General features: G+C 34.0%; 1 protein-coding gene across 1 annotated transcript; it reads right to left on the reverse strand.

The window, feature by feature from the left end:
* Positions 1 to 1,539: 1,539 nt before the first annotated feature.
* Positions 1,540 to 56,617, reverse strand: LOC133333052 (collagen alpha-1(XXIII) chain-like; the record flags this gene model as incomplete). Its single annotated transcript, XM_061541386.1, has 6 exons — positions 56,491 to 56,617; positions 55,679 to 55,836; positions 36,958 to 37,095; positions 34,680 to 34,697; positions 21,518 to 21,709; positions 1,540 to 1,704 (listed from the first exon to the last, which is right to left on the reverse strand). Coding segments are annotated over exons 1-6 (798 nt in total), but the record flags the coding sequence as incomplete, so codon positions are not given.
* Between the last annotated feature and the right edge of the window lie 11,089 nt (positions 56,618 to 67,706).

Consider the following 67,706-nt stretch of genomic DNA (forward strand, 5'->3'; position numbering starts at 1 on the left):
GACGGACGAAAGGACATGCATACATCGACTCAGAAAATGATTATATCCATATTGTCAAAAGGAACCATGGGTCTATCTCGTTTCCTATTGCCTGTTACAATGCACAGTGTGGTGAAGGGTATACAAATAGCAGAATGGTTGGGGAACACCTCAATTAGATTCCTAAAGTTCATATGCGTATTGGCTACTTTACAAAAAATCAATAAATAAAAATAAAAACAATATTAAAACAAAACAAAACCGCATGGTAGCCCCATTTTTGAATGCGTTACAACCCTATATTTGGATGTGTACAAATGCATCACGGTATTTGATCTACATATACTTTTTTGGTGATTGACTGTAGGGATAACAGACTTTTAGACGATCTCACGAATCACATTAGTAATATCAATAATAACCACATAAGCTACCGATTATCTAATATATGGTTGTATGTATGCCTGTCATCTAATAATTTTGTAAATTAATTCTTAACATGGCCCACGTCCAATTTTGCCGATGACTAAGTATTAAGTTTTTCCTTTATAATGAACCTAATGAATTCAACATACTTGGGGATATAAAAGTCATGCGTCATTCGAAGCACAGTAATGCCACAAAATGAGCAATGATAATAAGATGAATAGCATTTTCTATAACAATCAAATCAACATCATCATCTGAGGTAATTAAATAGCATTAGATGTGAAAAAAGGCCAAAGCAAACATGAATAAGAAGTAAAGTAAAACCAAATGTCTTAATGTGTGTTTAACAAATGAACATATCCAAGGAAATTTTATGCGAATCATTTGCTCTAAACAAAAGCAGAAATGATATTGCGTGGCAACACATTGGCCCACTCAAAGGTGATAATGACACAAATAAACTGAAACTATTCTCATAATGAAGGGATTTATGAGATTTCGTCAAGTCGTTTTGCTAACTAGTCGTTGATGAACTGATGTATGTATAAAATAGGTTGGATATTTACCATGACATGCTAGAATGAGAACAAATGACAGGCAATATTTATGTACTACACAGAGCCTCACGGGAAAATATTAAATCACATCATAAGAGAAAAAAAATAAATTTGGCTAAAGGAACTTATAATATCCTTGCCACATCTAGCTCCAATGTTTACTGACAATTCTTCCTCTTTCCATAATCTTCCCGTTAAAATTGATTTTGCACTTTGCCTTTACCAGCGTATACTCACTCCGGACTCGGAAATATTTTTCGCACCATTTCAAAATGACCCTGTGTAAAAGTGTTCGATACGACGATTTTTTTTTCAAAATTATTTGTCGAATATTTTATATATCGAATAGATATATGTAGAGATTATGAATTTTATAATACGTCAATTTGAACTGACATTTTCCATTAGCTTAAATGCCAGGATAGGATTTGATAGATTTTCAGTGCGAAAATAAGTAAACGTTGGCAAATGAAATTTCAAAAGTAATAATTAATACGCTATGTTTACAACATACATGTATATATATATATATATTCAAACATTTTTCATTATAACCATATATTTTTTTACTCACCCTGTCGCCTTTTTCGCCACTCATTCCAGGATCTCCACGTTCACCTTTCTGTCCTGGCTGACCTCTTTCACCTGGCCGACCCATTTCACCTTTAATGCCTGGTTCACCCTTGGGTCCAGGTGAACTGCTACGTAATGATCCCATGGAGTTGCCCATTAACGATTCCTATTCAGTGGTTATGGACAGGCGTATGTGGTATCCAAAAGGTTAATACAAATGATGCGGCGTCGATTTGTATGATGGCATTGTTGTGGTATTGGTTGTTGTTCCATTGAATGGTAGACCGTTTTTTTTTTTTTTTTTTTGATGTGTTGACCCCATTCAGAAATAGACGAGAAACAATTTGCCATATTAATGTTTTTTTTTTCAGCATAAACGTCCAAAGATTTGTGCGGTTGTTGGTTTGTGGGGTGAAGAGCAAACACATAACAAAAAAAAAAATATATATATATGTATGTTAGTAATTTGTTTTGAAAATATATCAAAAATTTGTTTACAATAAGGATACATGTGTTGGGCAATACTTGTATTTCAATGGTCACATATATTAAGACTGATAAATAACATATGAGCTATTTTATGTTATAAATAATAAAGAATTCTGAAATAATATTAAATTGAAATAATAAATACGCTATTTGCTAATTTGTTAGAAATGCATTATATAAATTTATGATGACAACAAATTTGTATTATTCTTTAGCAAACCCCGACTTAGTTCAATAAAATATATACAGTGTTGGTCACATAATTAGCAGACTCCATAACGATAAATTAATTATTCAATCAATACCTCATCGCCGCTGAAAATTCGATATCAAAGTAGTCCGTCCCTCTGTCTGTTGAAATCCCGATAGAGATATATAGGTAGAGAATTTTGTAAATACCTTGCTCATACCATCAATACGAACTTATCTGATGTTTGGTATCATCTATCAGTTACCTTTTTTGGGTAAAGAAGAAAGCAAGTGGGCAATTTGTTTGGTTGTTCGTATGCATTGATATATTTAGGTCGTATAGTATGTCCACCACATGTGGCATATTGTTTTTCAATACATGCCACATAATTTTTGTTGTGCTAAAGTTCCTCATTTTTCAAGTAAAAGGTGTAAAATAACATATTAGGTATTTTTATATTTCCCCCTTTACAGAAAAGTACATACTAATTTTCGGTATTTGATCCACAATCTAGATGGTGGAACCCATATTTTTAAACTAGTGAGCGGAGCAGTGTAGCCGGTCGGGGCCTACACAACTACTGCGGCACTCTAACACTCTGCCGATATTTATTCTGAGCCTGGGCAATATTTCGTGATATTTGCACCCTCTTGCCTGATTATAGGTCAGCAACACTTCTTTCTTACACTGACATATTTTTCGAATATTCCCAATATTTAGTACAGCCCATCTAATTACTTGTCCAGATTCCCTTAGCCGTGGGCCGAAAAAAAAACACAACAAAATAAGTTTCCGGTCCACTTCATACCAAAATTTGTATCTGATCATCAACGATAATTATAGGCGTTATCCTTGACATTTATCGTGGACATTTTTAAAGCGATCAGCGCTATATTTTCGCCCTCTAGTGTGGTAATGGGTGACAAACTAATACCTACATACGTAAGCACCTGTAAATATTTAAATATTTAAGTGTAAATCCTACACATGACCATATAATTGGTATCAATTTAAATGGTCAACCACTCCTCTTGGATATACTATCAACTTCTCGGGTATATGTCCTTCAGGGGTAAATATATACGCCATAGAATACACATTTTGTATTTTTTTCACATTATACCCGCTAAATATTGACCAATCTTTTTCAAAACAGGCATGCTTATTCTTTAGCCCGATCCCGTTCTCTATGCAAAATTTCGCGATGTTCGGGCCATAATTGCGGCCTCTGGAGCGACCAGAAAACGGACAAAAATTAAGTATTTGATCCATTTCATCCCCTAAATATTAACCAATCTTTACCAAAAACAATACGGGTCTTCATTGGCCAGAACCCATCCTACAAGCAAAATTTCGTGAAGATTGGTCCATAACTGTTGCCTGTATCGTGTTTACAAATTATAATGGACAGACGGATGGACGGACGGACACACATGTCTAGACCAACTCAGCTAGTCGAGATATGACTGAAGTATGATCGGTATTCTTGATGCTGGGTCTAGGACCAATATTTCGCGGCGTTACAAACTTTTGGGGCTGCTCAAAGCTATAATACCCTGACAACATAATTGTGTAGGATATAATTATCCCTTAAAAATCGGAAACATAACTACCACAAATTATGTCGCAAGTTCAAATTAACAACGGTCACAGATATAAAGGTTTGTACAATTTGTATTGTATTGGTCCAATATTTGGTATTACTCCCATATAGTGAGTCTACAAATGTTTGCTCTACAAATGTTTGCTCTACAAATGTTTGCTCCTATAAAATTCGATGAAAAATTTCAGTTAAATGTATTTAGGGCTACCTTCCATATAATGGGACTTGAAAATTTCACTCTTTTGACAAATAAAATCTTTAATATTGAACAAAACTCGATGAAAATTGGCAGTGCCCAGATACTGATATTATTTCTAGGGTGTTTGGTATTGCAAATGGGGAGTATTGGTCCGTGTTTTGGTATAGCTCCCATATCAAGGTTCTGTATACTTTTCGGCATTTTGAGGCTATTAGACCCATTTCCCAACCGAAATGGCTCTAATTAGAATGCTGACATGCATCTGCGCCGAAAGTTACCATTATAGGTCAGCGGCTTGATATGGACCCATTAAAAAGTTCCCGCCTAATTGTCGATATTTTGGGTGTTAATGCCACATTTTCTAACCGAAAAGGCTCCAGTAATACAACTTGTTCTAATATCTTCATCTGATGGCTACAGCAATACAATTTTTTACAAGGGATCTCTTGGAACCCTTTATCTTTAAATGCTATATTTTCCAAATATTTCGCTTTTAATTTTATATATTGAACCACAAAAATAAGTTTGAAATTATATTTTCTCTGTAGGAGATCATAATCACAACATTCCCGTTCGTTCTAGTAAAAAATGACAGAAATGATAATGACCTTTAGGCCAACAATCCGACACAGATATTTTGATTTGTTTTGTGCCGATAGATATTGAATTGCTCGGTGGTTGGTTTAACGTTTCTTTTATTCAATTATAAATAAAGTTTTATAGAAATTGAAAACAAATGTAAAATGCCACGCGAATAAAGTAAACGAATTTTTCACAAACCTAATATCTGCAACTAATAGGTTTCTCACAATGGACACATATATTGAAAATTTGGAGAAATCCAATATCAAAGGAATGATGATATACTCTGAAAATTGAATCTATCGTTAAACTTGTTTTAGTAGCTTCGAAGAGTGCGCTACTTCGTTGACGAGTGTGGCAAATATTTAAACATATTATGTTGTTTTCACAGATTACTGCATATGTCTGAAGAGCTAATCATACTACATACCAATATCGAGCATAGTTAAAATGTTACTACCTTTGATCTCTTATAGAAAGAATTTCCAAACCATCCCCCATTTGTCAACACTACTCATCCATTCTGACCGCAACAGAAATCAAGAACCATACTACATTTAGTACCATTTATTACCTATTGTGCTCTTGTAGGACTTATTTCCAAACTAATAACAAAATTTCATGAGTCAAGATCTATATGTACACCAAGTTTTACAAAATTTAGTACTCAAAAGAACAAATTTCCATCAAAACCTCAATCTAAATCCAAATCCTGCAGAAATCTTTTTTCCCAATTTCTGGTTTTCTGCCCTATCAGTTCACATAAATCCAAATTTAGTACTATTTAGTACACATTAGTTAAAAAAAACTACTAAAACTAGAACTACTAAAAACCTACACCCCATCAGTAATTTATTTCCAAATTTCAGGATTCTAACTCTATCGGCTCGCTAAATCCAAATTGTATCGAAGTTAGTAGCATTTAGTATACATTAATATAAACTTACACCTCAACAATTAAATAGAAATCATAGTTCCCAGTTTCAGCTAAATCCAAATTGTATCAAATTTAGTACCACTTAGTACTTATTAGTACAAATTTCCAAAATGTTATCCATACTCCTATCCGGCACTCTATGATTAATCTAAATTCCAAATTTCAGTATTCTCACCTATCTTCTAACCTAGGTTCACATCAGCATCAAATTGTTCTCAATTTAGTACCATTTAGTACACATTTGTAGAAATTTCCAAAACGTCTTACATACCCCAATCCTATATCCCAACATTGATCTTATTTTCGAATTTTTAGTATTCCACTTCTGTCCTTTCACCCAAAATTCAAATTGTATTAAATTTAGAACCCTTTAGTACCAATAAATAAAAAAAATACTACATTCCTACCTCCAACAGTAATTTTATTTCCAAATTTCAATATTCCAGCTCTATCGGTATACATGAGTACACACTTCCAGAACCATTTTCCTTATATCGACCCTACATCTCAACCTTAATTCGGATCTAAATTTCATTTTACATTTTTAGACCTATCCGTTCACTTTAGTACATTTTAGTACTTTTCGGATACTTATAATTCCAATTTCCAAAAACGATTTCTAACTAGTCACACTCAAGCAGTGACCCTCATTCAATATTTAAGAGATCTAGCTCTAGAATCGTTTTGCCAGTCAGTCAATCAATCAATTTTTTTTAGTCAATCAATCAATTTTTTTAGTATACGCCAGTTTACAGCCACTGATATTTCTAAAATCGGACAAATTTACAGTACATATAAAGAATTTTCAGGATTAATAACAGTTTTAGATCAATATTAGTTTTATTATTAGTCGATATCTTTGGGTTATACCCAAATATTGATTGCAAAAAGGTTATATTTTCATCTTTAACTTTTTGTGTTCAAAAGGTTTATCTTTTATATGCATATTTATTTATTCTTATCACATAGAGGCGGGGTTTGCTAATATGATTCAAAAATTTATAATTAATTTATACACAACTTCTTATATACCCATAAGTATCTTACCGTAATTAATTATTAACAGAATACTTATTACTAACTTAATACAAAATGATTTTATTGTTTACACGTATACCTTGAATGTCCTTGTAGGATTCCAATTGATCTGTATTTTTTTGTTAATTAATTGTGTATAATGAATTTTTTAATAATATTTTAATAATGATTTTGAAAGGAAAGTGATAATTTATTATTAACAATAGAACAAAATGTAAAATTAAAATACATAACATGTGATAGAAATGCAATGAATCCGCAGCAGAAAACAAGTGACATTTCTAAATTATCTTAGGCGTATGATGAGTGTTTTTTCCAATAGATTATAAACCGTATACGCACCCGGTACGAAAGCTGATTCTAAATGCACACTAAGTACTCAAAATTAAATAAAATTTAATAAAAACAAATATTTTTGAACTGGACCAATCCCATATATAATAACATGATTCGACATTGAAGACGGTGATTGTAAATAATAACATTTATATAGTTATTTCAATTATTCCCGAAATTAAAGCTTCGGGATGTGGAGAAGGTCCACGAAATCACTGGATATAAACATTACGAGATTTATGAAGTAATGGATCGGATTGTCAATACAAATGTGTTGGAAAACGCTATGATTCCCTTCGTAGAAGAAAATGTACCACTTGTCTGCGTGTTTGAGCTTGACAATTAGTTTTCCTTTAGTTTTGAACATGCAAAAATTGGTCAATTTAGTTTTCCATGGAATATTTTTTATTTCAAAATATTTTTTTAATCAATAGCTTTATTTTCAAAAAAAATGTACAGGACATTCTTTTAGTTTGCAATTTCGGTTGCTTTAGTTTTGGCCATCAGTGTATATAGGTCTATGATTTGCCATAGCCCCCGTATAAGTATTTAGCTGCATTTGCCCATTGTAATGACAATAAATATGCATTCCGGGATGTTGGAGGGTAAAACATATATTTGCGGAAAATTATATATATAAATATATATAAAGGCTCAAGTTTTGACAAAGCCCACACATAAAGGCCCCGTTCCATTTTCGTTATTATTAAAGTTCCAACCGAATATTCTAATAATTTGGCATATCAGATTCATGGTGAATACAAATATTATTTCCGGAAATTATTCAATATAATAGAATGTTACAAAATACCGATATACAAATTTCCTATTTAATTTCTGGTATATTGAAGTTCCTACCTCAATTTTCCAATCAGAATGCCTTGAAAATGTTAAACAATATTTGGAGAGCATTTTAGAGCATCAAGGGTCTAAAATCACGTAATGCAATAACATCATTCTCTAGAACCAAATATTGCAAGCAATGCGGAATGCACACCATATGGTGGCGGATATAAATTATATACCCGATCGGAACGTCCAATGTTTATGTCCTACACAACTATGTTGTCAGGGTTTTATAGCTTTGTGCAGCCCCAAAAGTTTGTAACGCCGCGAAATATTGGTCCTAGACCCACCTTTAAGTATACCGATCGTCATATATCGAATAGCTGAGTCGATCTAGACATGTGTGTCCGTCCGTCCGTCTGTCCATTATAATTTGTAAACATGATACAGGCCACAGCTATGGACCATGCACGAAATTTTGCATGTAGGATGGGTTCTGGCCAATGAAGACCCCTATTGTTTTTGGTAAAGATCGGTTAATATTAAGGGGATGAAATGGACCATATACCAAATTTTTTTCTGTTTTTCTGGTCGCTCCAGAGGCTGCAATTATGGCCCAAACATCGCGAATTTTTACAGGGAGAAGGGGATAGGGCCAAAGAATAAGAGTGCCAGTTTTGATAAAGATCGGTCAATATTTAGCGGGTCAAATGGATCCTGACTTTTGTGTGAAAAATGAAAAAATTGTATTCTATACCGTATATATTTACTCCTGAAGGACATAGACCCAAAACGTTGATAGTATATCAAAGAGGAGTGGTTGACCTTAAAATCGATACCAAATATATTGTCGTATGTACCCGGATGTGGGAGTTACACGTAAATATTTACAGTGGTTACGTATTCATATATTATTTAGTAACCCATTACCGCACTAGAGGGCGGAAATATAGAGCTGATCGCTTTGAAATTTTCCATGAGGATAAAGGTATGGTCAAGGACAACGCCCATCATTTTCGGTGATGATCAGATAGTAGTTTTGGGATAAAGTGGACCGAAAACTTATGTTTTGTGTAATTTGGAGTCGATCTATAGGCCACAATTGATAGCCGAACTTCACAACACAAAGGGTGAAGGGAATCTAGACAAGTAATTAGAAAGGCTGTACCGAATATTAGTAATATTTGTTGGCCTCTAGTCCGTCAAAAGGGTGCAAATATCGCGAAATATTGCCCAACCTCAGAACATAAAACCACAGAAAGTTAGACTTTCGTGGAAGTTGTGTAGGGTATCATATGGTCGGCCCTGTCCGACTATACTGCTCCGCTCACTGGTTTTTGTTTGTTTTCCCCCGCAATATTATCGAACAATAACAACACAGACTGTTAATTGTATTGAGTTGGATACCATACACCGACGCTATCCAATACAGTGAATACAAGTGAAAACGAGACAGAGATATATGTTAAAAGGTTCGCCTTAAACTACAGCAAAATACAAATTCATCTCAATTTCATTATTGTACAACAAAAAATTAGGTCAAATTTAAAATGTGAATAGTATCAGGGGGTCTGAGCTACATTATGACGGTGGCTGTGTTAATTAAGGCTAATGAACCAATAACCCTTAACTGTGTTCGTATGTATTTCGTATTCAAAGACCATCTATAAATATCTTGTACTCTATCAAATTCTCGCAGGCAATGAAAATGAATGAATGATGCTACAAGATATGGCACACCTAAACAACTGTAAAACATGTTCAGGCTATACCAACGACGGGGATTGTGGCTGGCAACACAATTAGCTGAGAAAACTAATTTCCTTCGTGTTCTAGCGGGAGGTAGTGTTAGTAAATGTGGAAATATGGTTGTTTGTTACTGCTAGTATAGTAAATAACCGCGACCTTAACTTAGCATCAGGTATAGCCTGTATTAGTTGGATGGCCAGATTTTTTTTTAATGTACACCAAAATTGTATGTATAACAGATGCAAAATAGTTCAAAATAGGTTGTACCGAAATAAGAAATATATACCACGTGCAAGCAATGCTATGTATTATTCAGTGGGACGGAATTTGTAACTCATCGAAATGATCATGTCCGAAGTTATGTGACTATTTACATATGTCATGATGATTTAAGCCTTTCAGTTGTAATCATTCTAATCTCTAAACGAATGGAGATATACCAAAATTTTGATTTGTACATGAAGAATTTCATTCCAATGTACAACGATACCCTTAAAATGTCGATAGTTTGAGAATTTTGGACGGCTGTAAAAGGATGCGTTGGATACTAAATCTTTCTGCCAAAAATTTTTAATATTGGTCATATTTTTCTATAGCCCCATATAACGTACAACACAAATTCCGATATTTTGAACACGTTTAAATAAAAATTGCCTATAATTCTGAATTTTGTATTCTTATTTCGTAACAAGTCACACTACAATAAATCATAAATATTCGCTCACTTGGGGGCTAGGCCAAAACTTACCAAAACTTTGCAAATCCTCATAATGTTCTCTGAAGACTCCGCAATATATATATATATATATATATATATATATTCGGGATCAGAAAAAAATCCTATTTTGATTTATGCGTGTGCGCATATCTCTCTGTGTGTCTATCTGTCCGTCTCTTTAAATCACTATAGAGATCGCAAGTTTTATGATAGAGCTCCGAAATTGCACCGACATTGCTAGTACCTCTAGGATGTTTGGTATTTCAAATGGGAAATATCGGTGCACGTTTTGATGCAGCCCTCATATAGAATGGAATTTAATTCGGCCAGATTTCGAGTCGTTTGCGTACAATGGGACAATTTTATGTAAATCGATTTAAAGAACTATTTTAAATTTAATTTCAATTAGACATCAGTTCGAAATAAATATGAAAGCTATGTCGGTATCTGCACCAATTTCAACAAAACGCAATAACGCCATTCTAGTCGCAATTTGATACGTTGTGTTTCGCGTCAATAGGACAAACATAAGGAGTTTGGTGCACAATTTACACAAAATAGGAAAATATATACATATGCGTGCTATATCTACATATGAACCGAATTTCAAGAAACCTAGCACACAACATTCTAGACTTTATTCAGTGCGCTATGCAAAGTTTCGTGCAAAAAGAAAGCAATGTAGAGGCTTTGGTGCTCCATTAACATAACATCGTACGAAATATATATGGGAGCAACATCTAAATTTGAACAGATTTTCACGAGACTTAGCATACATAATTCTAGACTCAATTCAGTACGCTACGCCAAATTTCGTCAAGTAAATTTAGAGGCTTTGGTGCTCCATTAACATAAAATCGTACGAAATATATATGGGAGTTATATCTAATCGAACCGATTTCATCAAAACTTGACACGCGTTATGTTATGGTAACTTCAATGCGTTGTGCAAAATTTTGCGGCAATCGGCCTAACTTTAGGTCTTTTGTGCACCATATACCTAAAATCGGGCGAAACTATGGGTGTTATATTTAAATCTGAACCGATTTTTCCCAATTTCAATAGGGTTCGACCTTGAGCCAAATAAATGAGTTGTACCAATTTTCATTCAATTCAAATTATAAAGGCGACCTGTACCGTGTTTATAATTAAACCAGGGCGGAAGGACATGCATAAATCGACTCAGAAAGTGTGGTCAATGATATAATTATACCCTACACAACTATGTTGTCAGGGTATTATAGCTTTGTGCAGCCCCAAGAGTTTGTAACGCCGCGAAATATTGGTTGTAGACCCACCATTAAGTATACCGATCGTCATATCTCGACTAACTGAGTCGATCTGTCCGTCTGTCCATTATAATTTGTAAACCGATCGTCATATACGATACAGGCTACAGTTAAGGATCAATGTAGCCTATAAGTTGATACCAATTATATTGTCGTATGCACTCGGATGTGGGAGTTACACTTGAATATTTACAGGTGCTTACGTTTTCATATATTATTTAGTAACCCATTACCACACTAGAGGGCGGAAATATAGCACTGATCGCTTTAAAATTTTCCATGAGGATCCAGGTATGGTCAGGGACAACGCCTATATTTTTCAAAGATGTCAGATAATAATATTAGGATGAAAAGGGTCGAAAACTTTTTCGAGTCGACCTATAGGCCGCAATTGAAATCCGAACATCCAAACGTGGACGGGTAATTAGAGGGAATATGGACAAGTAATTAGAAGGGCTTTACTGAATATTAGTAATATTTGTTGACCTCTAGATGGTCAAAAGTTTTAAATATCGAGAAATATTGCTCAAGCTCAAAATATAAAACCACCCAAAGTTAGATTTTCGTGGAATTTGTGTAGGGTATCATAAGGTCGGCCCCGTCCGACTATACTGCTTCGCTCACTGCAATTATGGTCCAAACATCGCGAAATTTTACTTGGAGAGGGGGATCGGGCCAAAGAATAAAGATGCCTTTTTTGATAAAGATCGGTCAATATTTAGTGAGTCAAATAAACTCTGACTTTTGTGTAAAAAATTACAAAATTTTTATTCTATAGCGTATATATTTACTCCTGGGGGACATAGACCAGGGAAGTTGATAGTATATGCAAGAGGAGTGCTTGACCTTTAAATTGATACCAATTATATTGTCGAATGTTCTCGTATGTGGGAGTTAACTTAAATATGTGCAGGTGCTTACGTATTCAGATATTATTTAATAACCCATTACCACACTAGAGGGCGGAAATATAGCGCTGATCGCTTTTAAATTTTGCATGAGGTTCCAGTTATGGTCAAGGACAACGCCTATAATTTTCGGTGATATTCAGATTATAATATTGGGATGAAGTGGACCAAAAACGTATTTTTTGTGTTTTTTGAGTCGATGCCAATAATAGGCCGAACATCCCTACACAACCCACGGTGAAGGGAATCTGGACAATTAATTAGAATGGCTGTACTGAATATAAATGGTAATATTCGGAAAATATGTCAGTGTAAGAGAAAGGTGTTGTTGACCTCTAATCGGGCAAGATTGATCAAATATCACGAAATATTACCAGGCTTAGAATAAACATCCGCAGAAAGTTAGAGTTCCGTGGTAGTTGTGTGGGGTATCGTATGGTCGGCCCCGTCCGACTATACTGCTCCGCTCACTGGTTATTAATATTAACTCTAGGCGGTATTTTGGGAATTTTGGACACGGTTTTAACATCGTCTTTATTTGTTTTATGTTAAAAAAAAAGTTAACTTATTCGGTTCGCTTGTTGGGGTTGTTCCCATATACTACGGGATTAAGAATACTATGTTCCCGAAATAGTAAATTTATACACTACTGTATCTGTTGTGATTATACTACCGTCAGGGAGTATAATGATGCAAAACTAGAAGATTAGGTGCGAAAATCAGCTATATATAATTCCCAATTTTCGATATCTTCTAAAAGAGGTATCCCCATTAAATGTTGCTGAAATATATTTTCTTGAACGTTATGGGTTACAATTTTTGCTTGGAAAGATTTTCTGTAAAAGTTAACTTATATTATGAACCGGCCATTATTCAATAAATCTGAAATCGTTACAGTATAATATATAGTTCATCTTGGGTTGCAAACTTCAATGAAAATAATACTCTGTGATGAACATTAAAAAAAATTATCATCAAAAGGGAGGCAAATTAGTATATCCGGTTCCCAGTCGCGCCTAAGATATCCTTTGCATAGGCTACACCGAATATATCGTCTTTTTCACCTGTTATTTTTATGTTGATTCTTACGGTTACGTCTTATATGCATATAAAGTGATAAAGGTTATACTAAAATTGTCCCCTTTTGGTCCTTTCCATACTGGATTGCAAATTTCACAACACATACACGCTAAAACCTAATTTTGGATCAAAAACAGATTCATAGTATAAATTTTTTCAGAAAACACATATTCCAAAAAAAAAACAAAAACATTTGGGTAGTGAGCCACTAAACTATCCAAACAAATTTTTGAAAAATTTGTTCACCTTATTAGGCAGTTTTCGTTTCAATCTGCTAACAAAATACTCATTACGAAAATACTCATCGTGGTGTCTGCAAGCGAAGGTGGCAAAATAATAACGCAAAACCGCGAAAATGGCTGGTTAAGGTAACGAAAACTGCCGCTTGCTAAATATTTTAAATACCTAACGGTGTTCAACGATAGAATCCGAACAGAAGCAGTTAGTGGATTGACACAATCTCACAATGGCAGCCACCACAGCACAATGCCATGAATAGTTTTTTCTTTTTTACATCAAACCACTGAATCCATAAGATAAGGCATGTCTAGGAAAGTGGTATACCAACACTTTCACAAGGTATGACCTATAACAGCATTACATAAACGTAGTATGGGAGGGTCAATATAGTAAATGAACTAATGGGGATAATAACGCCAAAATGAAATTGTTCATTTTGTTTAAACATAACCTAAATGTGGGAGGCAGATACGGGTACGTTAAAGTATTGTGTAAAATTTGTTGTAAATTGTAATATTAGTTTTTTTCTGTAGAAAACCCTTTACTTTAAAACAACGACAATTTAAAACATATCACATCATGTCAATGTCCTATTGCGATGCTATGTTTACCCCCCTTTTTCTTATCATATCACCATGTTTAACTGAAGTAGAGGAAACAACTAGCCCGAGGAATTTCACTCAACTGTATACTTTGTGTTAACTTGTACCAGTCGCTGTAAGGATTTCATATTGCGGTTCTTTCCTGTTCTATTTTAAGTTGAATTCTAGTATTTTTTTTTTCTTTTTTGCTCTTTCTAAAGGATCTCCGTAAAACGTCAGACACACTCAAAGTCGGTGGAAGAGGTGGAAGAAAACTTTGAAGTCTGGACTTGTGTAAAAAGTTTTTCCTGTAGGTTTGTGTTTACACAACTTCGGATTTTTAAGAACATGCTAAAAGAAATGTTCAGTGGTTCGTTGGTTTCCCTTTCAATGGTGTGTATGTGTTTTTTTTTCGCAAGTTGCGTGATTTAAACTATTGTTGTGGGTATTATCGCGTTTTTTTTTCTTCTTCGCAGTTAGGAATGTTTTCCCCTTTATATTAGCGCCAAGAACTGAGTAAATGTGTCGGAAAGCTGTGGGAGCCGCAGTCTAAACATAAATACGACACATTTCCAAAGATGTTGTCCTTTTAGAAAATTTGGTTACACCCGAAAACTGTCATTCTCAGTATTATATTGATGGATGACATAAATAAATTTTAACACAAGAAACCATATGAGGGTTTTGATTGAGTTAATATACAAGGGCACGTGGTCTACGAATTTGGTAAAAATAAGGTAAAAATAAGATTTAGATATATCTCTCATATATATACTTATATATACTACAGCAATTTCCACAGTGTACGAAAATAAGTCCAGAATGATGTGTGTCGGTTCAAATTATGAGACTGCACCCTACCAACGATTGTCCGACTGCGATGAATTTGTTGATCTTTCTGGCTATCTGACCTTTTGGTAAATCTCCAGAAATTTTAAAAAGTTAGCTTGACGTGAACATCTTAAAATATTCACCAGAGACTTCATAAAGTTTATATCTTCTGGATCAGCATAAAATTCGATATCTATTTATGCGTGTCGGTCCGTAGAAAGAACGATAGAGATCGCACTAATAAACAACTACATTTGAAATTTTGAACACACAATAGTACTCCTAGGATGTTTGATATTCCAAATGGGATATATCGATCCACGTTTTGATGCCCCGCTGATATAGGTCTTATAGGATAGGTTTTCCAACCGAAGTGGCTGTAAAAAGTATTAATATTGACCCAAGTTTTCGTGTAGCCCCTATATGGAGATACACGCAATATTCTGTATTATTCGGATTATGGTCACGTTTTTCAATAAAATTGGCAGTAATTTTGAATTTTGTGTTCTCATAGTGTAGCACATTCTAGTATTAAAAAATATTTATATATTTAAATAATAATATATATATTAATATATTAATATTTTAATATTGAATCAAGATTATGTAACGGTATATGGGAGCTAATACCGTTACCCCCTCTTCAATAAAATAATTTCACTATCCAAAATGGACAATATTGATTCCCGTTTTGGTATAGCCCCCCTATTAGTCAATCATCTTCTCCTCACGTCTTTTTCCTTAATTTTCAAGGTCCTATCATAACATGAGTTTTCTCCTATAAGCCCTCATTAGTTTCACATTTTTTGAATGTCTGCATGAAAACATAAAATCGATTTTACTTGTTTCTACAATATTCGTACCTCATATAATATTTATAGCCGTATAAAGTTGAAATATGGGAACGACCCACTCCTTCTAATACCTCCCTCACAAAGGATTACAAATAAAGCAAACGGAATATCCAATTCCATTGAAACTATGCACATTGCAATATCTTTATCTTACCTAGATTATGTACGAAATGTACTCCTCCACAATATGGTCAAAAGTCGTCTGAGAATTCATTTTATACTATCAATCGGAGGGACTGCTTCTTCTTGTACCTCCGCCAGAAAATATTTCGAATACTAGTACAATTCATATCAAGCGATCCGAATATCAAATTTCTTCGAAACTTTGCACATCCTAACATTTTCACCGTACTTAGATTAAGTATCCGAAGATCGGATTCTATGGTCTAAATTTGTTAATCTGATTATCAAGCGAAATTGTAATTTTTTTTAAACCTAGAGGAAGATAAAAAATGATAAAACCGGTATGTAATTTCGTAGACCTGTCGGCAACACCTACTGACACCTTTTTACTTGTTAATAGAGAGATTTCATACACGAAGAGTACCCGTTATATGGAGGATATGCCTAAATGTAGACCGATATAATACATTTGACAAAGTGAGAGTCTGCAAAAAATTTTAAGATTTTCACTTGAAAGTTTATAGGGGCATTCTTGAATCGGTTTAAGTTTGAAATAAATCAATATGCAAAATTAAATTTTTTGAAACCGAGAATGGGGGGAGGGTGGTACCCTTAAATGCGCAAAAGTCAGGCTATGGGAAAACTTTAATGATTTAGTTACAAGTTTTGGTAAACATTTTCTAACAGTTTAAAAAACTCAAGCTGTTTATAGAAAAGAGTATATCAATTAAACACTAATTGGCTAATATAGCAGTGAATTTCCTTTCAACATTATTCTTTGAGTGTATAAATGGTTAAATTCTTAATCAAAGTAAAACAAAACGGTATATAGACTTAAACTTCCGATGACTATTCTACTCCTTTAAAACAAACAAAAACCCCGTTGTTTGTTTAATGATGAAAAGAAAATCTCTTAAATTTTATGACCTTTTTATTGTCTTTCTGCCATTTGTTTTCGGAGTGTGTGTGTGTTTTACTTTTCTTTTTTTAGCTTTTTCTTCTGGCACAACATTTTCCCAGGTTCACTTTTCTAGCAAATTCGCCTTTTATTATTGTGTGTTTTTTTTCTCTCCCAGAGTTTTTAGTATAATTGTGTGGCCTAAAACATCAGTAGCCATAAATATATTTGTAACGGCCAAATGGCAACCCAAGCCCTAAATATTTGTAGAGCTAATTTTATTGTTTATTTTGTCTATGATGAGATTTTTAATGGACTTCGACACAGCCTGCATGGTTTTAAATTTCTATTTTAGTCACGTTTTTCTTCTACATTTGGCTTTTGGTTGTTTCATAGATATTTAGTGTTCTGTTCCGTTTTGTTTCAAATAACCGGTGTTTGTTTTACTTATGTTTTCTTATTGTATCTTTTTCTATTAAAAATAAAATTGGGCTTCGTCGCCAATTAATACATTTTTTATTTTGTTTGCAAGGTTATATATTTCATTTTAATTTAAATGATAAAATCTTAAATGCGTTTCATTGCATTTTCATGTAGTGTCATCTTGATAGATGACAAAACATAAAATTTCCGCACAGAGAAAGGCTTTAATATTTGTAAAGAAAAAACCACAACATTATATACATGAACCTTTGAAATATTTCTGATGGATAACTACAACAAAGATCTTGACAACACCAACAGTTTTTAGTGGGTGAAATACCCAACAGCACCTGGTATAGAAATCTACGACAATGGTCGTAATCAAAAGGTGATGGCTTATAAATATTATGTGTGAACTAGATTTGAAATTTCGGTGATTTTCAAACGGCTGGCAAATATGCATTATATTTAAGACCTGGAACTTTGCATATATGTAAGAGAAGACTTAAAACCCAAAACAATTGATATAATTTTGTTGTTCTTATTGTTTTATAATTAAAGAAAATACCTTCTTTTCGATGGCGGGCATAATTTTCCGCCACTGAAACGTCCGAATAAAAAATTTCAACGGCATTCAAAATAATAAATTTTTGGATTATTAACATCGGACCTATGAAATGACTTAGGAAATGGTATGACTGACTATTCAATTAAGCCGGTGAAAAATTGCATGTACTGTATGAATTGACACTTCATTGAAAAAAAGAAAATTAATAGTATGTCTATAGTAAAAAATTTTAAATTTGGAACCGATTGGATTATGTGTAATCGTGAACGCAAATCGCGCATTCTATGTCGACTATACCTTTAAAAGTTTGATTATCACCAGCCTTATGGCTAACGAGAGTATATACACTTTGATGTAGCAAAAATGTGCCTCATCGAAATACTGGTTTTAGATCTCACGTTTCTTTGGACCAAATCCGTTTCATACAATTCGGAGTCGATTTTCAAATGTCCGTCTGTCAGGCTGGTTGGTGTGCACTATAACTCTCGAGGCGAATTAACAATTTCATCGAAACTTTACACATCGTAATATTTCTTCTAAACTTAGATCAAGTTCGAAGATGGGGGATATCTATCCACCACTTCTGGTACATCCCCCACAAAATGGTCAAAATTGAGCTAGAAATTAATTTTATAATATCATGCGAACGGACTACCTGATGCGACCATACATCAAGTCTGAAGATGGAATCCATTGGTCAACTCCTTCTTTGTGGGGGGTAGGAACCCCACAAAGGATCAACATTTTTAATATTCATAAATTGCATAGGTGACAAAAATATGATTACCTAATAGGGGGCTATACCAAAAGCAGGGATCCATACCGATCATTTTGCGTATTGAAATCCTTTTTAGTCAATAATAATAATACCAAATTTTGGTCAAATTCCTAAAATACCGAATATTGTGGTTATTGTTATATGGGGTCTGCCCTGAAACATAATTATTATTAATCAATATTAATCTTTTTGGTAAAGACATTTCATATACAATGAGAACACAAAAAACCTAAATTACAGCCAATTACATTAATTACTGTTATAGGAGGGTAACCGGGAACATGGGTCAATATTAAAAATTTCCAATTTGGTTGGAAAAACATGCCGAATATTACGCGGTACCGTTGTGTGGGGGCTACCTTAAAACATGAGCCAATATTATTTTTGGTAAGGGAGTGCCAATAAAACTTAAATTTGTTGGGGGCATACCGGAACTGGAACATGGGTTAATATTAAACATTTGTAGTACGGAGATGTGAAATCCAATGAGAACCCAAAATACCAAATTACAGCCAATTTGGTTGAAAAACGTGGCCTAAATTCCCAAAATACCGAATATTGGGGAGTGCCGTTAAATGGGAGCTACCCTGAAACTTCGATCAATATTAATAATTTCTGGTGCGGACATGTATGTAGAATGAAACTCCAGATAACTAAATTACTCGGTTAAAAAAACGTGTATGAATCCCCAAAATGGGAAATATGGTGGCGACACCCAAAACTGGGCCGTTACACACAAGTGAACCAATATAAAATTAGTGTACACACATACGGCGTTAAGTTTGCTATATAAAAAATATAACTTTCAAAATTTTGCCATCATCGGGACACTTTTACAATAATATTAGATAATGTAATTTATGCAAAATAAACCTTTCTTATTTTTTCTACTAGCATATGCCAGCAACTTCGTTAGCGAATGTAGGAAATATTTAAACATGTATTAACATATTATTTTTTTCACAGCAAACTGCATACGTCAGAAAAACCAATTCACTCATTAATATAGACCGTAAATTAAATTTGAGTACCATTTAGTACTACATTTCATGATTCGAGCTCTAAAGGTTCACCCAAATCCAAATTTTCGATTTAGCACACATTATTTCCATAAGTACCCTGTTCGACCATCCAACAAAACTTCATGCATATCCCAATCCTACACCCCTACAATGATTCCAAATTCAAATTTCAAGATTCCAACTATATTGGTCCACCCACAATTTAAATTGTACCAAATTTAGTACATAGTAGTACGATTTTCCAAAACATCCTTCTTACCCCAAACCAACACCCCCACAGTGATTCTAAATCCATGTTTAAGATTCCAAATCTATCGGTTCACCCACAATTCAAATTGTACCAAATTTAGTACACAGTAGTACTTATTTCCAAAACATCCTTCCTACCCCAAATCTACACTCCCACAGTCATTCTCAATCCAAGTCTCAGGTTTTCAACTCTATTGGTGCACCCGCAATTCAAATTGTACCAAATTTAGCACATAGTTGTACCAATTTCCAAAACTTGCTACATACCCCAATTCTACACTCCCACAGTCATCCTAAATCCAAGTTTCAAGATTCCAATTTTATCGGTTGATCCACAATTCAAATTGTTTACCCACAATTCATATTTTACAAAATTTAGTACACAATAGTACCAATTTCCAAAACTTCCTACATACCCCAATCCTAAATCAAAATTTTATGATTTCAACTCTATCGCTTCACCCACAATTTAAATTGTACCAAATTTAGTACATATTAGTACACATTCCTAAAACTTCCTACATATTTCAATCTTACAACTTAACAGTGATCCTGACTCCAATTTTCATGATTCAAGCTCTATTGGTTCACCGAAAAATTCAAATTGTACCAAATTTAGTACCATTTAGTACCCATAAGTATTAATTTGTTAAACTGAATCCTGACCCTAATCATACATCCCTACAATGATCCAATGATCCAAACGTCATTGTTCCAGCTTTATCGGTTCACCCAAATCCAAATTGCACCAATTATGGTACAATTTAGTACTTTTCGTACACATAAGAAACAAATTTCCAAAACTACGTACATATCCCAATCCTACACTCCGACGGTAATATTACTTTAAATTTTCAGGATTCCAGCTCGATTTGTACATCCAAATCAAATTTGTACCAAAAATAGTACCATATAGTAGTTTTCATACACATGAGTACACGCTTTCAAAACCATCTCCTTAAATAGACTCTATATCTCAACCCTAATTCGCATTCCACATTTCAAGTTTTTAGCTCTATCCATTCACATGCTACGAATTTGTACCAAACTAAGTACATTTAAGTAATTTTCGGATAGTTATAGTTCGAATTTCCAAAAACCCTTTGCTACATCTACTCTCTTACACTCCATCAGCGACCATCAATCCAAATTTCAGAGTTCTAGCTCTACCGGTTCGCCAAATACAAATGGTATCACATTTCGCACTTTTCGCACCGTTCTAGTACAAATTTCTAAAAACCCAGCCTTATCTGTCACCTTTGGACCATGAGTGAACTTCACCCAAAATTTCAAGATTCTAGCTTCCGCCGTTTCGTCTGGGCGTTGATGAATTGTTAAATCAGTCAGTCAATCACTTTACTCTTTTATTAGTATAGATTGTAAAATATCCACTTGTTTTCATTGCACGAATTCAATACATTTTTTGTCATAAGCAAAAGTAAAAAAGTAACGCAAAAATATTATTGAAAAACTGTTAAAAATGTGAAAAATATAATCATAATACTTACATCATAGTTTTCTGGCAAACCAGGTGGACCTGGTGGTCCCGGAGGACCCGCTACACCAGGCATGCCGTCGACACCTGGTTCACCTTTCTGGCCCTGTAGACCTTCGGGACCACGAGGGCCAGGATCGCCCCTATCGCCGCGGTCGCCTTTCGGACCGGGGGCACCGCGTTCTCCTGGCACCCCAGTAGCACCCTACATTGTGTTATGAAAAGAGGAGAGAAAAAAGAGAAAATTGTAAATTAATAAAAATTGCTCACACATTTGTCTTAAGTAACAAGCTTATACAATACATTTAAAAATATAAATTTGCTACTTTCCATCACCCTTTAGGATGGCAAAAACTTAAATTAAGGTGTGTTACAGTATAGTCGCAGCAATCGAATTAACAAAGCAAAGCATACCGGCATGACATGATTTTGGGTAAGTTTTAATGTGATTTGGCTATTGTGTCCAAACCCGTTCAACCAAAGTAAACACTTTACGAGCGTTTCCATCAACTATGGGCTTAGTTCGTTTAATATACAATATTTTTTTAATATTGGCGTTTAAATTACAAATAAAAAAATAACAAACGGAAATAAAGGGCAAATGGTATCAAATAAATTTATGTTTTTGGGGTCATAAAATTTACACCACATTGACACTCCTTGTTTTACTAATACAACGATTATAACTAAAACTCTAGCGCCATAATACAGATTGCGAGCGGGGAGGGGGTACAAGAATATGTTTTTTCGCGTAGGTGTGGGTGTTAATGTGAAAGTTCTTGCAGATGTCTGAGCTTAAGATATACGTTAGCTGTTAATGTCTTTCCATGCCCAACAAAAAGAAGAAAAAAAAACACTTTGCCTTTCACTTGGTTCTTTCGCTTATTCCACGCCTACATTTACGTTCTGGTCCTTATGTCTGGAAAATTTATCACCAAACGAATGAAAGTAGAATAACAAGAACAAAAAAAGAAAAAACAACAACAAGAAATAATCATGTTTTCTTAATGATTGCGTGTTCCGATATATCGCTCAAAGAAAGTGTTTGCTGTTAGAGCTCCCCATGATAGTAGAACGAATTGCCAAGAATCAGGAATATGTGACAACAGTATGTCTGTGTGTGTTTGTATGTAGAACTATGTTCGTATGCTGGCTTTTAGTTTTTGCGGTATTTCTTATCGGATTAAATTAATTGCTGTAAGTAAGAAGGGATTACCATGATGGTGGCCATACCGGAATTTCCGGCATTTCAACATATTTCATCAGCTCGTGTTTAGTTTGACTGGCAAGATATGAAAGTCTATCGGTGTTACAATGTTGCCTAGAGATAGTCTCGTGTAAATAGGAAACAAACGAGTTTTCCTAGTTTCTTTTATATCTAGCCAAACAGTAGGTTTTTGTTTTTTGTACAGATGTAGGTTGTAATAGAATATTATATAAGTATGGAAAGAACAGAAGAAGAAACTACTACTATGTTAAGATGTATGTAGTTTTCTTTTTTACTTTAGATTGTAGATAGATCTATTACATATCAAAGAACAGGTGAGGACAAAGGGCAAAATTGGGCTGGGTTTAAATCACTTATGGTATACACAAGAGCTATTTTAAGAATCTCATTGTAAAGTTTATTAAATGAATTATGGTTATTATATTTGGGGATTTAAATAAAACTTGACATATTGCCCATTTGCTGTAAAACTGGCATAAAATAAAAATTATGCAGAAAATGCATTTTAAGTTTTCTATTTACTCCAGTGGTGGTCCTAACAATATAGAGAGTAAGAGTGGGTGAACTTAACTGAGAATTCATCATTAAAAACAACTTACGGTAGCGTATATGGCTAAGCGTGCCTAATTTATTCACACCCTACAAGGAACAGAGGAATCTGAATTTTTTACACATCATGAGATTCCATATAGCGAACAATTCTGTATCATTAACTCAAAAATCGCGATATGATTTATGCCGGACATGCATCAAACGAGAGTTTGATAAATCATTTACATGAAATCGTACTTAATTAGTTTTTGGAAACTATATTTAAGGGGACCCCACCCATTCTCGGTTTCAAAAAATTTTATATTGTGTGTTTTGATTTAGTTCGAACCTACACTAACTCAAGAATGTCTATATAAATTTTCAAGTGAAAATCCCAATTGACAGCAAGAGGTTTTCTCAAACTTTAAATGCTTTTTTCTCTAAAACCGTTTTTGCGAATGGCGGGCACGATAACTCAAAAATTAACAATCCGATCGATTCCAAATTTTGACACGTTTCTCTGGGAGTGTATAGCTCTCGTATGAACTAGGATAAAGCCAATTGGTGAAGATATGATTCCTTGCATCCTGAACCCTTGGGAAGAAGTTATATCTATTTGTTTGTGAAACTCTTTCGATTTTTCTATCTACGATACTTTGAATCAATAAAATGACCAAAAACTTTTCTATAGGGTAAAGATCTGATAATTATGTTGGCCTTTATAAAACCCTGATTTTTGCCTCCCGCAATCAATCCTTGATATGATTTGGTATATATTTGGTGTTAATTGCTGGAACAATAGCGTTTTCCCACACATTTGTATAAACAATCCCATCCATTACATCATAAATCTCGTTAATATTTCGAATTCCATAAAATAACAAACAGCGTAATATCATTATTGACACTCCTCCATGCTTCCCAGTACTCTTGCAATGCAGTGGCATCGCCTTTCATTTTTGGTCTTTCTCATGGTAATAACTTTTCTATGTCTAGGACTTAATTATTTCACTTTAATTCATCCGAGAGCGTAATATTTCTACGCTGAGACGGATTCCAATTAACATGGGCTTTTGCGATAGGCAATCCGGCTTTCCGATTTTTTTTTTTTTTTCAGAAAAAAAAGAACTCTGTTGATAGTTTCCGGGCATGTAGACATGCTCGTCCAGGGCCAGTTTTTGTAATTTATTTTTATATTTCCAATATTGCGAAATAATATGACCCGATTTAGTTTGTATATAGCACACGTCAGTCTATACTCAAATTGGTAGACAATGTACAACTTTCGATTTTCTCCCATCCAAATTGCCATACACCAAATAGGAGCTATAACTAAATCTGAACCGATGTAAACAACCAATTACACCCAAACTTGGTGATTAATATATATCAATCTACATCTAATTCAATACTCTGTGCAAAATCTTGTCTTAATCGGACCAATTTTGTGAGTTTAGTGCACCATTAACATAAAATCGGACGATTTTTCTCAATATTTCAATAGGGTTTGTTCTTGGGCCAAATAAGTGACTTGTGCCAAATACATGGACGGACATGCATAAATCGGCTCAGAAAGTTATTCTATGCATATTTTCATACTTAATGTTAAGTCGAGACCAATTATAGTTACTATTCAATATCAAAAGTATAGTTACCATCAAGATATAAATGGAATTAATGAGAGCTATCAACATAGCTAAGTACACATGTAATGGGAATGATGCAATACGAAGCATATAGCAACACAACAAACTAATTGGCAATTGGTAAAATAGGTATTTATTGAGCCCTTTAGTATGGCCAATAAATACCTAGACAAAATGTCTTGTTATCATAATCCTGTGGTGGGTCTCCACAAGATAAATCAAACAAAAAAAAATGTTTCAACTTTCGCCAATCTTAATCGGATTAATTTAATAACTTCAAAGATATTGTTAAGTTGTTAACTCAAAACTAATATTTTTCTCTCAAACTATCTACTACAATTAAAATATATTTATTAACATTAATATATAACGATTTAAATTATTAAATATTGTATACAATTTTTCACTGCATTTACAACCCCATGTTTGCCTTCATCTTCTACTCCATTTCGGATAATCATTCACATTCATTTGTTGGCAGATGGTGCTGGGTTATTTCACATAGCATTCAAGTGGATATTTTGTTTTTAGCGAATAAATACTTAAGGTCGACCCAAAAATGTTTCTACTGCAGTTCAGCAAGTGGCTGGTGGATAGCAAATAGAGATGAAATGCTCGGTTTGTTTTGGTTTTTATGAGATACTTTCAGTCATCTGATTTATGACGGGAATTTGTTAAGATTATGGCCTTAATGGTGGTCAGAATATTTCAAATGTTTACGGCTAATGGAGATAGTAAGTGGGAGGGAGGGGTCATGAAATGTTATATATTTTATATACATATATATGAATTACCAACCGCTTTACGTTTTATGTATTGCATAAGACTTCGTTCCACAAGAGGCTAATTCATTGAAAGCCCATTGCAATAAGGATTTAAAGAATAGATAAATTAAATTAAAGACAAATACATATAATAAATAATGGAGAAAAATTAAAATAAAATATATCGATACAATTTAGTGTAATATTTAATATTTCTAACATTAAATTTTTGACATCATTATAACCCAAGTATCAATACATATGTATATGGCATACTACAACACGATGTCTATGTGCAACCCATTAGTATTATTCAAACTGAACATCACCTTTGACTTCAAAAATTTGTTGTTGTTTACAACCTCTGCTTTAACTGGAACAAAATAAATAATATCTTAAAAGAGCTACGAATACTATTTCTAGGTATTTCAAAAGTAGTGCGGAATTATTATTGGTAGAATATTTTACAATAGTCCCAATGAGTGTAAGACGTACCTGCAGATAAGTGTAGCACAAAGTTTTATAATAGTAAGGTTTTAGTTAAAACAAGCCGTTAAAATTACGCGGATATCCACGTGGAACAATATCACAGCGAATGATTTAGGGAAATTTTGGGTAACACTTCAGATTTATTGTAAAACGGTAAGGGTCTTTAAGAATAGGACAGAAATTTAATAGCAATGCACTTTTAAACAACATTGAAATACGCTTCGACTTCCCATGTAATAAATAATTGGCGGTATAGTAATAATATAGGAAATATTCCAAAATGAGGACCCATACCGATCATTTTTTCTGAGATGCATAAAATATACTAAATTTCAACAAGTTTTAATGTGAAATTTTTCCTAAAATCTCCACACCCCAAAACACCAACAATTTTGGGTATCATCATATGAGAGGTATGAAGTTCACCACCATTCAAAACATAGCCTCATTACACCGAAATGAAACGGAATTATTATAAATAATATAAACAAGTAAAACTGTGCCAGGCCGAACTTTTTATACCCTCCATTAGGAGGTGGGCAATCGAAAAACCTAAAACTGATTGGGTCTTTCAGAAAGAAACGATAACCAAACCACAGACATTCATTTTGCGCTACTGCCTTCAATACCAAAACTGCGTGACGTTGGGTTGTGAGATTTTGCACCTAACAAGAAACCAAAATAGAACGTGCTCAACAAGCTCATACCGAATATTGGGACTACCGTTATAAGGCGGCTACCCCGAACCGTGAGTGTATATATTTTTTATACATGTCAACACCTCAGAACACTAAAAATGTAACCCAAACATGTACAAATATTAATAATTTTTAAATCCTGACGGTGTCTTTCAGGAGGAAACGAAATACCAAACCACAGACACTCAGATTGGGCTAGTACCTTCAATATACCAAAATTGACGAGTGACATTTGAAAATACGTAGGCAATCCTTCAAATACCGAATAGTGGTACTATGCGAAAGCAGGGACATATATTGGTAACAACAGTTAATCTTTAAAATCAGAATACTGCTGGGTACCGTTATAGGGGGCTAACCCCTTAAATATAAGTAAGGACTAGAAATACTAGCTATATCTGTGTAAAATTTAAGAGCTCTATCTTAATTATTGCGATATATATCGTGATTATTACAGACTGACGGACAGGGCTAAATCGACATAGAATTTTTTTCTGATCAAGAAGAAGAAGAATTCTGAATTTTATGTGGTCGGACTTGTGCGCAGTTCTTCCCATGTTCCAAGATGTTATCTTCTACTTGATCTTTCCATCGAGTTCGTGGCCTTCCCCGAACAATAAGATGGATCGCTTTTATATGGCTTTTGATCTGGGGCATCCTCATCCATTCTAACAACATGAGCTAGCAAACGTAGTCGCTGCAGCTCGATACGTCTGACTATATCAATGTCCGAGAATAGATGGTACAACTTATGGTTCATTCAATGGCGATATTCACCATCGACGCCGATCGGCCAATAGATCTTTCAGAAATTTGTTCTCGCAAACACTCCAAGAGCTTCCTTATTTACTTGCACAAGTACCCGTGATTCTGACCCATACACCAGTACGGGTAGTATCAGCGTCTAGTAGAGTGTGAGTTTGGCGGAAGTTAACCTCGTCTTTAAATTGCTTACTCAGACCATAGTAGCATCTGTTGGACAACACTATTCACCTCCGAATTTAAAAATTGTTGTTATTAGTTTTTCTTATGGCGGTGCCGAGGTATATAAAATCTAGTTCTAATAGATCTCTAGTTCTCTACAGTAGGTCTTAAGTTCCACAGTTGGTGCGAGTCTACTGGACGTCTTGCGCGTCGATACCATCAGCTTGGTCTTCTCGCCATTTACTGTCAGACCCCCTTTGAAGACTCCCTCTCAATTTGTTCACAGGTAGCTGTTAGAGTAACTTCTGGTAATGTGGACCATGCGTCAAATGTGGACCACCCCCCATATCTAAGAAAATGCTTGAAATATGCCAATGCCGCCTTGATAAATGTTTTCCTAATTAGTGAAAACAAACATCAAACTTGGTTTTTAATAAATAATTGCAAAGTTGAAAATTTTGTAGGTGAAAATGTAGCTCTGATTGCAAAAGTGTGATTTGAAAATTTTTTAGCACAATAGTCGAACAATTTTGTAAAATAGTCGAACATTTTGTTTTTCTCGAATATAAAGAGGTTATGTGGTTTTCTTGTTTTCTTTAACAAAAATACACGTTTATCTGTAATTACTTTCGATTATTTTTAAATTTTTATTCATTTTTGAAGCCGATAATTATTTTTAAATAAAAATATTCAATGTCGGGTAATGTGGACCACTATAAAAAAGTGGGACATTTTCATGAGGACGAGTTCGAAACAAGGGCGCATTTAATCTGCGAGGAGATATTCAATCCTCTGAAAACTCGATATCCGAAATTATAGGTGCCTCGGTTGGATAATGAAGCAAGGACCTTTAAAATACCGCAATTGGGGTGGTACCCTTAAATAGGGGCAATTCCAAAACATGGACCCATATATTTTTGCATTCATTGTTACCCAAGAGTGCAATAAATTGAAATTTATCACAATTAATCCACAACCTACCTTTAACTTACTGATCCTCATTACCCACACATACTGGTCCACATTACCCGCCAAGTTATTTTTATATGCAGTTTAGAGCTTTTTGAAATATAATGCAATAACATTTTTATGAACAAATATATATAATTTTTGACCTGGAATATAATTAGCCAACAAATCTACCATGCTGTGAAAACAATTTGTTTTTATTTTTTACCGTTGTTACGCCCACAATATCAAAAAAAGAAAATGGTGGTCCACATTACACGAAGTTACTCTACCGCTCACAATGTTTGACGAGGACATCGGCGAAGGCGAGTAACATGTGTTGTTTGGTGTACCGGGTGCCATTTCTGTTCACATTTACATCTCGTATGACCTTTTCCAGCTAGATATTAAAAAGATCACAAGTATTAATTGGCTCCGAGAGGTCCTTTACGACTTAAACTGCTGACCATGTGCCAGTTAAGGTTATCCTGCATAGCCGTATAATATTGTCGTATAATTATAGTCGTGGAATAATGTGGAATGTGTTGATATGTTTTTCGTGGGACTTTTCCAGGATTTGGAGCAGTGTGAAAATCTGATCAATGATAGATTTGTTGGCTTCAGTCGTTCACACAGTACGCAGGATAGCACTTTATATGCGTTGGGAAGGAGACTTATTCCTCTATAGTTGGCACATATCGTCTTGTCTCATTTTCTGTGCACGGTACACAGAATGCTGGGGTTTCAATCATTGGGCATGCACATCTAGTCAAATCTACTGTACTAATCAGCTGGTGCATGTTCCTGACCAGCATCTGACCACCGGTCTTGAATCGCAAGTGAGTGATTTCTAAAGAATAACTTTTTTACCTACAGTGCATAACCCTGTATTTTCTACCATTATTTAATCTCATTATGGCATAATTTTCAATATTCTGAAAATCATTTGAAAAGTTTTTATATTAAATTCTTTTCTCTTCAATTACATTCTTAACTACTATACAAAACTGTCCGAATTTAAATATAAAACTCATTAAAATCAAGTTATATCACTGGGGATTAATACGCAAATTTTCTCATAGTTTGTGAAACATTTTGTTCTCCTCATCCCCTTTCGCTGCGGTGTGTAGTGTGTCTGTCCATCAACAGTGGGTGGTAATAAGAATGTTTCATTTTAAATCCATTCATTTAATTTTGAACTTAAAACGTTATCCCTGCTTAGTGAATGTACCTTACATAACATTGAGAGTAACCTGCATGTGTATGTGTTGCATATTCCATAGCAACCAGCATATGTCAGAATACACATTAAGTATGTGTGCCATCATTAGTTTAAGTACACACACATTGCTAAGGTAAACAGAACACGCATGATAAACGTTGTAGAATATGTAGGTCTCAGGTGTAAACATTGTTATGATACCGAGATGGACGTTTAGGATTATACATTCGATGGGGTCGGCGTTTTTTCTTGTAAAAAAAATTTAATATTATAAAATATTAATCAGAACATGAAATAAAGTCAAATTTGCAAACCGATTAAAATTGCCAGGACTAAAATTTTGGGGATATATTGAGATAATTTAGGTATAACTCTCGTTAGTCACATTGTAAGTACTTCCAATGATTTGAACGTTAATTTTGTTTGGTTTACAAAAGCTTCAGAATTTGTATACTCTACACAACTATGTTGTCAGGGTATTATAGCTTTGTGCAGCCCCAAAAGTTTGTAACGCCGCGAAATATTGGTCCTAGACCCACATTTAAGTATACCGATCGTCATATCTCGACTAGCTGAGTCGATCTAGACATGTGTGTCCATCCGTCCGTCTGTCATTTATAATTTGTAAACACGATACAGGCCAAAGTTATGGACTAATCTTCACGAAATTTTGCATGTATGATGGGTTCGGCCCAATGAAGACCCCTTATTGTTTTTGGAAAACATCGGTTTATATTTAAGGGATGAAATGGACCAAAAACTTAATTTTTGTCGGTTTTTCTGGTCGCTCCAGAGGCCGCAATTATGGCCCAAACACCGCGAATTTTTGCATGGAGAGCGGGTCAAATGGACCCTTACTTTTGTGTGAAAAATGACAAAAATTCTATCATATAGCGTATAGATTTACCCCTGAATGACATAGACTCAAGAAGTTGATATTATATTCAAGAGGAGTGCTTGACCTTTAAATTGATACCAATTTTACTGTCGTATGTACTCGGATGTGGGAGTTACACTTAAATATTTGCTTACGTAATCAGATTTTATTTAGTAACCCATTACCACACTAGAGGGCGGAAATATAGCGGTGATAGGAAATATCGCGGTGATCGCTTTGAAGTATTCCATGTGGCTCCAGTTATGGTCAAGGACAACGCCTATAATTGTCGGTAATGATCAGATAATAATTTTGCGATGAAGTGGACCGAAAACTTAATTTTTTTATTTTATTTATTTTTTTTTTTTGAGCCGATCTACAGGTCATAATTGAAAGCCGAACATCACAAAACAATCCACGTTGAAGGAGAGGGTGCAAAAAATTTGAACAGGCACTACATGAAATCGATCGAAATTATGTGGGAGCTATATTTAAATCTTTACTGATTTCAACAAATAGTGACTCAATCCGGAACGCATTATAAAACTTCATATTAATCGGACATTTTTTTTTTTTTTTGATTCATGGTGAATCAATAATATCTCACGAACTATGGAAGGAATATCCAATATCCAAATCTGAACCGATTCTAATTAAATTTAATATAAATAGTCCTCAGGCCAAAACCACGAGACTAAAGTCTCAATTGATTTTCTCAGTGTACAACATTTTGTAAAGAATACAACAACGGGAAATTCTTAAAAATAATTATCTGTCATAAATAGCATTCTATCTGTATATTATTTAAAGTTTCCCCACAATACACAAACGCGGAAAAAATAAATTATTATTTTTTTATTTTACAAAAGTGCATTGAAACAGCTTTGCCTATTATCAGTAACACAGTGGAGGTATAAAATTATATGTGGGATTACAACTGAATTCCCACAAGTGGAAAGTGTAAAAATTAGAATGCACTACCTACGCATATCAAGTAAATGGTATGAATAAAGTAATTCGAATTAGGTTATCCAAAAGCGAATTCGATTATTCGGTTTATAATCCAAGGGTTTCACACACGTCTACTAGAAATACATGATAAGTCTGAATACTTGAACATTATTCAAATATATAGTGTGTCAAGATAAAATGTGAACATTAATAGGTTCGTTCCCGTACTTTTTGATAGTAAAGCTAGTAAAAGAGCGAACTATTAAAAATTACTCTCACATACAAGATTTGCGCAAAAAGTAAAGGAACGAAAAATAGTTCAAACATGAAGAAACGTCAAAATCAAAAATTTCATTTGTTAAGGACAAAAAAAGACTACAGAAACCTAATGCACAAAAAAACACAAAAAGTTAAACGGCGTCCATTGCGTTAGAGAAAAACATTATCGAATATTTGGAAGTGGAGTTTCCGAATACTCCAATCCCGGAAAGGCTTTCATGGCTTTACGCTCCCATAATGTTAATGCTATTGAAATTTGATATTTTGATTGGAATGTTTTAGCGAACTAGAAAAACAAGAATACTCGGATCATTTTGAAATGATTACCGTAAGTAGCCCTACTTGTGCTAATTACAGTGATATACATTTCATGTGAGTAAATGCATACTTCCCGAGATATTGGCCTCGGAACATATATTCTTTAAAACAACCCTTTTTTCTATTGCCACCAAGGCAATATGGGTATCATTAAAAGGTTATATCTGGTACTTTTTAAGAGAACTTAAGAATAACACTTTCACATATGGACACGCGCATACATGGCTACGCAATCCAAATTCTTTTTTTAATTTTATTTCCATTTTGATGATATATTCTTCATCTAGTTAGTACGATTAACCAACCCATTCAATAGTATCTTCATCTGAATCTTCTGCCAACCAATCATCTTCGCTATCCTCCAAAAGAGAATAACAAATCTGTTTGCCCATTTTTAAATTTCTTATTTGTTTTTTTTTTTTTTTAAGCAAATGTGCCTGTGTCCCTTATGTTGAAGCGCTAACTTTCATATTCTTTATTTCGGACTGTATATCTCTGGCAATCAAATGTCAAATTCATAATTTACTACATTTGCAATTTCGTGCTAGGCCAAATTGGTCTTGCAGAAAATAGGAGAAGAGAACGCCATTTTGATTTTAACTCTCTTAAATTTAACTTCAATTTTTCCTACTTTTCGGCGTAAGGAAACGCTTTTCTAGCAAAAACTGCAAAACTAGTACAATATAGTACTTGAGATTGACTAGTGTATGGCAAACTCTTCAATCACTATTCCAAAAACTCGATTTTTGTCCCAAAAATTGCATTTTGAGTCGTAAATTCAGTTGTTTTTTTATTCCATCACATTTTTATTATTTTTGTACACAAAATTATTTACTGACAACTTTCAAAATGAATATTATTCACCAGATTGATAGGGTTTCATTTTCAAAATCAAAACTATTTTGATTTCCTTCATGCATTGTGTGTGTCACACATACATAAATAAACTTTCAAAAAATAACACATACTACGATAAATGCTGTACGGAATGATGTATATTGTATGGGGCCCTTAAAGCTAATTAGGGTATATAAAATTCAATATGACATTAGTCCCCAAGTGTCAATGAACTCAATCCGTTTTCAATTAATTTGGAAGCGAAATGCGACTAAAACAAACATGCAAACATAATTTTCATCCTACAAGAGCCCCGAATTTTCATTTACAGTTCCTTTTTTTGGGAAAATGCGATAAAACCTAATAAATTATAAAACTCGACGTGACTTTTATTTTGTAAAACACCTATATAAAAAAATGTATTCATAAATTATTGTTAAAAAAGCCCGTAATGCCAAATTTCTGCCACTTCGGTTGGAAATGGGGATAGAACCTACAAAATATTGAAAAGGAGGGACTCATAACTAAAACTTCATGAAACCGGATTGCCAAATTACAGCTATCTGAGTGGAAAAATGCGGCTAGAATCATCAAAATACCGAAAGGAATGTGGGACCTTTATATGGAGATATGACACAACAATATCGAAAATATTCGGTAAAGATTTGTTCGCCCTCCTTTCACCTTAGAAATGTCGATGCCAAAATACCGAAAATAGTGCGATACCACTCCATGGGGGCTACAACAGAACGTGGACTGATATATCCCATTTGCAATAACATCTTAGATATTACAATGTCTAAAATAATATATACTTCACCTCATGAAATTCATACCGTTTTCGCTATCTATAATTTTTGGATACATTTTGCTCCAATAACTCAGCTTATGACGACGAATATCAATGAAACCCGATTATTTCGAAACCATAATTGTTAACGCAGTAAACTGCCAACACAACCATGCAGAAATGCATGCAGTAATACAAACTGAATAGACATTATGTACAGATACACGTACAAATATGTCAGATATTAATCCTCTTTGGTGTGGTGAATTCAATCAAAAATGAGACAAAACTTAATACCAATGCGAGTATAGATGTTAGACATCAGTGAATACAAAATAAACTAAATATTTAAAGATTCCAGTCAAACTCCTAGGAAAGGGCCTAAGACGATTATGGATTGCTAAAATATTAATTAAATTTCTCAAGAGTTAGTATTGCATAAAAATGTCTTCAAATTTTCAAAGAAGGTTCTTATTGCGAATATTAATAATTTGTTTCGTTAATATATTGCATTTATTTTTTGGAAGTGCTTTGTCAATAATGTTAATGAAATCAGTTGGTTAGGTATGTTGTTAGCTACAGAAGTGCATACCAATCAATAAGTTCAATTGTTTTTGTTAGTTAAATGCAGCTGTTAGAAGATTTTTGATAAAAATACTTTTAAACTGATTACCTTTTCGGTTATTGTAACCTGTAAAATGAGGAGCGGGGAATACATAATTTAGAACATTTAAAATAAATATAAATTAAATTGCCAATTTTTGTTAATTGGGGATGTATTTTAATACTGGATTTTGAAAAAAAATGTGAAGTGCTGAGAAGCATTTTAATTTGGTTGCAAAACTTCAAATTTTCTTTGTTTTTCTATTTAATTTAAATTCTTATTTCATTTAAATTCAACAGACACGTAGATACTCGCAAGTTGCTTTAGAGTACAACTTCCACTTTTAACTTTAAATCAATACATTGCCCAAAGGGCTTTATTTAAAAAGTTTTTGGGTATAAGATAAATGATATATATATATATATAATATATTAGGTAATAAACACATTCATTTACAACTTATTCGCGCCTCCGCCAGAAACTGTGTATACAAGAAAATTTACTGCTTATATTATAGATGTATTACATTAAAAAAATCCATTTTCTAAACACAAATTCTACGCTAAAACGTAAACAATAATTAATCCTTAATATTAAAAAATTCTAATAAATTTGACTGTTTACTACAGAGATTTGTCTATACCTGAGTTCCTATTTCTATACATACATATTCACGAGGTCTGATCAAAAGCAGTAAGGAAAGATCAAAGTCGGACAATATTATAACATAGTATTTTTTAAGGGGACCTCCCCCATTCTCGATTTTACATTATCATAACTCCTCACTGTAACATCGGAATCCGGAAATTCCAAGGGCATTTACAAAAAATACTAAAATAGCGGTCATTTGATTTTTTTTAATTCGCTTATTTTTGACCACAAACTAAGTTGAAACCAATAAGGAAAGTTCAAAAGTCGGACGGGGCCGAATATAAGATACCCTTTACCACTTTGTGTACATGCAAGACATGTTAATTTCTACAATATCCTGTAGATAGAATGGTCATAGAATCTTTGGAGGACCATTGAGATGGAATCAGGCGAAATTAAATGTGATATCTAGATAAATAGTTGAACCAATTGAAAACCCCAAACACATACCATTCTGAAATCAATGAAAAATTGCATGTCAAACAGACAGACTTGGATTCATTGGTGTACCATTCGTATAAAATCGAGTCAAATTATATATGGGAGCTATATATAAACACATGGACTTAATTGAGTAACCGTTGCATACAAAATTTGTGTTTGTAATCACAATATTAATACCCTCTGCCAAATTTAATGTAACAACCATTTAAATCTGAACCGATTTTAACTAAACTTTGCAGACATCAGTCTGGACCTAAATCAGTAATCTACGCAAAATGTTATTCCAATCGGACAAATATTGGGGGTTTGGTGTATCATTCACCAAAAAACGGACGAAACTATATATGGGAGCTATATCTAAATCTGAACCGATTTTAACAAAACTTGGCAGACATCGGTCTGAACCTAATTCAGAACTCTGTGCAAAATTTTGTGCCGATAGGACAAATATTGTGAGTTTGACGCATCATTCACATAAAATCGGACGACTATATATATGGGAGCTATATCTAAATCTGAACCGATTCAAACAAAACTCCGTACACATAAGCATAGACCTGATTCAGTGCGTTGTGCAAAATTTTGTCCCAATCGGACAAATTTTGGGAGCTTGGTGCATCATTTACATAAAATCGGACGATTTTAGTTCGAAAAATTAAAATTGTTACACCGAGAATGGGGGGGGGGGCATTATTCTAGTCTCCATTTGGTGCATTGTGCAAAATTTCATTACAATTTATTCAGATAAAATCGGATAACAACTGGGAGTATTATCTAAATCTACAAACCTAATACAAGGGCGGTTCGTAAATTTCTTAGCCGATCAATGAAAGATAATAAATAGTGTTTCAAAAATATTTTTATTTTTCAATATAATCTCCTGAAACGTCAATACAATTAGTCCAACGCTTTCCTAGCAATTCTATCCCATGATTAAAATAGTTTTCATCAAGGTCTTCAAAATAGTAGTTTAGAACTGTAATTGCACATTCATTTGAGGTAAAAAGCTTGCCAGCAAGAATTATTTTTTTTATATTTGAGAACAAGTAAAAGTCACTTGGAGTGTTAAAAGGGGACAATATAGTTATTGATGATTGCATAAATGATCTATTTTTGATCTGCCCTTAACAGTTCATTTTTGATCATACCTTAACCGTTCATTTTTAATCAGACCTCGCATATTTGAATTTAGTATTAGTAAAAAAACTGTGACATTTCCAATTTCAAATTAAAGAAAAATATTAATTCTTACCGTCCGTCCAGGAGCTCCAGTTTTACCCTCTTTACCCGGTAGTCCTGGTGGGCCACGTATCGTTTCGCGCAGTAGATCGTTTTCTTTAATCGCTTCTAGGATATCAGACGCATTGCATGTACATTTGCCAGTGTATTTCTGAAATTGTATAGAAAGAAGGATTTAATTATTATATGTATATGTGTCTCTATATAAAAAAGGAATTTAAACAAACTATTTAAAGAAATATTTTCTTATTTCGAATATTTTCACATTTTCAAAACGAATTAGGTGTAATTTGATATTTTGATGTAGTATTGCTTAGCTCCCGCTTCGCCATGGACCCTCTTATAACGCTATAGTCTAATTTTCGGATTCATTCATATTCGTTCATATTTTTTACTGAATTAACTGACATTTAGTGTTTTTGATTATACCTAAAACATCTTTATTTATTTTATTCCTATTTTTGTTTTAATAAAAATGTATCTGAATATATCATATTCAGGTTCAAATAAACAAACATGAATGATTTTATATTAACGTGAAAACAATTTTAATTGGCTTCGTAACAAAAAATACTTAAAAATGTGTGTTAAAATAAAAAAATCGTAATTAAATGTTTTACTTTATTGATAATTAATGGAAATGTATACTAATATTATAAAAAAAAACATTGTAAATAATATACAACATTTTTTTCATATATATGTACATAGTGATATGAAATGAATTTAAAGCTATATTTGGCACATAATATTGTAAATATATGCACGTATATACCAACAATGCCAACAAGACTGATTTTTGTACGTAAACTCAACATACACAATATTCCATTTGAAGCTCATATTCCCGCCTTATATTCTAAAAATTTGAAATATTCACTCTCGGGTGAACCGTTCATCATATCTATGGGGAAACAAATGAATAATGTGTGTTAAAGTGGAATAAATGTATCCCACATCGCTTTCGGTTCTTTCGTACCATATCACAGAATATGTTACAGTATCAGTTTTTTTCAACATTCATATGCAAACTATATACTCACGAATTTTCAAAGTTCATACAAGATAGTAATATGGTCGGAGGTTAAATCCGAGATATGAAAGTGTGTATGTGTTAGTAATATTTATATAAACATCGCCAACATTAATAATGTCCTGTTACATGAGTGTGATAAGGGCAAGAGAAAATATACGAATTTTCTAATTTTAGCATGTGTGAATAATTCGGATAAATGGAGGAATGGATTTGTATATATGTAGGGGAGACTGGGGCACATTCGGCACTTGTTACTTAGAGCTCTATATCTCAGTAGAGATATAAGAATTTTATGGCTGGTTATTGTTGTCTGATACATAATTATATATGGTTTTGATACATAGTACCAAAACCATATAATTAATTAGTATTAGTTTAGAATTTTTACAGGGGCAAATTCGCCGAATGTGCCCCTACTCAGGGTACCTTCGGCATTTAATGGGACACATTCGGTACCATATTCATAGCTTGGTTTTTATCACCGCTATCAGTCTGGTTGAACTTCAGATCCTCTAACGATTCTATTTTGTTTTAATATGCGACTCAATATTTGACTTTTAAGGCTATACTTTTTAGCGGTGCCTTAAAAGCCTTGACTTTTAAGGCTATACTTTTTAGCGGTGCACGTTCACGTCTCAAGGCCACACACACCATCAGAAATAGTTTGGTCTTATATAATTTCGAACCATATTAAAGGATTATTTTTAAAGACAAACTAAAAAACATTTTAAGGAAATAACATTGCGCTATCTCTATATGGCCGAATGTGCCCCACATCAAAATGCCGAATCCACCTCGAAGGAACTTTCTAAAGTTTTTTATTTTGTTTCTACCAATCTTCCAAAAACCTAATATTTTTAATTATTTTTTTATTAAAAATGTACGTTGTAGTTAATTACTTGTTAATAAATTTTAAAAGTTTTATATACGAAATACGAAATAGAATGGAAATATTACCAAAACATCTGTAAAAATACAAAAGACCGTGCGTCTAAATAAATTTATTAGCTAGAGATTTCAAACTTTGCGACACTCATTTATTTCGATATTCGATACCTATGGATCGAAGCAAGTGATGTACAGTGAGCGCTTAATATCGAAAACGCGACTGCCGAATGTGTCCCGATGCCGAATGCCGATGCCCAGTCTCCCCTACATACAAAGGTCACAAATGGATGGATGTAAAGGATAATACAAAACCAAGCAAAAAAGTCGTTCAGTTCAGCCGCGACGAACATTTTCTACGCGGACCAATACGGAACCAGGGATCATGAATTGAGATAAAATGCTGAAATTTGGCATAGAGTTATCTGTTGTGTGAACGAAGGTCAAGTTTAAAGATGGACGTTTAGTGTACTCAGCACCTCTTTCTGCCAAAAATTATATTTCTTTATCTTTTTCGGAGGGTTCAACGGTACCCCCATAATTTCGTTAATTGAGAGAGTTTAGACCCTTTTTGTAGCCCCCACCATAAAGGTGGATTGTTTCGAAATGCGGCCCCACAAGGTCTTTAAATTCTTGATCAGAATAAAATTATATGTTGATATACCCATGTCCGTCCATCTGTCTGTCCGTTGGAATCCCGATAGAGATCGCATTATTTAAGATAGAACTCTAAACTTTTACACATACATTACTACTACTCATAGAATGTTTAATGCGGCATATAACGGTACCCCCCAATACTCCGTACTTTTGGGGTTTTTGAACACTATTTTTAACCGAATTGCCTGTAATTTTGTATTCTGAGTTATCATTAAATAACACATGCCGGAATCAAAAATTATTCGTATTTTGAGGATTTGGAACACGTTTTTCAAGCGAACTGACTGTAATTTAGTATTTTGAGATCTCATTGAATAACACATATCCGTCCTCAAAATAATTAATATTGACCTAAGTTTCAGGTTAGCTACCACATAACGGTACACCCAGTATTCCATATTTTGGAGAATTTGGACATGTTTTCCAACCAACTTGGCTGTGATTTTGTACTTTGGGTTCTCATTGTACCACACATCACCGTACTAAAAGTGTTTAGTATTGACCCATGTTTAAGGGTAGCCTTCGTAATATGGTGCCCCACAATATGGGGAGTTTTGATATGATTTCAATTAAATTGAGTTCAATATGGTATACTGGGTTCTCAAAATGGAATCACTACATTTCCGCACTAACAATTATTAATATTGGCCCATGTCGCTAATTTGAGAATTTTGGACACGTTTTTCAATCGAATTGGCTGAAATTTACTTTTTCATTTTCATTGTCTGTAAAATCCAACTACCTTAAAATATCAATATTGATCTTCTATTTATTATAGCCCCACAATCAGATATTTTGAGAATTTCAATCATAATTTTCTCATGCCTTTTTCAGTATGTTCAAGTTCCTATCATAACATGACCTTTCTCCTAGGAGCCCCCATTAAATATTTTGATTGTCATTTTCTTGGTGGAGGCAGTAATGTAGTATTTTTGACTGTCATTAGGTATCAACTCATCATCATCATCGGAATATTTTATCGGGTAGTGTTCATATTAAGGAACCCCCAAACATTTCGGTATTTTTGGCAGTCTGGACACATTTTTTTCCAAAAATGACTGCAGTTTGGCAGAAGAATCTAAAAAGAAATAAAATAAATAAATAATGATTTCCGGTTTATTTTCGGGTAGACCCCATACAACGGCACCCCTTTTTTGAAATCGTGCCAACTGATTTCGGGGATTTTGAGCACATTTTCAGACGAATGTACGTTACCACCTTTTTGTATTAAAATAATTAGCCATAACCATTCCGAGCTCAAAATTGTCACTTTAGATCCTAGAAAATAAATAAACTATCCATCTACGTTTTGGTAAATGCCCCATCTAAATTTCAGAAATCTCCAAACGGGGGGCATGGGTTGGCTGTATATAAATATTTGATATTGGAATTACACAACATTTTTAATTGCAATTATTTGTTGTAATTGGTCATATTGAAACAAGATACTCGTCTGAAAATTTTCGTTCAAAAATAGATATAGTTACAACTTCAAAAGAATGACTCGAATGACCAAATGTTTAGGCGAGGGACTTGCTCTACTCCTCGCCGTGTTTGTGTGGTGGGGGTGATCAACTCAAGGGAGCGGGGTGATGATACAAGATAACTCCCATGCAATTAACGGAGTATGAAATAGAAAGAAAAGTTCAAAAGAAATAAAACACAAGAGTTATTAATATAATAAGTAAGTATCTTGGATTTATTGGTAGTTCTTTCTTTTCATTATTCAAAAACAAAATTACCTCTTGTAATTTAGGGCGGCGACGTTATTCAACTAAGTTTACTGTAAGGAGGTTGGTCGACAAGTGAACGCTGTGGTTCATGCAATCACAGAGGATTATGGTGATCGGTTGTCTACTACTACTCTACTACTACATTAACATATTCCAATGAGAGAAAAGGTCATGCAAGGAGAGCAAAACAGCTAGGTGGCATCTGCACTCTACGGTCTCCGCTGAGGGAACTTGCCGAGGAGATGCCCGTGGTGTCAATCAGCAGACGTGATTGACTGAGCTCGGTAAGTTGAGTCAGAACGTATCAAACGTATACACTACAAAGGAAAATACACATCAACCTTAGCTTTCACACATTGTCTTTCCGAAAGGCCCAAAATCGTTGTATATACTTATAATTACATTAAAATTCATAACGTATAATAGAGTCGGCCTCGTCCGTCATTGAATTGTTCCTTACTGGTTTGATTTGATTTTGAATGATTTATCGTCAATCGCCGTCTTAAACTTTGAACTTCCATTATTTGATAAATGCTTAACAAGATTTGCTATTGATTTGATGGTTTATTTCTGTCATAACTATGACTGCTCTATTATATATAATTACAATCTTCTAATTTAAGCAATTAGTTTTTAATTTGAGTTTTTATATCATAAACTAATTGTAATTAATTGTTGATATTGCTATTGCTCTATTATATGAGTTGTTCAGCGTATACACATGGATTAACTCCACTTATTGAAACATCGTAAATGTAGTTATCAATGGTATATTCATAACTTTTTATACTTATAATATCTAAAATATAATTCTTTAATAAAAAAATTGAATGCATAACTTCATTCAACATTCTATAGTTTAATATAAAAATACATTAAAATCGTTTTTCGCAACATTTCATTTTAATGCGTGAATCGATGTGTGAATAGAGCGCCTCACATATGGGATTTTCACAGTCTGCAATAATTCAATAATTTAGCCCACACTCACTCACTCATGCACCATCATTGCATTAATTTCAATTTGTGTAAATACCCCGTAAATAATGCCATGTTTACTCTAAGCATTCGTTTAATGTATCAACAACGCCCCGAAATCAACTTCATAGCATGTGTTCTGGCAGAAAAGTCGCATGTAATCTAAGTGTACAACAACAACAACAACAAATATACGAATATGTACATATGTAGCAATTATCGACAAATCACCACCCCATGTCACACCCAATAGTCGTAATCGCTTAACAGCCAACAGTTACAATGCGACGAACGACAACGGCAACAATAACAGGGACCGTAGCACTCTATTTATTGGTGTTCGGTAATTATAAATAAATACTTTAGCTTTCATGTAATAATGGCACACAAACACCAATTTATTTATGTTGGATTTTGTTACTTCGAATTGAGTTCGTGCTGTGCATGTATTACACACAAAATATGAGAATCGTTGTATATGCATTATAAATGATGGCAGCTTGATTTAACACTTCAAACCAATGGTGTAAATCATCGTTGGTGTTAAATTTAACGAGAGGTAAAGGTAGAATCGCACAATATGTTCGTAAACAAATGGATAATATGGACGTGCTGATAGAATATATTCTGCAAGTTATTAAGTGCGACCAGAACAATATCAAGCCCTTCCCGCGAAAATGTTGTAAGCGACAGAAACTAAATTTTACAAGAGTCAGCTTGATATAACACTTTAAATCAATGGTGTAAATCATCGTTGATGTTAAATTTAACGAAAGTTAGAATCGTACAAAATGCAAATATGTAAACAAATGGATAATATGGATATGCTGATAGAACATATTTACAACAGTTATTAAGTGCGACCAGAAAAATATTGTTTAGCCTTATAATGGATTTTCAAAAAATTACCCAGTGAGCGGAGCAGTATAGTCGGACGGGACCGACCATATGATACCCTACACAACTACCACGGAAATCTAACATTTGCGTATGTTTATTTCGAGCCTGATCAATATTTCGTGATATTTGCACCCTCTTGACCGATTAGAGATCAACAGCACCTCTTCCTTACAAATACATATTTTCCGAATATCCCAATATTCTGTACAGCCCTTCTAATTACTTGTCCAGATTCACTTCACCGTGTGTTGTGTTGTGATTTTCGGTTTTGTAGTCTATAGATCGACTCGAAAAAATATAAAAAATTTAGTTTTGGGTCCACTTCATCCCAAATTGTTAATCTGATCATCACAGAAAATTATAGGCGTTGTCCTTGACCATACCTGGATCCTCAAGGAAAATTTCAAAGCGATGAGCGCTATATTTCCCTCTTCTATTGTGGTAATATTTTACTAAATAATATATGAATACGTAAGCTCCTGAAAATATTTACGTGTAACTCCCACATCCGAGTACATACGACCATATAATTGGTATCAATTTAAAGGTGAACCACTCCTCTTGGATATACTATCAACTTTTTTCGTCTTTGTCCTTCAGGAGTAAATATATACGCTATAGAATACAAATTTTGTCATTTTTCACACAAAAGTCAGGGTCCATTTGACCCGCTAACTATTGACCGATTTTTATCAAAACAAGCATGCTTATTCTTTGGTCCTATCCCCTTCTCCATGCAAAAATTCGCGATGTTTGGGCCATAATTGCGGCCTCTGGAGCGACCAGAAAAACCGACAAAAATTAAGTATTTGGTCAATTTCATCCCCTAAATATTAACCGATCTTTACCAAAAAACAACAGGGGTCTTCATTGGCCAGAACCCATCGTGAAGATTGGTCCATAACTGTGGCCTGTATCGTGTTTACAAATTATAATGGACAGACGGACGGACGGACACACATATCTAGATCGACTCAGCTAGTCGAGATATCACGATCGATATACTTAAAGGTGGGTCTAGGACCAATATTTCGCGGTGTTACAAACTCTTGGGGCTGCACAAAGCTATAATACCCTGACAACATAGTTGTGTAGGGTATAATTATGAAAATTCGGCGATTCTTCGTGACATATATTTAATACTAGCTGACCCGACAAACGTTGTCTTGCTTTATCATTGTTTTTCCATTTCTATATACATGAAAATGGTTTGTATAGATAAACGTTTTAAATATATCGTCCCACACACATTTCTGGAGCAGTATTTAACGACATCGACTTACTTTAATAGATTACCCTTATCTAATCGAATGAAAGCTTTAAAACAGGTAGTTCTTAATACCATGGTATCGGCCAGAACTCTTATAAAGTAACATTACAATACTGAATTTCTGCAATTTAATGTTTATGACCGAGCCTTGTTGCTGTAGGAAATTAATTAAGTTATTATTGAGAAAAGTTAAATTCGGCCCGGCCGAACTTTTTGTCATGAGGATGACATTCGAATTATGTAAAATAATGGGGACTCCTCGAATATGGGGATTTTTGCATGTTTTCATTCAAATTGGCTGCAATTTGGTATACTGGGTTCGGTAGCCCCACTATTAGATATTTTGGGAATTTCAATCATATTTTTCTCGCGTATTTTTCGGTATTTTCAATCTTAACCGTAAGGATAAGAAATCTCATGTTATGATACAGAAATACAGAAATAGAGGTGGGAAAATATGATTACCTAACAGGGGTGCTAGCGTTTTATCGGGCTTGCGTAGTAATAATTTTTAGTATAAAATTCAATTACAGCCAATTCGATTGAAAACCCTGCCAAAAATAGCGAATATTGGGGGGTATCGTTTTATGGGAGCTATGCTGAAATTTGGTTCAATATTAATAAATATTGGTATGAACATGCGTTATTTGGTTGCTAATCTGAGACTTTAGTCAATAATTTTGGGTACCTATATGTGATATCCAATGAAAACCCAAATTACAGCCAATTCGGTGGAAAAACGTGTCCAAAATCCCTACAATGCCTAACACTGGGGCTTCCCTTATATGGGAGGTATCCTGAATCAACATTAATATTGTATCAATATTAATAATTTTTGGGATGGACGTGTGCTACACAATGAGAATCCAAAATGCTAAATTACAGCCAATACGGTCTAAAGTCTAAGTCTGTTTTACACGGTTTTGATATAACACGGTTTGAAAATTGAATATTTTTAATTTTTTTATTACATTTAGTACGATTTGAAATTTTATGTACTTAATTTTTTTTTTGTCAAATTTAGTTTTTGTGAAGTATGTTCATATCACAAAAAAGTATTTATGAAAGAAAAAAGTCTGAAACCACTGATAGTATCGATAGCTTAAAGATTTAAGTGAATTCCCCTTTAGCGCGTACAATCAATTTTTACTGGTCAAAGCAAATGTGAATAGCACTAATTTAGGGGAATTCCCTTTTTACACGTTTTTTTTTACACGGCTTCTTCTGGAACCAATCTACCGTGTAAAAACAGACTTAACTGTACAGTTATAAGGGGGCTACACTGAAGCATGCGTCAATATTAATCATTTTTGGTACATAGATGGAGGTTCTCCTCCAAATACTAAATATACTAAATTACAGCTAATTCGGTTAGAAAAACTGCCCAGAATCCCCAAAATACCGAATATTGGGGTGGTGTGGTATCGCGGATTTTGTCAAAATGAAAACCCATTGAAATGTTTTATTGGAAGACTTTCAACAAAATTGTCAGTGATTTTTTTTTTAAATTCTCTTATTTGTTTTACTGGAATATTCTAATATTATATTTAATGACACGATGTTTGCACATCTTACCCAAAACATATTCCATTCCATACGTAAATACACGGTGTATGTATATCTATTTCGTTAAATGTTGATTTCAGCTTTCAACAATGCAAACAACAGTGATAATGATGTGTATACAAATACAGACACTGAATCATATTATTTATACATACACACGGGTACATAAACGAAGATTGGGTCAACATCATACAGCCAGTCATGGTCATAACACATACTTCAAAATAAAACGAAAGAATAAATGTGTGCTGTGTTAGCGTTAACAAATAAAAATTGTACATCTATACACACATACTGTATATAATAGACTGATGTACGGTAGCATATGTAGTAAGAGTATGTATCTTATATTAATGTGTGCTATGTCGCAAAGTCCACTTGAATAAATTGCTCCATAATCCAGAACACATTGCATGAGTGTGAGTACGATTGTACTTTTTCTTTCAGCATACGCATTAGATTTGGCTGAGCTTGTCAAATATATACTGTCAGAGTCAAAAGTAAGTATACATCATTATTTTGAAAATTCTTTATTTTTAATCAACTTATGTAAAAAGAATTGAGATATATAAAAATAAATAACGTTTTGTACTGATTTGATAATTGTACTGATTAATAATTATTTTTAAACCAAAATCCTAAGGGGTTTGCATAATTCCACAAATAACGTGATTCTGGGTATATTCACAGAAGTAACTATGAATCTATCAGGTTTCATTTTTACACCCTCCACCATAAGTAGAGTGCATATTAAATTCGACATTCCGTTTGCAACACTTCGAAATATTTCTTGATCTATGTCTGTCTGTCCGTCCGTCATTTTAAATTGTAAACAAAGTACAGGTCGCATTTATTATCCGAATTGGATGAAATTTGACACAAGTCACTTATTTGGCCCAAGGATGAACCCTATTGAAATTGGGAAAAATCGGTTCAGATTTAGATATAGCTCCGATTTATGGTAGATGGTGTACCAAATTCCCTATATATCTTTCGATTTGCACGAAATTTGGCAAAGCGTAATGAATTAGGTCTAGAATGATGTGTGCTAAGTTTCGTGAAAATCGGTTCAGATTTAGATATAGATCCAGTATATATTTTCGTCCGATTTAATGTAAATGGGGCACCAAAGTCCCAATACATCTTTCGATTTGCATGAAGTTTTTAATAGGCTACTGAATTAAGTCCAAAATTACGTGTGCCAAAATCGGTTCAGATATAGATATAGCTCCCATACATAGTTTCGTCCGATTTTATGTAAATGGTGCACCAAAGTGTCGATATATCTTTCGATTTACACAAAATTTAGCATAATGTACTGAATTGAGTCTAGAATGACGTGTGACAAGTTTCGAGGAATTCGACACAGATTTAGATATGGCTCCATGTATATATTCGTCCGAGTTAAGGTAGATAGGGAACCAAAGTCCCTATATATCTTTCGATTTTCCTGAAATTTTGCATAGGGTACTGAATTAGGTTCAGAATGATGTGTGCTAAGTTTCGTGAAAATCGGTTCAGATTTAGATATAGCTCCCATAGTATAATTTCGTCCGATTTTATGTAAATGGTACAGCAAAGTCCTTATATATCCTTCGATTTGCACGAAATTTGGTATAGCTTATTGAATATATATACATATATATTCCACCGATTTTACATAAACGGTGGACCAAACTCCCAAATGTTTATTGCGTGTTATTGAAATTGGTGCAGCTTCCATATGTATTTCGAATTGTGATTAAAATTAAGTTTTTAACATAAATTTTGCTATAAATCGTTTTCCATAAATTTGTCCTACAAGAAAAAGTGGACCTATATTTATAATTTTTTGTGAAGATATTTAGTACCCAATAAGAACTCAATGCACCAAACTTCAACGTATTCGGTTGACAAAGGCGCTCAAGAACCCCAAAATACCGAACATTGAGGGGTACTGTTATATATATACTAAATCTGGCGGAATAAAATCCATATGTACAATACAATAAAGTGGGAAAGGGTAGGATGAAGGGTATCATAGTCGGCCCAGTCCGACTTTACTACTTTCCTTACTGGCTTTCACGTATTATTCGGTATGTTCAAGGCCTTTGGTATGCAAAGATAAAAAAATCTTTTAATCAAAAATACCAATGGTGTACATTTTATTTTGACGCTCACTATATTTGTGGGGGTGGGGTGGAAATAACTTATATTACTATAGGACCTTGAACATACCGAAAAAGACGGAAGAAAAAGATGCCAATTTGGTTGGAAAACCTGTCAAAAACCTATAATATGCCGAATATTGGGAGTTAGTCCTGATTTAGATTAGGCGTGTTTACTTGCGGCGATTCTTTTCGTTCTCTTTTGAACTTGCTTCATGCGTCTATACAAGGCAATTCTGTTTCAAAAATATCTTTTTTTTACATTTTGTGACAATGTTCGGGATTGGTATTTCCAATTACTGACACTACAAACAAAATACACAAAACGAATTGCCAGAAAATTGTCGGTACGGGCAATTTTTTTTTTCAATTTCTATTCCCCTTGCCCCTCTCTCCTGCAACCAAAGACTTACCGCAAGTAAACTCCCCCAATCTAAATTGGGACTTACTGCTATATGGGGATACACCGAGACGTCGGCCGTTATATTCCATTTGTATTACAAAACATACTAGTACCAGCAATTTCTGTTCAAAATTTCAGAGCTCTGTCTTAAATCGCAAGTCGCAATTTGCAACCTTTTAGATGCTCTGTAACTCTGTTTGCAACTTTTTAAGCTTTGTGCGACTTTTCTTCCCGGTTTTTCTTAAGTTATATTATCCTTTTTATGTGTAAATTCAAACTTATTTTGATTCGTCTACTTCGTTTTTGAGGTCCAATGGTATCTGACATATTCTAGGAACAGTTTAATTGACGATTTTACTCTTCTGTGCGACCTTTGTTTAAGGGAACGACTTTTTGTTCCACTTTTTTAAAATTCCCAACGGAAACACTTATTGCAATCTCTATCGTGATTTCAAACAGACGGACATGCGTAAATGGACATAGAATTTTATATATATATATATATATATGCGGACTAGACCTAAATGCATTTTCCTAAGGATGGAGTTTATCGCCATATTTTTTAAATTATAATGATTACAACATATGGCTAAATAATCTTAGAATCCCATTTTGTGTAATGTAATTTATAATTGAAATACTTGTCCAACGTCCTCAAGATCCGCAAATTTTTGGGTTACCTTTATATGGGGGCTACCTAAAAACCGTGGACCGTTATTAATAAATGTTAATGTGTAGATTTCGTACTCAATGGGAAAAGAAACATAATGGACCGATATTAACATTTTTGGTGGAGAAATTTGGTAGCCAATAAGGACGCAATGTTCCAAATTACTTGGAATTCGATTGAAAAACGAGCGCATAAACCCAGACAAAAGACAACACTATGCTAAATTTTGGTCATATATCTCAACATGCTTGGAGGCTAGAGTGATTACAATTTACAGACGTAGATGTGTAAATCGTCATAGAATTTTACGCTGATCAAGAGTATATACTTTTCAGGATCGGAAATGATTATATCGATGAGTTGCCAAGGGAAAAATATACCTAACTTATAGGTTCTACATATAAATATGTTTCAAAGATGCGATGTAATCCTTACATACCATTATATGAGGCGTTCAGCGCACACTTTGGTTAACTCCAATTTTTAAAAATCGTATTTTTCTCTATTTATAATATCTTTGCCGAATAATAAAGATAAGCGCAGTTATGAAGTCAAAATTATAAAGTTGAATTCATATTATAATTCATCATCGCTTATCTCAACTTTAGTTTTAGGGAGTTAATCGATGTGTGAACTGAACGACAAGTAAATTTCCCCTTTTTCTCTGTTAGTTAATTTAAATTCACGTGTTTCTTGTTCAAATAAATAGTAAATTACTTATAAAAACATCACAGCTCATGGCGTTGGTTGACTGCTTTGTAGCAATTTAGCAACAACCTTGTTCTGTCTGATGTTTACAAACGATGACAACATTACTAGTGTATGTGAACTTAACGCAACTAGAGAAAGAAAAAAAAAACATATCACCTAGTGAAAATCCGTTAGTTCTTACACATCGTTAGCGGGGGGGCTATCAGGTATTGTTTCCGGCCATATGTCTGACTAAACGCATCGCAGCACGGATATGAACCAATGTACGTTGTAACTGTAAAAGCTATTTATATATGTACGTGCAGCAGGTCATCAAGGACATCAGACAAATATAGTATTGTATGCAACTGAACGGCATTGCTTGCAACCAAATACATTTAATATACGTGTAAGCTCCATAAATTACAAACACTTTCCGGCTTAACAATTATTCGGACACGGAGTGCATGTAAACACATAGAAAGATATCATAGTGTGCATATATGTATGTATATGCAGGTGCACATACATAGACGTAATGTAATTCAGAGGATAATTGGATCTTATAAAAAACGTTTTATCTTTGCAAATGTTGGAATTTTCTGCTACATAATTAAAAAAACCAGTAAGGAAAGTGGTAAAGTCGGATGGGGCCGACTATATGATACCCTTCACCACTTTGGGTAAATTCAACAGATGAATCTTAACAGACGTCGCATTTTTGATTTTCACGAAACTTAACACACATCATTCTAGACTTTATTCAGTACGCTGTACCAAATTTCGTGGAAATCGAAAAGTATACAGAGACTTTGGTACACCATTTTCCTTAAATCGGACGAAAATATATATGGGAGTTATATCTAAATCTGAACCGATTTTTATGAAACTTAGCACACACCATTCTAGGCTTAATTATGTACGCTGTGCCAAATTTCGTGCAAATCGAAAGATATATAGGGAATTTGGTGCACCATTTACCTTAAATCGGACAAAAATATATATGGGAGCTATATCTAAATATGAACCGATTTTTCCCAATTTCAATAGGGTTCGTCCTTGGACCAAATAAGTGACGTGTGCCAAATTTCATCCAATTCGGATATTAAATGCGACCTGTACTTTGTTTACAATTTAACATGGACAGACAGACGGACGGACGGACATGCATAAATCGACTTAGAAAGTGATTCTATGCATATTCTCAAAAGGAACCATGTGTCTATCTCGTTTCCTTTTGCCTGTTACAAACATATGCACAAAGACATAATACCCTGTACCACAGTGTGGTGAAGGGTATAAAAAACCAAATTACAAAGAATTTGGTTGAAAACCCCGCTCAAGAACCCCAAAATACCGAAAATTGGGGGTTACCCGAATAAATTGACCTATATTTATAATTTATAGTGGAGAGATTTGCTATCTAATAAGAACTCGACGTACTAAATTACAGTCAATTCGGTCGAAAAATACGATCAGAACTCCCAAAATACCAAAAATTTGGGGTACCGTTATATGGGGACTACCAGAAAAACTGGACTTATATTTATAATTTTTAGTGGAGTAATTTGGTACCCAATAAGAACCCAATGTACAAAATTTCAGAGAATTCAGTAATAAAACGAGCTCAAGAACCCCAAAATACCGAAAATTGTGGGTACCCTTATATGGGGACTATCCGAAAAAATTGACCTATATTTATAATTTTTAGTAGGGAAATTTGCTACCCAATAAGAACTCAAAGTACCAAATTTCAGCGTATTCGGTCCAAAAATGCGATCAAAACCCCCAAAATATCGAAAATTGGGGCTACCCTTATATGGGGACTATCCGAAAAAATGGACCTATATTTATAATTTTTAGTAGGGAGATTTGCTACCCAATAAGATCTCAAAGTACCAAATTTCAGCGAATTCAGTTAAAAAACATGCTAAATAACCTCAAAATACCGAAAATTGGGGGGTACCCTTATATGGGAGCTATGCCTAAACGTGGACCGATTTTCTCCAATTTCAATAGGGTTCGTCCTTGGGCCAATTAAGTGACCTGTGCCAAATTTCATCCAAATCGGATCGTAAATGCGACCTGTACTTTTTTAACAAAAAAACATGGACGGACGGACGGACGGACATGCATAAATCGACTCAGAAAGTGATTCTATGCATATTCACAAAAGGAACCATGGGTCTACCTCGATTATTTTTGCCTGTTACAAACATATGCACGAAGACATAATACCCTGTACCACAGTGTGGTGAAGGGTATAAATATATATATATATATATATATATATATGGCCGTATGGATAGATATCGACACTTTCCAATTTAATGTCAACCCAATATATCAAAAATATGGCCTCGTCATTTAGAAAACATTACTGGAACTTTTAAAAGTTCAAATATTGGTAGTAACATTATAAGAGCGCAATACCAAAACTTTAAGAAGCAGATCCGAAAGTTTAGCCTTTATTGTTGAACTACGCATTATTTTCCTCAATAATTAATATTGTGCGATATGTATCATTTTTACGAAATAGACTTTATCCCCCGTTTCATACTGCCCCCATTTATTTAGTAATAATTTGAAGTCGGACTTCGTAACATCCCAAAGGCATTTTCGTTCAGAGACTTTTGAGTTTATGGGAAACATATAAAGCAACAATTCATATCTATGTTATATACACATTTTGAACAGAGTAATTAAATGCGTTTGCAATGCATTGATGTGGAATTATGTGCAAATATATAAACTACAATTTCGCAGTGATTATAATGAGTTCTGACACAAAACTCCTTTGAAACTGTGCATATGCATATTTTTTCAAGAGTGTTGTCATCTATCTATTAAGTTTACTATGAAATTGATTTATGTCCTTTGGGATATGCATTTGAAATGAATATGGTTTAAATATTTATATATGTATGCACGTATCGATTATTTGTTTATATTATATTTTATGTTTTGTAGTTCTTCTATGCCTTTTACCAAATGACAAATATTTCAAATTATTAAAATATCTAGAGGAATGAATAATTTTAAATAATTCACATAGAAATTGTAAGTTTTTTTTCTTCACCACAAAAGTTCAATTTATTTATATTATATTTTATGTTTTGTAGTTCTTCTATGCCTTTTACCAAATGACAAATATTTCAAATTATTAAAATATCTAGAGGAATGAATAATTTTAAATAATTCACATAGAAATTGTAAGTTTTTTTTTCTTCACCACAAAAGTTCAATTTATAAATGTCAATGAATCTTAACATTTATCAATTTTACGTGTTTCCGTACAACTGAACAAATTGTTTCTTAATCCTACTAAAATTTGATAGACATATTGAGGTGTTTACCAATAATTGTCAAAATTATCAATTGGTACAAAATTCAGTAGTTTACAAACCGATAACTAAAAACATCCATGCACAAGAACGAAAAGAAGAGGAATCAGTAAGGAAAGTAGTAAAGTCGGACTGGGCCGACTATATGATACCCTTCACCACTTTGGGTATATTGTACATATGTATCCTAACAATTGCATGCCTATGTTCCCTCTTTCTCCAACCTATCCTAACTTTAATTTCATTCGAGCAGATTTAGAGCCGTCTGCGAAACATGGGGAAAATTTATGGAAAACGATTTATAGCAAAATTTATACACGCTATTCGGTACGCCGCGTTGTTAAAAATACAATCTATATGTGCGAGCTATATTTAATCTGAACCGGTTTTCACACATCCTTCTAGACTTAATTCAGTACGCTATGCCAAATTTTGTGCAAATCGAAGGATATATATAGGGACCTTGGTGCACCATTTACATAAAATCGGACGAAAATATATATGGGAGACATGTCGAAATCTAAACCGATTTTCCCGAAACTCACCACTCATCATTCTAGACTCAATCCAGTACGCTATGCCAAATTTCGTGCAAATCGGAGGATATAAAGGGACTTTGGTGCACTCTTTACGTAAAATCGGACGAAAATATATTTAAGAGCTATATCTAAATCTCAACCGATTTTCACAAAATTTAACACACATCGTTCTAGACTAAATTCAGCACGCTATGCGAAATTTGGTGCAAATCGAAGGATACAAAGGGATTTTGGTACACTATTTACCGAAAATTGGGCGAAAATATATATGGGAACTATATCAAAATCTGAACCGATTTCCACGAAATTTAACACACATCCTTCTAGACTTAATTCAGTACGCTATGACAAATTTCGGCCAAATCGAAGTATATATAGAGACTTTAGTACACCATTTACCTTAAATCGGACGAAAATGTATATGGGAGCTATATCCAAATCTGAACCGATTTTCACGAAACTTTACACACATCATTCTAGACCCAATTCATTACGCTGTATCAAATTTCGTACAAATCGAAATATATATAGGGACCGTTTACATTAAATCGGACGAAAATATATATGGGAGCTATATATAAATCTGAACCGATTTTTCCCAATTTCAATAGGGTTCGTCCTTGGACCAAATAAGTGACCTATGCCAAATTTCATCCAAATCGGATCGTAAATGCGACCTGTTCTTTGTTCACAAAAATACATGGACGGACAGACGGACATGCGTAAATCAACTCAGAAAGTGATTCTATGCATATTCTGAAAAGGAACCATGTATCTATCTCGTTTCCTTTTGTCTGTTACAAACATATGCACAAAGACATAATACCCTGTACCACAGTGTGGTGAAGGGTATAAAAATCATGCAAAACATTGACTTATATACCTGGACTGTCTGAGAGATTACGTAATTCGAATCTTTATGACAAGAATAATTATCAATTTGCCTTAAAATCAAAGAATGCCGTCCATTGCCTGTTCAGCAAAACAAAATCAAAAAGGAAGACAAGTGCAATGTAGTATATAAGATAAAATGTACAGTGCACCGTGCAAAATTTCGTGCAAATCGAACGACTTTGGTTCATCACAAAATCGGACGGAAATATATACGGGAACTTATCTAAATCTGAAACGATTTCCACGAATCTTACCACACATCATTCTAGATTCTATGCATATTCTCAAAAGGAACCATGTGTCCATCTCGTTTTCTTTTGTCTGTTACAAACATATGCACGAAGACATAATACCCTGTACGCTGTGGTGAGGAGTATAAAAACGGCACCATAGTCAATTTTTTAATGAATTACAGCGCTACCTTTGAATGGATACACATGTTATTGATCTACGTATACTTTCTTAGTTATTGACCGTAGGGTTAACCATAATATTAAGAAAAAATGTCTGCTGGCTTGTCCTGTTTTATACTAGAATAAGGCTAAATATATTGGAACGCGTTAAACGCCTTAGGGACGCATCGGACCCAACGGATGTCGGAATCTGAGTAAGTATTTCTGATCATTATCTTAAAGGCCCTAAGATTTCATTAAATGTTGTAAAAATTAATATACCTTTATAGGAAGGTTTTGCTTTTAAATGATCTGGCATGTCGAGCACAAAAAATTTTAGCCTTTACTATCACGCACTGATCTTGATAAAGGCAGCCTTTCTCTTTAATTTTACTAGAAAAAGTAATCTAAATACTTTCCTTTTTAACATATATGTGCTAAGAAAAACACGTACAATCTCATTTCTTTTTCGATCCACAAGGCTATATGTGCTCGAATTTTATTTCCAATATTTTTTGGGTATTTGGAATGAAAGCACCTGACCCAATAATTTGTTTCTTTTCTTCCCCATTTAATAATATTTTGTTTTTATTTCTGTTATAGCAGTTCAAATAGATATTTACTTACCGCATCAGGATTGCTGGGGAAATCAATAAAAGGTGGAAATGATCCTGGTTCACCCTTAGGACCAGCAGGACCCGGTGGTCCAGGTGGACCACGTATACTGTCACCAGGTGGTCCCTTGGGTCCGCGATCACCCTTTTCACCTTTAATTGTGCGATAAGCTGAAATGAAAATGAAAAAAATACATTCAATTATTAAGGCTGTTATTTAAAGTGTAAAATAATTTAAAATATATTTTTTCATTGCAAATAAATATACAATAATATAAAAATATCACCAGCGATTCCATCAACCAATTAATATTATGAAACATTCCTGCATATGTATGTGCGTATGGGCGTAGCAAAAATATTCACACTGAATTATTATGCAAAATGTTGACTTTTGATTGTTGACTCATGCAATTTGGTGTGGCCGCATCATGTCATGCTATTACATATTTTACATCGGGCCTTTTTCTTTGTAAATGTATTTAAGAACTACGGTATGTTTTGATATTGATAACAATTGAATGTGTCGGTAGCCACAAATATCACTTTCAACATCCACCTACAACATTTTTTTTTTTCATTTTTTTCGCATTCATGTATGTGATATTTGTATAAATGGATTGCTATTTTGCCACTTCGCATCAAATTGAATGTATATAAATATTCTCATTCCGTTTGCAACAAGTCGAAATATTCGTCTGAGTTAAGTATGGGGGTCTCCATTAGGATATTTAGTATTGAAAATGGAATATATCAGCGACAGCTTACAAATAACTGTACCGCCCCCTTTTCTGTATTTCTAAGATTATAATTGCATTTTCCAACCGTAAATTGACATGACGGTTTCTTGGTGGGAAACAATTGGCACATAATGTTCTCGATAGACTTTAGATATTTGTAATGCACATCCCATGGTGGAGGTATACAGATATATTCCTTCAGCCAATGCCATTTGTAATATCCAAACTTTTGCAAACTATATTGAGACAGTTTCGGAGAGGGAAAATATAACATTTTGAGCACACAGTATTCAACCTCAGCTTTGTGTTTTTATACCCTTCTCCACACTGTACACCGGGATATTACGTCTTTGTGCATGTGTTTGTAACATGCAAAGGAAAACGATATAGAACCATAGTTATTTTTGAGAATCACTTTGTGAGTGGATTTATGCATGTTCGTCTGTCAAAGTAATCTTGAGAACAAAGTACTAGTCGCTTTGGTACAGCAAATTTATTTGTACGCCTAAAGACGAACCCTATAGAAATTGGTAAAATCGGTTAAGATGTAGATGTACTTCCCAGATATAGTTTCGTCCGATTTTATATAAATAGTCTTCGAAAGAGTCAATGTTTTTTTTCGATTTATACGAAATATTGCATACATATATATTTTCATTCGATTTCCTATTAATAGTGTACCAAAGTTGGTGATTGTCAAGCTTCAAATCGGCCAGATTTACATATAGCTACTATACATAATTTGTCACCACATGTAAGTTTGCATAGATTTCAATATCTATATTGATCACATGCCTAATTTCGTTCGATTCCATTCCAATGGTACTCCTGTTCTATTGACAGGATATTTTGTATATTAGCATCTTTGTATGTACCCAAAGGGGCTGAAGGGTATCGTATAGTCGGTTCCGCCCGACTTTTGAACTTCCCTTACTTTTTTTTATTAAAGAGTTGACCATTTGTGTTTGAACATTAAAATCTACAATATATCCGAAAATGGATTTAATGATGGTAGATTTTAATGTGAAGGGTATAAACATTCCGGACAGACCAAACACATTGATGATGGTTTTTTTCTTCTCAGTTTTTTTCCTATATCTATGTCAACATTCAATGTTGAATGTTTGCTTTTCGTTACCACGCAACGACAAAAAGGTGTTACCAATACGTTTGATTTTTTTCTCGTTTTATTTCACGTTCTACATTCACTTGTGTATTTACATGTGCGATGGGTGTGCATGTATGTGTAATTCCATTTGTAAGCGAGAGTAGAATTTGTAAAGTAGCATGTAATATTTTTACAATAAAATGGTTATTTTAAACTTGATTAAATTCTTCAACTTCCGCTACTGCTGTTAATTGTAGAGTTTTCGTTCATAACATCAGACATAAGATCAAGTTAACCAATGAGTTATAGAGGAACGGAAATTTTCACTGAAACTTGGACCAATATTGATCATTTTTGATAAGGATTCGCTCGCCCAATGAAAACCCAAAATAACAAATTAGGAATAGAAAGTTCAAAAGTCGGACGGGCCGCCTATATGATACCCTTCACCACTTTGGGTACATACAAGAGATGCTCATATGTACATATACATAGCATCTTTGGGTGGCAATTGAAATGTAATCGGACGAAATCTACTCATCCACATACCATTCTGGAATTTATGAAAAATTGAATGTCAATCATTTGCATGAAATCGAGCAAAATATATATGGTGTTATATATAAATGGAGGTATTTGAGCAACCGCAGCACAGTGCGCTATCCAAAGTTTATCTCGATACGAAATTCAATACACATGTATACTAGGTTCCGTTGTCCTAATAATACGTTATTGGTGGAACAGTTATTTGGTGGAACATTAAGTGAAATCCAATGAAAATATATATGGAAGCTATATCTAAACTTGAAACGACTTCAATCCAATACTCTATGCAATATTTCATGTAAATTGAACAGACGTAGGCTCCTCCATTTGCATCAATTGTATGTGGCAGCTATATCTACATCTGAACCGAATTCAACAACAAAATATCGTGCAAATAGAACAGGATCTATGGGACTAAAGTATATATGTGAGAGCCATATTAAAATCTGAACGTATTTCAACAAAACAAAATTTTGTCTCATTTTTGTTTCATTTACATAAACTCGGACCTGGAATATGGGAGCTATATCTAAATCTGGACCAATTCCAACCAAACATCCTATAAATCAATCGGGGACTAATTCAGTGCACTGTGCAAAATGTTGACTTAATCGGACACACATTGGCAGTACGATGCTACATTTACCTAAAATCGGACGGAACTATATATATATATATATAAATCTGAACCGATTTCAACAAAATTTCGCATACATCAATCAGTACTCTGTGCAAAAATTTGTCCCAATCGGAAAAATATTGGCAGTATGGTAGTCCATTTACATAAAATCGGACGAAACTATATATGGCAGCTATATCGAAATCTGAAACATTTCCAATAAAACTTGGCATGCATCAATCAAGACATAATTCAGTACTCTGTGCAAAATTTTGCCTCAATCGGACCGAATATTGGGATTTTGGTGCATCATTTACATAAAATCGGCGGTAACTATATATGTAGGAGCTATATCTAAATCTGAACCGATTCCAGCAAAACTTCGCACAAATCAATATGGACCCAATTTAGTACGCTGGGCAATTTTTTGTCTCTATCGGACCAATATTGAGATTTTGGTGCACCATCTATACAAAAAATCGGAGTTAACTATATATGGAAGCTATATCTAAATCTGAACACATTCCAACAAAACATCACACAAATCAATCTGGACCTAATTCAGTACGCTGTGCAATTTTTTGTGTCTATCGGACCAATATTGGTAGTTTGGTGCACCATTAACATAAAATCGGAGGTAACTATATATGGCAGATATATTTAAGTCTGAACCGATTTTTTGAATGGTATACAAATGTGGGCTTATGTATTACGATAATATTTACCAAGCATCCAACGAACAGTAGCAATGCGTGTGCAAAGTTCCAAGGCTCTATCTTAGATATTGCGAGCTCAATTATTTGAAGGGACCTTTGAAGGCGACCCTCCATTCTCGATTTCAAATTTTTATGATTTTCAACCGGCTGGACGTGCGTTACATTGAGGATTTGTAAACTTGAAAATAAGCACTTGAAGCCTTAAAGGACGAATTGGGATAATTTTATTGTTACTGTTTTGTATTTTTTCTAATTAACAAAAAAAAAGTTTGAGTATAACTTTTGCCGGTGCTTTATGTTGACACAATAAATCGAAAATATCTTCAAGAGTTTTTGAGATTTTCATTTGAAAATTGAAAGGGAAATTTTTGAATTAGTGTTGGTAGAGGAAATAGAGGACCATAATTCAAATATTGGAAACCGAGAATCGGGACGATCCCCTTAAGTCACTTTTTTTCAGAAATCGATTTTGGACCATAATAAAAATAGGTTAGGTCTTGGCCATTCAAATCTTATATTTCTAGTTGTGGCAGTTTGTGATGTTATTTTTAAAATTTTTCATTGCTGATTCCAAATATTTATTTATAGAAACGACGAGAAATTGCAATAAAATGTGGAAGCATGTGCACAAATCTCTATTATATTGAATAGACAAATAATACAATTGGACCAGCATACCAATAATATAACATGTTATATTGAATATATATGTATAATATACCTTAAACACAGCAACAACATGAATGTGTTTCGTACAACATAGATTTCGTGTAGTATGAGTTTTTCATCTATACATTTTGTGGGTACATTTGATTAACAAATTTCGTCAGTTTCAATTCATAAATGATAAACATAACAAGGGAATAAGCGTTAAGTTCAGCCGGGCCGAACTTTGGATACCCTCCACCATAGATATACTGACAGGTACTAGAAATGAAAATATAGGGAACATACCAAAAAGTGGACCTATACCGACATTTCTATGTAAACTATAATACAAATTTCAGAAATTTTTAATGGATAATTATACCCTCAGCCTTATGGCTAATGAGGGTGTATACAATTTACACCATGAAAATGTGCCTCATCGAAATATTGGTTCTAGACCCCATGTTTCTTTGGACCAAATCCGTTTCAGAAAATTTACATTTCATTCAAACTTTGCCAATCTTATTATTTTTTCCAAACTTAGTTCAAATTCGAAGATAGGGAATATCGGTCCACTCCTTCTGGTACCTCCCACACAGGGGCTAGGTTTAAATACGGGTTATAGTTCATATATAGTTCATTATCGAACCTTATGTTCTAGTTTTTTATCTCGATATCCTCCACAGGTGATATATTACAACAGAGTTTTAGAACCAAAACGCGGAACAAATTTTTTATATAAAAAAGGGGTTATATGGGGACTACCCCAAAAAAGGGGTACATATTAAAAATTTTTTGTAGAGAAATTTGTTACCATATTCGACTACAAAATACCAAATTTCAGCGAATTCGGTTGAAAAATATACCGAAATTTGGGGGGTACCCTTATATGGGGGCTATCCGAAAATATGGACCTATATTCATAATTTTTTGTGGAGAGATTTGGTACCTATTAAGAACTCAAAATACTAAATTACAGCTAATTCGGCGGAAAAATACGTTAAAAACCCCCAAAATACTGAAAATTAGGAGGTACCGTTATATGGGGGCTACCAAAAAAAGTGGACCTATATTTATAATTTTTTGTGGAGACATTGAGTACCCAATAAGAACCCAATGTACCAAATTTCAGCGAATTCAATTGAAAAACGCGCTCAAGAACCCCAAAATACCGAAAATATGGGGGGTACCCTTATATGGGAGCTATGCCTAAACGTGGACCGATAAAGCCCATCTTCGAACTTGACCTGCCAGCAGACAAAAGACGACTCTATGCAAAATTTTGGCGATCTATATCAATTCGTTTAGACGCTAGAGTGATTACAACAGACAGACAGACGGACATGCTTAGATCGTCATAGAATTTTACGCTGATCAAGAATATATATACGTTATATATGCGTTACAAACGGAAAAACAAAACTAATATACCCTCCATACTATGGTGGAGGGTATAAAAATAAACGATGGGAAATAGGGCGACTGAAATTACAGTTGGGGGAAAAAATTATACAAAAGACATATATATATATATATAAATCCTCTATGTTATATCCTCTATAAAGATATGGCAAACTTACTTTTAAAAGCAGTGTGGAATTATTTAAAATGTGTATGCATACATATTCGCAAAATATGAATTGATATTTCCCAGAAGAAATTTTTTTCACTTGCATACCAATCATGTTTACAGCCCATGTATGTATTTATGTAGTATGTCAACAATACAAACATAACATATATTGTGCAGTAAAGGTTTTGTGTGTGCATGTGTGTATGTGTTCGAGGAACAAGAGATGTGTAAAACTTCTGTATTGAGTATATTTCAAAAGATATATGTTACAAATGTAAATCAGTGTACATAACATGTAATCGCTATAGCGCCCACAGCATCGAACAGCAACGTTATTTTGGGATATATACAGGCAAAATTATTGCGAGAAAATTGTGTCATACAAGTTTAATAAACTGAAAATCGGAAAATGTGATTTTTATCAAAAAGTGCACCTATACATAAATTATTTTGCAGAAAAGTTTCTAAATTAAATGTAATTTGAGTGAGCTATTGTGAAATCATGCAATTTCCCATGTTAATCGGATGACATCGCAAAGTAAAACTTATATAACAGCTATATGAAAATCTGGTTGGATTTTAAGCTAACTTGGTATGCTGCATTTCGAGAAATCGGAGATATTATTATGAGAGCTATATCTATATATGATCCGATTTCAATGAAACTTCACACAAGCTATTCTATACTCAATTCAATACGCAATGCACAATTTGGTTTCAGTCGGAAAAATCTTGCGAGTTTGGTGCACAATTTACACAATTTAAACACGTCATTCTAGACTCAATTCGATACGTTTTGCAAAATTTCGTCTCAAACGGACAAACCTTGGGAGTTTGGTGCAACATTTACTTAAAATCGTACGAAATATATAATGAAACTATATTTAACGTTGAACCGATTTTCATAAATTAAAATACCGCTCGTCCTTGGGACAAATAAATGAGATGTGCCAAAATTCATCTCATTCGGATATTAAATGCGTTTACATTTTTCACGTGCAGACGGGCGGCCAGGCATAGAACGACTCAGAAAGTGTTTCTATGTATATTATCGAAAGGAACCATGGGTCTATCTGGTCTCCTTTTGCATGGTACAAACAAAGATATTATACGCTGAACCACAGTGTAGTGAACAATATAATAATTTACCATATGAAGACATTCTACCCAATGAGGATCCATTATGTTGTAAAAAAGTGCCTAAACTTCGCAAAATACCAAGATTACCTAAAAAGGTGGTCCAATATTTATAATTTTAGATAGGAAAGTTTTTTTTCTACCCAAAGAGAATCCCGAATATAAATTACATTACATAATAACTAAAATAATTGCCCATGTGATATGTTCCGAGAGTTTTTGAATTCCAATACTTTTTTAAATTCCCATGTTGTGCAAAATGGTGTGCTCAATTTCGAGCGAAAGTGCGGCTCGAAAGCATAGCTGTGTTCAATATGTTACGAAATGTGTTCATTAAAAAAACATATGTTTCATTGGAATTTGCAATTTGTTTAACAACAAAATTAAGAAAAATTATGCCTGCTGGCTTATTAATTGCCCTGGTTTCTAGCAGAAAAAGTCTAATGATACTGGAACGTGTTAAAATAAACATTTATGGATATTTAGAGAGAAGTTTCCAGATTGATCTCAAAAATGTTACGCGATGTTTTTGATAAAATGAGCCCTTTTTTATTTTCTTTAATTGTACTATAAAAACTAATGTAAATACTTTATTTTTTAAATAAATATTGTAAAAACACGCTAAATATTACTTCAGCGTTCTTTTTTAACTTGTACGTGCTCAGAAAACACGTACGATCTCATTTCGTTTTCAATCAACAAGGCTATATGTGTTCGAATTATATACCCTGTTAAATCACTTTAATAATTTTATTAAATTAATTTAATTATATTTTTGACTCAAGAGTCATTTAATTTCGTTTAAAATGTTTTTACATTTTTATTCTAAAATTATTTAATTTTTTTTGTAATTATATTCATTTGTTTTTCTCATTTTGGTATTGTAATTCAATCATATTATTTACACCAAACGAGAACCGCCCTAATGCCCTTTTTGTTATTCCTCTTTGTGTGATGTACGTGAATTCGCCGCACAAAGAGAATAACGCATATTGTTGTTGTTTACACGCAACAACAGTCGAACGATCAAACAGAGGAATGTATGTACATACGTACATACATTTATTTACATATTATCGCTGTTTCTTTTTTCTGTCTCTGGCGATCGTTCTGCTGCTGTTTATTGCAAAAAAAATATATTGTCCCGCTATCCTGGTTGGTATACCAGAATATTAGAAACAATAAAACATTACCTTTTGAAACATTCAAAGAAGAAAGACGTTGTTTTCATTAAAAAGTTATTGGTGACGGGAATAAGGCAAATAAAAACTGAAACTACCCAACACACTAGTGGAGTGATAAAATTGCATAGTGCAAATAATTAAATAATTAATATTTAAATAAAACAAAAAATAATTAATATCTTGCTCGTGAGCAAATTGCATATATTTTCCTGAAAATAAAATTATATTGGAAACCAACAGCCTTACTCATTAAGGCAATTCTGTGGAAAAATTAATTGGTATTAAAGTGGAAACCCAACGAACAGAGGAAATCTTTGCTGCTGTACGAAACAACTTTCCCTGCTGTTTGAGAAATATTTACACGAAGGAAACGCTTACTCTGAGGAAGATTGTTGAATATTGGGCCAAATATTGAAAATTATTGCTGCCTCGAGAGGAAGATTTGATTGCGCCCTGGGACGGAACAAACATTGTGAGTGCCCCCTTTGGAACAAAGGTCAACTTTACCCACGGAGTAAGTACATTGACATACTCAAGCCGAACCCTTGAGTGAGGAGTTTGCCTAATTACATATTGGACAAATTCCGGGGTTGTCAAAATAGGCAATCCTCAAACATTGGCGACCGTGACAGGATACTTGTGAAGCGTCCTCATAACCTTTTGTTTTTTGCTGTTGCATAACCAAGTGCATTTGGTATATTTTTTTGCCCGCCTTTATCCGTCGGCCATATTTACGCCATTTTAAAAAATAAATTTGCGTCGTTTTTTGTAAGCATTTATCGACATTGCTGAAACTAAAATTAGAGTGAGACAACATACTCTACATAAATTCTTTCTCCATTTTGCTGGAATATAAAAAAAAAACTTTGCTCGCTTGCTCTCCTTACGCAATATATTCGTGGTTAAGACATTTTCTACATACCCAAATTATATTTGAATTAATAAACATTATGATGAATGAACCAGCTCAAGTGTCGCAAAGGGATACAACAATTGAGGAGCTGAAACAACAGCGTGGCTCATCTAAGGGTAGTATGACTCGGATAAAAAATATAATTGAATCCAATCCCTCTCTGTCTCATACAGAATTGGAATGTAGGTTGGGAATTATAGAGTCATACTACAAGCAAGCCTCTTACTACCAGAACCAAATAGAAAGATTGTCCCCTCAAGACAATGGTAGAGCTGAAATTGACGAACTTTATGTCACAATCAAGTCTCGTATTTTGACCCTCATTGGACAATGCAGACGACCAAGCATTGGTGATCAGTCTTTTGTTTTGCCTCAAGCGCCATCAAGCAGACTACCAAGCCTCAAATTGCCCAAATTTGATGGGAAGTATTTGGAATATAAAAATTTTATAAATACTTTTAATAATTTGGTTCATAATGACCAAAATATATCCACTTCGGAAAAATTTAACCATTTACTCTCATGTCTCAGCGGAGAAGCTCTTGCCACAATAAAGGCATTCCAAGTCACAGATGAAAATTATCCGAGTGCTCTTAGGAGATTAAAAGAGAGGTACGACAACGACACTTTGATTTTTCTGGAGAATGTCACAACAATGTTCGATCTTCCAAAATCAAATAAACCTGTCCCGAAGCAGTTAAGAAATATTGTTGATACGATTTTTGCTCCTTATAGTTCATTAAAGTCCCTTGGCTCATATGAAAAGATTTGTGACGCTTTCATAATTCATCTGGCTATGAGCAAGGTTGATTCGGAGACAAAACAACGATGGGGTGAATTCATCGATTATTCTAAATTACCCTCTTGGACTGAGTGTTGTGCCATGTTGGACAAACGTTGTCAACAATTGGATGCTCAGTGCCGAAGATCAGCAAAACAATTTACCCCAAATACAACAAATTACTCGCATAGTAATCAAAAACAACATTCGTTTGTAACTAAAAATGTGCCTCAAGATTCCGTTTGCATGCATTGCTCGAAATCAGGCCATATGATAACTACCTGCCAACGCTTCATCGTTTTGACTCCCAATCAACGTATTGATCAAGCTAAACAAAACAAACTTTGTCTCAACTGTTTAGCAAAAGGGCATGGTTACATACAATGCCCTTCTAAATATTCATGCAGATTTTGTAAACAACGTCATCATTCGCTTCTACATAAGCAAATTGAACAGCCATCTTGCTCTCAAGAAGAAGAACCGTTACCTCCCTCTGCTGCCACACATGGTACTTTTCAAAACAAACCTAGCCCTCAAGTGAGTAATGTAATTCTTGCTACAGCATTAGTATTGGTTCGTGACTCTGAGGGGAAATTTCAACTTCGACGAGCTCTACTTGACTCATGTTCCCAGGTGAATTTTATAAGCGAAGGTCTCTGTAACATTCTGAACTTAAAGAAATGTCCAAATCATACTGATGTCTCAGGAGTTGGTTCTTCGAAATTAAAGGTTTCCTACAAAACACAAACCACTATTCGATCTCGCCTAAATAACTTTAATTTATCATTGGAGTTTCTTGTCTCACGGAATATTACCGGATATCACCCCGATGAAAACATTTCAATTAAAGATTTTAATTTGCCATCTAACATAGACCTGGCCGATCCAGAGTTTCATCGTCGTCGAGGAATTGATATGCTACTTGGAGCAGAATCTTTCTTCCAACTTTTGTCTGTTGGTCAGATAAAACTTGGAGAGAACTTGCCCACTTTACAAAAAACACTTTTTGGTTGGATTGTCTCGGGGAAGTATACCCGAGACAATCACTTGTGCAAAGTGAGAATATTTTCCAAGAACTTAATAAGAATATGGAAATGCTTTGGAAAATTGATACGGTGGAAAATAAGCGTCAGAAATTGTCTCTGGAGCAGCAAAATTGCGAGCAGCATTTTCTGAAAAATGTCTCAGTTCAAATGATGGACGTATGGTGAAGCTGCCCCTAAAACGTAATCCAAATTGTCTTGGCGATTCCCGTGATATTGCCCTTCGACGCTTCTTTTCCATAGAGAGAAAATTAAACAAAAATCCAGACTTAAAAAATGATTACTCGAACTTCCTCAGGGAATATGAAGAATGAAGCTGAAGTTGGTTTCCCTAATTACTACATACCACATCACTGTGTTCTTCGACCAAACAGTGTCTCCACGAAATTGCGTGTTGTTTTCGACGCATCATGTCGTACTTCCTCTCAATTATCTCTGAATGAAATCATGATGGTGGGTCCAACAATCCAAAACAATTTATTAATCACCCTGCTTCGTTTCAGATGTCATCGCTATGGATTGACAGCTGATATTGTCAAAATGTATCGGCAGATTTTGGTCCACCCTGAGGATAGGAAACTCCAGTTGATTCTTTGGAGACATGACTCTACACAACAGGTAAAAACTTTTGCTCTTAATACCGTTACATACGGAACTGCCTCAGCACCATATTTGGCCATCAGAGCATTGAATTATGCTGCAGAACGTTTCCCCGAACCTTACGAAGTTGGGAAGTCTGTGGTCACAAATGATTTTTATGTCGATGATATGGTGACTGGTGCTGACGATCTTGCCTCTTTACAACGCATCAAGAAGGAGGTATCAGAAATTTTATCTTACTCTAAATTCTCACTATCGAAGTGGCATAGCAATTGCCCAGAATTGACTTCAATGGATGATGGGATCAAAGAGATGAAACTGGATGATGACGTCACTAGCACTTTGGGAATGACATGGCACTCAAACGATGATACATTCCACTTTGAGTTTCGGCCATCAAAAATGTATTCACATAATACTAAAAGAAATATTT

The sequence above is a fragment of the Musca vetustissima genome, unplaced genomic scaffold (genome assembly GCF_032173495.1).
Source record: "Musca vetustissima isolate MV318-11 ecotype Yass unplaced genomic scaffold, APGP_CSIRO_Mvet_v1 utg476224, whole genome shotgun sequence".
NCBI classification, from domain to species: Eukaryota; Metazoa; Arthropoda; class Insecta; order Diptera; family Muscidae; genus Musca; species Musca vetustissima.